The sequence below is a fragment of the Sycon ciliatum genome, chromosome 4 (assembly GCF_964019385.1).
Source record: "Sycon ciliatum chromosome 4, ocSycCili1.1, whole genome shotgun sequence".
Taxonomy (NCBI): domain Eukaryota; kingdom Metazoa; phylum Porifera; class Calcarea; order Leucosolenida; family Sycettidae; genus Sycon; species Sycon ciliatum.
In genome coordinates this window covers 5,184,206-5,256,294 of record NC_088646.1, presented here as the reverse complement: position 1 = coordinate 5,256,294, position 72,089 = coordinate 5,184,206, and the positions used below count along the sequence as shown (strand labels likewise).

Below are 72,089 nucleotides of genomic sequence, written 5' to 3'. Positions count from 1 at the left end.
CCCTCGTGACGTTGCAGATACAGTCTGTATCGGCTATTGCGTACCCTTTTGATTTCCGTGATTTTATCACTATAACCGATGCACCACTATATGCGATACGATCGATTTTTTTTCTTTTTTCCATCTACACATGAAAGGCAAGGAAATACAATGTACTTCCAGCATGGCGTTTTGACAAATGAGCATGCTGCATACATTGTAGTTGACACTGCCCGCATTTCCATAAAAAAATTCTGTTATGTACATGTACATGTACATGTATCACTATACAAAATAAGCAACGTGAAGAAAGTAAAACAATAGGGTCTTTGATATTATGCGCATTTTGATATATTGCTACATGTATTTTAAAGTTATCACTATAGCCGATAATAATGTAGTGTGTTATGCATGTTTTGATTCTCTGTTGCCATCATAATATCCGATATATCATTACATCCGATAATATTGGTTATAGTGATATTTGTACTGGATAAAATACGTTTTGCTTTTGATATTTCGTACCAATATCACTGTAGCCGGTATATTCTTATATCCGGTCACTCTATAGCCGATACAGACTGTATGTGGCTTGATTATTGTAGTTGACGTTGATTTTAATAGTGACTTTGGCAAGTTTGAGTCGTGTCAAGAAGTCAGGTAGGATTCAGTACTAGGCAGTAGTGAAACGTGAGTGGTAGTCTTTGCCGGTTTCTGAGGGTATCCTGGATTTGGTGTGCAGCGCTGTGGAAATGGCTTGCTGTGGAGGTCCCAGCACTGGATGTTGTATCAAAGGTACGACCTCGTAGCACGTGCTAAACCTAAAAAAATTCAAAAATTGACTTGGGTCTGTGGGAGTGTGTGAGAGAACGCCCACTCGTTCCGTTGTGACAGATTCCAGGGCCTCGTTGAGGGGCCCTACCCCCATCACCCATGGCTGCTTCTGGACTTGTTCTAGGTTTGAGTCCCGCGCACGAACAGAATGAGCACGAAAATGTGAAAAAATTGTAAATGCCGCGATTTATTTGGCTCCTGGGTGGCTCGCACACCATGGCACTATGCCGGAAATTTGAGTTTTTCCGGCCTGGAAAGCCTGTCAGTGAGGCGCAAGAACTTGTAAATCATGTCCTGAGGGCCAGCATAGTGGCAGGAGTGTGTGGTCAAAATTTCACTCAAATCCATTGAGAAACACCAAAGTTACGGTCAATTGAATGCCATTATGAAATTTATGGGTAGGCTGCCCCCTTAATATTGAGCTTTGAGAATAAGTGAGAATCGTTACTTTTGGTATCGATTTCTGTAATACTATAATGTAGTGACTGATCGGTGAGAGCATGACGCATGGCTACTGCCACTGGTCTAGACGACAAGGTTCGTACATTTCAAAACCAAAAAAAACATTGTACACTAAAAGTTCAATTGTTTACGCTTCCTGGCGCCATGGCATATTCAAAATCATCCATGCATGACAGTTGACACTGGGACCATAGAACGTAACGGAGAAACCATACTTGGTTTTTCTTGCCAATACCTTATCTTGTACATGTATGTGTTGTATTTACTGCATACTTTCGCCCGTCGTCTGTAACTTGTTATACCGTGCAGCTCAGCATTCATTGTCGTGTCACCTAGCAGAAGAGCTTTTCATTTTTCACCTTTCCGCTGTACTGTATTTTATTTATTTATGTTCCCCGGTTGCTCACTAGTATTACAGATAGATTTCAGACTACTCGGTATCAACGTGTTAAGCCTGCTATTCTACTGTCGTGTACACGTGTAGTTAGAGAGATACAATGCAAGTGTTGTATTCATGTAATTTCCAGTGCCGTTAAATTAATATTAATGCTTTCTTCGCCAAAATATGCCTGTATCTCTCTCAAACTAGTACTACTGCTAGTAGTACTGTTCTTTCAATCAAATGAACCCCTCGATAGGCATATTGCCTTTGGGTCATTTCAGAGTAATAATGCTTTCGCCTGACGAGCCTGGACACCGCTAACAAAGTGACTGTTAAACAGGCCTCAGTGACAACCGCCGCCGTGAACTTCGAGCGATGCTTCTTCATGGTCGCTAATGGGCACGTGTTGATAACATCCTAGACATGCAGCTCTCGTTTTCCTGTTTCAGATCCCAGACAATGCGTCCTGAAACGGAAGGATTTCTCATTGCTTGCCAGGATCAGGTGATTGCCACGAGAAACAATATGCGCCATATCCACAAGAGGCATGATGTCGTGGACCTCTGTCGTGTATGAGGAGCACCCGGAGAAAATATGGACCACATCATCGCCTGCTGCCCAGCCCTGGCACGGACTGCATACATTTCCCGGCACAACTTTGTGGTCCAGGCCCTGTATCGTGCGCTGTGTAAGCAACATGGATTGCTTAGCAGTGAGCAGCTGGTACAGGTCACAAGTTCTACCAGCTGCAAGCTCATGTAGGAGAATTCCATTCCCACAGATCGAGTAATAGAAGCGAACAGACCAGACCTGGTGCTGGTTCTGAATGATCAGGCACTACTCTTGGACGTCCGTGTCCCATTGGACCACATGGTCAATGAGAAGGTGCAGGAGAAAATCAGTAAATACCTGCCCTTGGCAGCAGAGCTAAGGAGGATCTGGAACAAAAAGATAACTATTGTCCCAGTTATCATTGGTGCTCTGGGTGGTGTGTGAGGAAGGAGCCGCAGCCACATCTTAAGCCTTAATTGGGCCCCACGCGTCCCTGATCCAGTGGCTGCAGCAATGTGCTATTCTGGGAACGCTGAGGATTGTGCGGTCGGTAACTGGCGATGGATGGGAGTCCAGGATGGTAGCGTCCAACTACTGAATTGAAGCGAACCGTGTGTGCCATCCTTCGACGTGGTCATTCGTTCGGGTTCCAAGATGTTGGACGTTCCATCAAGACAATGGACACCCTTCGATCCAATTCGTTGCAAAGTGTACTGAAACTCTACATCCAGTAACGGCAAATTCTGGTGCTGTTCTTGTCTCAGATTGTGGAATTCTTGGACTACTTGATCAGTGGGAAGAAGTGCTAGTGCAGCTAATGTCCGGAATAGTTCTACAGTAGCTGTGCTAGAGTAAATTCGTCCCAGCTTATTCACTAAATGTTCTTGCTTTGACACGATTGTCACCCAGCGCAGCGCCACCAGTATTGATAGCAATAAGAACTCAGCTGGTGAGCCAAGGAAAAAATTGTAACATGGAACAATGTGGCCACAAGTTATGCGATCGAGTCCACCAATTAAACCAGATTTTGAACAATCAGACGTGTAGCACAAAACTGAAAAGGAGTACTGAAACATTCCACAGCATGGAAGTCAGCTTGAGCACTGCTCGATAGCGCTAACCAACGGCCTTCCAACTATTACTTGGAAAGGTTCATGGATATTAATGCTAATTCCAAAGAGGGGAAGGTAAGCGCCATCGAGCCGAGCACAAGCTACATTCCAAGGCTTCATGGACTGCTGCCTGGTATAATGACGGGACGGCAAGACCAGACAGAACGGTCAAACCACAATTCGACAACGCAAAGCAACAACCACTCAATTTGGGAGGCTCAATTATTATCAGAGATGAAGATAGGAAGGGGAAGCTTCGCGAGGCGGAATTGTAACAAACCAAACGTCGGTATCCTACAGTACTGTACTTAGTTGATGACAATGTTGTACTACAGCACTGTACTTAGTTAATGACAATGATGTACTACAGCACTGTACTTAGTTGATGACAATGTTGTACTACAGCACTGTACTTAGTTAATGACAATGATGTACTACAGTACTGTACTTAGTTGATGACAATGTTGTACTACAGTACTGTACTTAGCTGATGACAATGTTGTACTACAGTACTGTACTTAGCTGATGACAATGATGACAATGATGACAATGATGACAATGATGGACTAACTAATTGCAATAACATGTATAGTATCACACGACGATCGTTTCGCCGTTTTGTTCCTTGTACGTTTTGAACTAGATTGTGCACGTCTGACTGTTCAAAATCTGATTTAATTGGTGGACTCGACCGCATAACTTGTGCCCACATTTTTCCATGTTACAATTCTTGATAGCACTACTGATCGTTTGGCACATAGCTAGGTTTATCATTGAGTTACAACCGTTGCCCAAATAAGTAAGTGTTCAATGGTCATGACAGATGCCTCTCATCGCTTTTCAGGAGTGGTACCCTGTGCCTGCCCAGTGCCCGCCACTCTTACATTTATTAATTTCCTATTCAGTAGTACAAGAATTTTAGAGGGAGCTCCATCGTTGCATATCCAAGTATCAATTTCTATTTAAGGCATCAGCTGTTACTGTAACTATTTCTTCTCCACTCCATTGTACATCAACGGCTACACCATAAGTTAATAACTCAGCTCTTCGGCTGACCTCGACACATTGCCACAGCACACCATCAGCAAAAAGGCGACACTTCCGTTGGTACTCAGTTCATTCATACAGCTGTTTTGATCATCAACTCATCAGAGAAGGTTGGTATTGTTGAATGGCTAACAAATAGAGAATATCGTCCTTTTGTACCTATACCAAAAGGGGAAGCATAATTGCGCGCCTTCCGCGCAAATATTATGGCTGAACAAACGAACCAGGTGCAAAATGCTGTGATAAACCAGAATTGTCGCAGTGCTGATGGTCTGCTGTGACAGCATGTCGAGGTCGGCAGGAGAGCGGAGTCATGGTGAGTAGTGGTTGATGTACAGTACACTGTAATCTATACAAGACGGGATTCTGCTTCTCACCCTTAAGGCCTTCTTCTCCACTCTTCTCCACTCTTCTCCACTCACACGCCAATTATTTCAAATTGCAAGTACATTGTTCAACAGCGAGTATTCTGAACGTTGTCTTTCTTAATAAATAAAAACACGTCATTTCTGACGCGACGCGCAATTTCACATCAAACTTGGCATAAAACTCCAAATTTCGACATGAGCTGCAGGTCACCCGCGTTGTTTTCCATCGCGCCAACCAAAATTTTAATAACGCGAGCTGAACTTTCGCGTCACCTGTCAGAAATAAAGTGCATCATAACCCTCTAATTAGTGGAATTGAGTAAGTTGCTCCTCACAACGCTTGGTGGCTTGCTTGTTGGTTCTCTACAGTTGTGGAGTTATCCACTGCCTTGGCATTTACAGTCATTCAAGACCGGTCTTTATTGACATTACCAGTACATGTAGTAACAATGACGAGTGTACAATGTACTTTGTTATGGAACTTCAGTCACGCAGGCATGCACGCCAACTCGACCAACAGGCAGTACGAAAGTAATTAGTTGTTATTCAGGGAAGAACATTTCAGAGAGAGAGAGAGAGAAAACAAGTTGAGAGCAAAACGACAACATAAGAACTACTAATGAACTCATGGCAAAGAGTTCCCAAAAGGCAACTGAGTACAGCCAACTCAGATGCATATGGATTATCGGGCTAGAGCGATACTGAGTGCGGTGGTACAACTTCTACGCACAGCACGCAAGACTCGCAACACGCACTATACCGGAACTAACGATAGCATGATAAGACTGAAAGCGTGCATACAGAAAACAATGCAAAACAAAGGAAACGCATCCATGCATCGTGTGCAGCAGACCACGATGATTGATGAAAGGGCAAACTGTCATACTGGGTGAAACACTACCCATGTAGGCTTACAGCATGATCAATGAATAGTGAAGCAATAGACAGATAGATAGGTTCAGTTATATATACATCACACCTCTCCCCTTGATGACATTAGTCACGGAACCGCTGAGGAGGACGGATTGCAGCCCGGCGACGAAGTCCGTAGGCTTGGTCAAGCTGCGGATCCATGTCGATTTGGATGATAGCAGGGATGTCATCACGATCATCAGCAGAGTCAACATCTGCATCTGCGGCAACGGGGTGAGGGTCGAGCTTGATCAGGTCGACATTCACTACTTTCTCAGCATTGCGACCACGTACAGGTTCACACCGTCGAATCACCACAGTCGAGGGGGACAGAACACGAATGACTTGCCAACCAGGTTCATACATCGGTAGACGCTTCTGGTGACGGTCAGGACGGCGGAGAAGAACGTGATCACCAGTGTGATAGACAGGCACAGTCTCCTCTTGGATGCGATCAGCGTCGGATAACTCGGATTCCACGAGGTCGCGCAGTCGAGCACACCGAGCAGGGTGATCCCGAGACCAGTTGCTGCCGTCATTCACAGTCCGATCTGGATCAGCGATCAACTGGTGGGGTGTCCAACCACAGATGGCTTCCATCGGCGAAATCTTGGTTGCGGAATGAGGTCGGTTACGATAGAAGTACAGCAGTGTGTTCAGATCAGCATTCCAGTCAGACGATTCGGATAGGACCTTCCTCATCAGAGTCAGCAGTGTCCTGTTGAATCGTTCAACACAGCCCTGCGATTGGGGATGGCGTACTGCTCCAGTTTGGATGGTGACTCCAAACATAGCAAACACAGAGCGGACGATAGCGTTGATGAACTCAGTGCCATTGTCGAGACGGACCATATCAGGGGGGCCCCAGCGAGTGCAAATCTGCACGAATGCATCAGCCACGGATTGCGCATCGTGACGGCGTAGCGGAGCCACTTCCACCCATTTCGAGAACATGTCGATGCAGACCAGAACGGAATGGAACTCACCAGATTTACTTGCGCCAAGTTCCAGGGTGTCCAGCTGGATGACACTCCAGGGTCGGTCCGGCAGTACAGTGCGAGTCGGAGGAGGAATCTGACCACGGCGAGGGTTAGCACAGCAGCACTGCGCACAGCAGCTTACGATTTCTTGGCAGCGTTCAGCCATTCTCGGGAAATAGCAGTGTCGGCGGAGAGTGCGATACATGGACTCCCATGCGCCATGCCCAGTGTTGTTGTGCGCCCTGTCCAGTAGCTCATCAGTCAGTGATTCGGGAACCACCGGCACTTCAGCGATGTCACCATCGGGCAATTTCACGCTTCGGCGAAGCAGGCCAGCCTTCACGACCAGCTGAGCAGCAACTCTCCGGTAGCATGCAGCCGACACAGGAAGCCCATTGGATACCTCGTGAATGGCAGCCAGAATCGGTCCATCATTCTGCTGCGCTGCGCGGATAGTGGCAACAGCCATGGGCGGGGCCACGGCGGGGTTAGTGGTATCACCAGCAACAGCACACATCTCAGACTTGGCACGGCAGAGCTTCAACCATGGAGTGGGTACTCTTGTCAGCCGATCAGCCAAGTTGCGTTCAGAGGGCACCCATTCGACCACGACAGACAGGCCGGTGAGGCGGACAAGCTCGTCAATAGCTTGCAAGCGGCGTTGGACGAGCACATCATACAGACCGCTGGTCTTGACACGGCGGATGTCATGCAGCAGGTTATACAGCCAACCATGCACGGTCTTGGAGTCGGTCAGGAGGCGCACACTCGTGAGGCCGTAGGCGGTGGCACGCTGAAGGCCACTCATCACCGAATCAAGTTCGGCGACATTGATGTGTGTACGATCATCCTTCGGACGCAGCCAGCACGCATCCTCGATGACATCTGCACCGCATTGCACCACAATTCCGGTGGCAATGTTGGATGCGTCGCACCATACTGACCATTGTGCGGCAGGTGGAGCGGACCAGGCACCGTGTACCGGATCTTCTCCTTCAACGCGACCAGACAGCTCTTGGCAGAGGCTTACTACTTCTGGTGGTACCTTGGCGTCCCAGCCTCCAGGAGTGAGCGAGTCAGCCAACCTCTTCAGGTAGCTAGTGTATGGCCTGAGCCAGGAGCACACAGGGTTGTGACCAAGCAGGCGACCACACCAGCGGAACACATCGCGCTTCGTTGGGCTCGCTGGGCAGCAGAGGTCGACATCTGTGCGTCGTCGCCACTGCAGGACGTCGTTCGAGCTGTGAAGCTGGAGACCAAGGACGCGGGCTGATCGCAAGCACTCAGCAGGTTTGGTGGGTAGGCCAAACTTCACCATCTCGTCTTCCACCGTGGTGACGAGATCATCAGGCACGAACAAGTCGTCAACATAGCTGTCGACAGTAGGGTAGGGGCCAGTGACGTACTGTACGATCAGGCTCATCAGCTTTGGCGCAATCCCAAGGCCGAAGCCCATGCGCATCATGACGTACGGCTTACCCTTGTAAATGACGGTCTGGAACCTCGCCAGCGACGGATCAAGACGGACCTGCAGGTACGCCTTCCGTATATCCAGGATGTGGAAATTGTCACCAGCCTGTCGCCAGCTGCGCAGCTTCTCACCGCACACAGGGGTGTTGCACCCAGGGTGGTTGCGGATGAGCTGGTTCAGCCCACGGTAGTCCAGTACAGGGCGAACCGGTGTTGAGGCCTTGTGCTCTTGGCACTTCGCAATCAATGGGAGGATGGCGCCCGGTGGTCCGTGAACATCCGCATCGTGTGGTACCAGCCAGCCTTGCTGGATCCAGGCATCTACTTCAGCATTGAACTGCAGCTCCTGATCGGCGGTGAGTTTGGCGCGGGGATATTCGCCAATCCCTGACCCAATCGGTTCAGCAGGTGGCATGTCGTCCCTCCAGTGCCACTTCATGCTCCAGTAGCCGGCGGCTGCATTCCAGTGCACCTCACCATCATCAACACTTAGTGTGACATCGTCACCAGAGTGGTTGACCGTGACGTGGCGGGACAGCTTGGAGGTGCGAGCAGTACTGTCAGCTGGCTTAGGTAGCACATCAGCGGCAGCACTAACAGCAGCAGGCACAGCGGCACAGCCAAATGAGACGGACAACAGACAGCCGTCAGCGTATTGCAGGTGCATACCTCCAGCGCGGGTCACTACATCGTTGCCGACGACCATGTCGGTGTTCAGGACACTCAAGTCTGGGACAACCAGCACAGATACGGCAGGCAGTAGGTCCAAGTGCACAGGTCCGTCGAGTCGACGGAGGTTCAGCAGGACGCTACCCAGTATCTTCAGCGATTCACCGTTGAGGGCGAGCATGTTGTCCGGACACTGTTCCATGTAACGCAAGCCATTGCACTTCTGGAGCGCGGCACGGCTGATGAGAGAGCGCGTGCAACCAGTGTCCACCACAGAACTCAGGCGAGTCCACTCGTCGTGTTTTTTGCGGCAGGCATCGACGTACACTCGGATGAGGGAAGACGATGATGTAGTCAGGGCCAAACAGCAATCGGTTTTTCCTCCTGGCTGGTCAGAAACACCAGCAGACGCAGTGCCCCGTGTTCTCCTGGTCGGGCAGTTTCTCCGGATGTGGCCTAGCTCGTGACAATGATGGCAACGAACTCGGCTGCTCTTCGAGGAAGATGGGCCTGCTGACGAGCTCTGCGTGGAGGGTTCCTGGTTCCCAGCGCGGCAGGTCTTCTTGACATGCCCAGTTTTCCCGCACGTGTAACAATACAAAGACTTCGCTGGTTCGGTGGCAGCAGCGCCAATGGCATGCGATGATGCAGCGCTTTCAACCAGTTGCAAAGCGCGAACCTTCTCTGTCACGTCACTGACGGAGAGGGCCTGTCCAGCACCCTGCAAACGAATGTCTCGCGCGAACGTCGGTGGCAAGCCGCAAATCACCTGCTCCAAAAGGACCGGGTCCTTGTCGTCTGTAATCTTGTGGCCAGCTAAGCTCAAGTGGTGCTTCAGGTCAGCAACGTAGCCGTCCACAGCCTCGTCAGGGCGTAGGCGACGGGACAGGAACTGCTGATAAGAATCAGCAGGTGCAGGCGCGAAGGCCTTTTCAAGTAGCGCTTTCACGGTTGCCTCCTTTTTCCTGTCCGCCTCCGCCATGGACATGAAGACTTTGAACGCCTGGCCATCTAGGACCAGGGGCAGGTGCTGCATCCGTTTTTCCTCCGTGTCCCACTTTTGAATATCCGCCAGTACACGGAACTTCGACCAAAACGTCTCCAGGTCATCTCCTTTTCCGCGGAACGTCCGCAGGAATCCATCGAGTTTCAGCGACATTATTTCCAAATCAAGGCCCACCACCAAACGACAACACAGTCGCACCAGGTATCAGCGGGTTTCGGTACCAGATGTTATGGAACTTCAGTCACGCAGGCATGCACGCCAACTCGACCAACAGGCAGTACGAAAGTAATTAGTTGTTATTCAGGGAAGAACATTTCAGAGAGAGAGAGAGAGAAAACAAGTTGAGAGCAAAACGACAACATAAGAACTACTAATGAACTCATGGCAAAGAGTTCCCAAAAGGCAACTGAGTACAGCCAACTCAGATGCATATGGATTATCGGGCTAGAGCGATACTGAGTGCGGTGGTACAACTTCTACGCACAGCACGCAAGACTCGCAACACGCACTATACCGGAACTAACGATAGCATGATAAGACTGAAAGCGTGCATACAGAAAACAATGCAAAACAAAGGAAACGCATCCATGCATCGTGTGCAGCAGACCACGATGATTGATGAAAGGGCAAACTGTCATACTGGGTGAAACACTACCCATGTAGGCTTACAGCATGATCAATGAATAGTGAAGCAATAGACAGATAGATAGGTTCAGTTATATATACATCACAACTTCGAATTACTGATGATCGTTTTTTGCAGTGAACGTTTTCAAAATGGTACTGAAAAGATGATAAACTAATGTTCTTTTCAGTGCCACTCTATCTCGACAGCCTGGTGTCCTTATAATTATTATTATAAGGACAGCAAGCAATAGAAAGCTAGCCCAAACACGTTGCATGAGATGGAACATTCTGAACTATTACCTACTCGCCGGAGCTTCAATGGGCGCGCTCGATTACACATTATTTCGGTCAATTCTAGAATTAGTTACGGTGGATGCACCGTTCGATTACACAAATTCCGTCTACAATTCCAATTCCGTCAAATCTGAAGAGAGCCTGAGCAGAATTGCTAATTCCAGGATTGACGCACTCGACGTATAACGCCATTCTATTTCTAGGTCCACGTGCGCGCGAGGGTGAACGGGGATCCCACAAGATCCCCTTTTAGTATTTTTACATGTAGTCGTTTGTTTACATGGCCACAATCCGTTCACTCTGTTCATTCGAGAACTATAGTATAAAACCTGGGCCCAAATGTGTAATCGAAAGCGCCCAATGTAAGCATAGAGGAAATGTGAAAAACGAAAAGAAGAAAGGACGAAAGGACGAAAGGACGAAAGGTTTAGAAACTTACAAGAGAAAGTAAGCTGTGTAGTAGATTGCATTAGTAGCTTGGAAATAACACACCCTCTCAACTGAGAGGAGCCTTGTTTTACAGCACAATGTGGTAGAAAGAATACCAATGAGAATGTGAGAAGAACACGAGGGATAAAAAGGAGAGAATACCAATGAGAATGTGAAAAGAACCGAAGTGTCAAGTTAGAAGGATGGTGTAAATACTGTCTGCATGTGAGAGTGGTGTGAAATGCATGCAATCATTGAGTGAGGGTGAAGGTCAAAACTATCACAAGCCGTTCATTTCCCTGACACTGCAATAATATTGAGTTAGAGATGCAGACAACGAGTGACACTACAATAATATTGAGTAAGAGCTGCAGTCAGACAAGGAGTGACACTACAAGCATGCAGTTTAAAATAGACACATGTCAGATGAGGTACTCGCATGAACGATCACAAAGTATATTTCCTTCTCCATGCTATGATTGTCTTGGTGAAACTTCGTATCTAGAACAGTGACTTTGCAGTGGCAATCAGTTCAGCGACTGCAGGCGACGACGCTGATATCTGATCTGCCATCCATCTCTTCGCCTTCTTCTCCATGAGCGAAAATGCAGCTGCCTTGCTACCGCACTTCACGTGTAGATAGGCCAGTGCAACAGCAGTGGCCCATACGTTAGAGGTGAGTTCGGCTGATGATGATGAAGACAGTGTACTGGGTTGTGCAGCCATGACATCACTCTTCGACAGTCCAACCGTGGCCAACAGCTTATCGTCAAGTAGCCAGTAGCCACTAACGTGTTGGAGTGATGCAATCGTTTGCAGTGGATATGCCGATTGGTGATCAGCTGACACAGTGAGATTTGGTGAATCAGGATCTGGGAAGCAACACTCTTCCTGATCCATCCACCCACCACTCTCGGGTGATGATGTATAACTAGCCGTCGGGCGCATCCGAGGTCGATCAAACGTGCATACATGTAGAGCATCATAACAGTACTCCTCACAACTTTCCCCTTGAAAATGACCATAGTCTGATCCTGCATCATGCAGTCCTCCTCCATGAAGTGGCGCAAGAGGTGACCACCTAACTTGCTCTTGCTCCTGAACAGGCATGGCCTTGATGGGGGAGAGTGGTACCCTGACAGTAGTCATCACACCTTCCTTCATCTCCTCACGTTCCTCAATAGCAAGAAATGATGTCTGCAATGATACAACCTCGTACCTTAACGCCAGGGCTAAGATAATGTCCTTCTTGCTCTGCCCGTCTTTCTCTTCCAAGTCTCGAATCACGCGCTTTGCTGCAAGGCTGTGAAGTATGCGGCAATCCGTTCGACTTGTTGTCCATGGCGTCACATCCACGGTGAACGTGACCGCTTTCTTGCTCATCTTGCCTTTCAATGTGACTTGACCTTGGTGTTGACTGTCCTTGGAAAGAAGTGCAAACACAATGTATGGTGTGTTGTTGAAGATTGGTGCAAGATCCTTCTTGGCTGGAGACTGCTCTTTCACCTGAAGTATTCCCCAGTCTATGTCCAGCTCTTCCAGTGTTGGCTCCATGGACTTTGACAGCTGACTGATCACTTTCTCATCGATGGGCTCTCCGTTGCGAATGAAGCAGGCTTCTCCTCGACCAGCACGAGCCACACCACGAACAAGGTCAGTAGCAGCTCCATCGCCGACACCAAATGTGAATACCCGTGTACTCTGAGCATGGTCCTTGACAGTACGAATAATCTCGGCAGTGTTACCCACAGAACCATCCGTTAGTAAGAACAGCTTGCGATGTCGATGTTCATCTTTACTTGCACCCCTCATTTTGGACAATAACCCATGACTGGGCTTGGAGCTTGTTCTTGTCAGGATGTCCCTTAATGGAGTGAGAATTTCCGTACCTCCCATGTTGCTGTCCAGTTTTGAGACGTAGGTGGCTGCGTCTGCTAGACTCTTGGAGTCGTACACGCGACTTTCTTCAAACAGTTTCTCATAGCGACTCCCGAAGCCAACGATATTGAATGCACAGCCTTCGGGCAAACTTCTCAGGAAAAGCTGAAGAGCATCTCGACATTGCCTGATAGGAGTTGATACTCCTCCTCCATACCCCATCGATCCACTGCGATCCACCAAGAAAACAAACTCCAGGTCCTCAGCTTGCTCGGTTATGGAATCCTCAAACTCTGGCATGAATGTCAGCATTAGCGCGGCGCTGCCTTGGTCAACATCAGCCTGACTGGACAAAACTACAGCAGGCTTGTGCAAGTCAGAATGCTCCACTCGGATAATCACGTCACCATCCATGGCCACTTTCTCCACTCCCAACTTGGCAGTGCAGTGATGCACATCCTCAGCATCATTCCTAACATTCAGTGGATGTGTGGACGAGGACACACTCACTATCCTACTTGGCATGTGCATGTCTACATGCAAACTCAAACCATAGTCTACACCACTACGCCGGTATGTTGGCTGACATTCCGTTTGCAAAGTCTCCCAAGCTGATGCTGGCATGTAGCGTTCTTTGATAGTTGTGGGAATACGGAGAACAACTGCATTCTCCTCGATACTGCACAAGCTGCTATAAACGATGCAGATCTCAGCTTCATTGCCAGCCTCCAGGTTTCCCAACTGGACCTTCAACGCACCAGATCCAGCAGCTTCCAAGAGAGCAGCTCCATGACCCTCCGCCAACGCCGCACCATAAGCTTGACGTGCTTCTTTGCGCTCCTCAATCACTCCGCGAACGGTACGCTGGCCAAGATGTGCGGTAAATCCGTTGACAGCAGCCTCATCGTCCACGGGGAAAACATAGATTGCTTGGATGGGATTGGCAGAAGTATTCTTATATCGTTGTTTGATAGTAACTTCGACTAGATTGTTGAGCAGCAAACACTCGCATTGCACACCGATCAGAGGGATATCAGCAGGGATCTTGTCCGGAACAAGGGCATTCAGGAGACCCCAGCACTTCGGAGGACGCATTTCGCTTCAGACGTTATTAGTCAATTGCAAACACGATACATTTAGGTGCTTTCTTCATTGGTGTTGTCTCAAATAACAACCAGATCTGTGCAACCGATTCTTTCACCCAATGAAGAATCATGCACAACACGCAAGTGTGTTTTCCAAGCGACAGGACTGGTGGCCATCGATAGGAGTGCGTAAGTCTTAGTTCGTGTTTCCGTGCAAAACAGGCCGCCGCGCAGCTGTTCACCAGTCGTTTACTTTATTATTGTGTGACCTTTGAGAGCAAAACATTGATTGTGGGCCATGTGGATCCACCTTGCAAGGCTACTCTGTCGTTTGTCATGCATAAATTAACTGATTACTGTTGGCGGCATAGTGCTTTGCAAGTGCCAGGCTGCAGTGCCCGTGCTGATCTGTATCTGTAAGAGGGATCCCGGGAGCAGGACTGGTGCTACAAGTACAAATCTGGTAGGCAACTAGTTACTTGGCGGGGGCAAATGATGAAAACGGAATCGTTAAACTCCCCGATCCCACGCACAATACCTCATCGTTGAACACAGGTAGATCTACACACTGGGCCGATTTTTGAATGGCTGGCTAGATGAGTGTTTTAAAAGCCTGGTTTACACTAGGCCGATTTCTTGAATGGCTGGCTGGAAAACAGAAAGGTCCAGGCTGCCCAGTAGACTGCCCAGTAGAGTGCCCAATACAGAAGGGCAGAGCTACTGTCAACAAGATGAAGAGGATGAACAAAATAACTGTGTTGTTACTCCGGGTTTCACACACTAGGCGGTCCGCAGACAACAGCAATGAGAAAAATAAATATGCATCCTGACCCACAAAGTAAAGGTGTGAATGAGACTTCATGGTTTCATGGTTCATGTAATTGGCCTTGTGAATAAACTAGGATTATCAAGTGAATGACAGCAGTGGTGAAAGATTCCATCATGGCGTGAATTTTCAAGTGACAAGCATTGGAGCTGCTTGTCTGCCACTTGATTAGGTGATTCCTGTTGGTGGTACGAAGTTCCGAAGGTAGTACTTATTCTCTTGGCGCCCTTTGAGACACTGAGTTCTCTCCTCTTGTTGTTGAGAGAAAGGTGCTTGGGTGGTTGTACGATTGCCAATTTGTCCGCAAGGCATACTACTACAGGTGAAATCCTGATAATTCGAACCTCAAAATGCCAGGAAAAACGTCTAATTATCCGGACATTCTAATTATCCAAACATGAACCCACAACAACAATATGTATGTCAAAATGCTCTCATGGTCACGCAGAGTTGCGCTATGGACCTTAGACACAAATTTTACGGACACTGAACTGACCGGCACAGCCTGCTCGTGCAAACTGAACTAACCAGTACAGTGTACAGATGAAAATCGAAATTTGAAATCAAAGAGAACAGAAGGAAAGGTGTAGACAATGTGGTGAAAATAGCATAATGAAAGGATCTGTAATCGCCATTTTATAGCTTCCCAGCCTGCACGCTGGTTAAGATTTTCTTTTGGAGTCATCCAATCTGGCTTCCTCCCTAATTTAGCGGCAAGATATCCTCTGGCTGCAGATGCTTGGAGCCTACTCATACTATCCTGGTCTTGGACCGTCAGAGAGGAAAACCAGACGGGGATAGAGTACTCTAGGGTAGGGCGAACGTATGACTTATACAAGATAGAAATGATCGATGGAGGAAAGAAAAGAGCCCTACGACTAAGCAAGAACACTCTGCTACGAAATTTAGAGATAATGGAACGAATGTGCTCACGGAAATCTAGGGAGGGGGTTAATATGACTCCAAGATGGCGATGAGCCTCAGGTCGACATAGGCTAGCTTCATTCATCTGAACAGTTCGCTCTGCTGCCGTGGTCCTGCCTGAGTGGAATACAATATGGGCGCACTTACTTACGTTAAAAGTTGATCCAGAATGTTCAGCCCAAGAGATACACGCTGCTAGATCAGTCTCAATCTGAGACAAGTGAGCCGTAATTGTGGTAGTCGATGGGGAAATGCACAGAATGTTGGAGTCATCCGCAAAAAGGCTCAATGTGTTGGTAGTCACTGTTTGGATACTGTCGATCAGTATGTTAAATGGGAGTGGGCCTAGATGAGAACCCTGCGGCACTCCTGCCCCCAACGGATGTAGGGATGAAACTTGATCACCAATTTGAACATAAATAGAGCGTCCACAGACAAAGGATCCGAGCCATTTGACTGAAGATGATGAGCAGAATGAGGAGAGAAGATGCAACAGGACAGAATGGCTGGCTTTATCGAATGCCTTTGATAAGTCCAGGTAGAGTCCGTCGCACAAAGCTTTGCTGTCAAAGGCTCTTCTTATTGAGGACGTCATTTGGACTAGTTGGTCAGTGGTAGACCGCTGCCGGCGAAACCCGAACTGGTGCGTACGGAGGAGGGTATTGGCCTCCACAAATGTAGTCAGTTTCTTGCTCACCATGCTTTCGAACACCTTCGCAACTCCGTGGAGCAGGGAAATGGGGTGATAAGAGCCAGGACTGCCTTTGCTTCCTGAACCTTTGTATACTGGGATAACAATAGAGGTTTTTCAATCTGATGGAACCATGCCAGAGGTGATACTGAGGTTAAATATAGCTGTTAGTGAATCAGAAATACTGGGAGCTGTTTCTCGAAGGATTCGATTAGGGAGGGGTCCAGACGTGCGTTTGTACCGGGGAAGGTGTGATAGAGTCCAAAGAACACTAGTGGTACTCAATTGCTGAAATTCGAAGGGCTCGACAACCGTGACTGTGGGTAGCTGTGTGCAGTCCGGGGGCTTAGAAGGAGGTGAAGAATACTGAGAGAATAGGCGAGCTAGCAAGTCAGCCTTCTCTAGATCACTTGTAGCCGTCAAAATTCCATCTGACAGATCAGGAATCGGAGCCCGAGGCTTAGTAAGATTGCATAGTTGTTTGGCTCTCTGCCACCACTTGTATCCGCCACGGTTTTCCTCAAGACTGGCCGACATGTTAGCGTAAAAACGTCGCTTTGCTTTGCGAATTTCGGCAGTGAACGCATTCCTTGCAAGGCGGTAGACTACCCAGTCCGTTGCTCTGCCAGATCGTTTAGCTGTAGTAAAAAGGCGGTCACGGTGTCGACGGAGACGGTGGTGTTTTGCACAGAACCAATGGCGGCTGTTGCGAGGATGGAGGGCTTGTCTCTGCGGTACATACTGCTTTACAACTTCTTCAACTTTGTGAGACCACTTTAACCAAGCCTCTTCGATACTAGTCGATGTTGTGACTGATCTGAGTAGGTTTAGATTGGCAATGGCATGATTAAGTTCATTCCAGTCTACCTTTGAATAATTGTATATCAACGCCGAGGACCTAGGGCTCGCTACGTGCTTCTGTTTGGAGTTATACTCAAAATCTACAATCACAGGGCAGTGGTCGGATACTGGAGGTAGTACCCACTGGTTCCTAGCTGCTGTTGGGTCGGTAGTTGCGACAAGGTCCGGAAGAGAAGAGGTTTGTCCAGCTACTGAGTATCGAGTGGGCTGGCGAACCAGTTGTGTAAGGTTTGTGGAGTTAAACACATTGGAAAGAATTGCTCCAGCAGGGCCATTGGGATCAGATGGTAGCCAGCGGCTGAGCCGCGCATTGAAGTCACCAATTACTATAGCTGTCGCTGCGGGGTCTTGAACTAGCTCGATGCATGCCTGCAGATTGCGGGAAAAGTGGGCAGGATCCTGCCATGGGGGTCTATAGGCTAGTATAGCAACAGAAGAGAATGGTACGACTGCGGCCAGTGAACAGTTCAACACAAATAATTTCTACACTGGGATCGCTAGGCTGCAGGTCTGGCCGGTGGGAATAACGTACAGATGGGTGGATGAGGAAGGCAACGCCTCCCCCGCGACGGGTTGTACCCTGGCTTCGGTCCTTACGGAGAATGTGGTGATGCGGGGATGGTAGAAGAAGGGCATCAGGTACGTGTTGTTGGAGCCAGGTTTCGGTTATACCTAGTACGTGCAAGTGGGCTGTAGCGAATAGATTAGAGACTTCTTCAGCTTTAGAAAGCCAGCTGCATGTATTAAGAGGTGCAATGCGTATTTGGGAATGGGGCTTTATATCGGGGAGGAGAGATGAAAAGTTAAATGCTTGTGCGTTGACAGTAAATGGCGCAGCGAGAGGGTTTAGGACCGTCACTGGTCTGTGTGGGGGCATGCGTGCGGGGTCTGAGGGTAGAAGGGCGCTGCGTCGAGATTGAGACCGAATCATTACATTTGGGTTTTCCTGGGTACTGTCGTATTGCTTGTACTTCCTCTGGGAGGCTTCTTGGCGTTGCCAGGTGTGGCTCGTTGGGTCGCTGGTTTCTGTGCGGACCTGCTTGGCCTGCGGCTAGATGCACTTGGGAGGCTTTCATCCTCGCTGATTCGTTGGTCATTGGGCTTCGAGTCTAGGTCTGCTTCTCCAGGCTTGTTGTTACTTGAATCTAGGTCTACTTCTCTAGATTTGTCATTACCAGTGCATGTGTCCATGGTTTTCTCGGTTCGTGGGCTTTCTGATGTGTCGAGATCCTGCGTCCCTCCGCTTTCCTGGTCCAGGGGAGGTGGAGTATCTTGGCTCGCGGCCTGTTCATTCTGCTCTGTGCTGGAGGTATCGTTTTCCTGCTGTGAGGTTTCTGAGATCCCAGGGTGCTTTCCCTTGTGTTCGGTCGGGTGTATTTCTCCCCGGCCTGGGGTTGATGCGTCTTTTTCCTGTTGTCCGCCTTCAGCACTTTCATTTGTGTTCGCTACGGTATTTCCATGCCGTTCTTGCGTATTGCTCTGACCTTGTGTGACCTGTGAGTACAGTGCTTTCTCTCCTGCATGCGTGTTTGGGGTTGCCTGGGTCTGGCTGCTTTGACCCTCGGCCCCTGCGTACGCCTGGTTGCTATTCTTGCGTGTTGGACAGTACCTTGCCTCGTGGCCAGTCTGTGTACAGAGGTAGCATGTCTGTACTTGGCCAGGGTACCATGTACGTACAGTGACACTACCTACTCTCAGCGTACTCGGTACTCCTTTCTGCAAGCTGATTCGAATCTGCCTGGTTCCTGTTTCGATAGCATAATCTCCATGCTTGACCGTTTTCCTTGTCGGCTGACCGAAAACTTTCCCATGTGCCTCCAAAGAATTGATTAACGCTCCATCGTGTAAATGCAAGGGACAGCCGAACAAGGACACCACAGTGACTTGGCTGCCTCCAACAATAACATGCACATCCTTACCGGCGATCCGGACTCCACTTGCCACGATCCTATCTCTCACAGCTGGGCAGGACAACGTTGCTACACACCAACCTGGCTTTCCGTGTAAGTCCACTAGAACCAACTCCTCCGGCTTCACTCCATTCTTGGATAGCTCGTCAATGAAGAAAACGTGGTCCTTGGGCCACTCTGGATCCTTGGGGAAGAGAACAGATGCTGCTGAGCTAGGAGCTACAAATTTGCTCCCGCCCGCCATCGTACCCAAAAGCAAAGATTTATTTTTTTGGATGTTTACGGAAGAACTAACCGGAGAAAGAAACTCCATGTGCTTGTACTAGTAACCGGAGAATTTTGTGGTGCACCACCCATTGAGTTTTCAATACTGCATGCTTTCCGGCCTTCATTCTTCTTTGCCTAGACGTATTGTGATCGGCGCGTGCTCTTCTGGTATTGTCTACGGCTAGGCCTGGGCGGAAAATGCTACTACATGTAAATCCGTCGGATAATGCTTAAAAGGCAATGCCTGTAAAACGGTATCATGATGCTGCCGTGTGTTCCTCCATAATGCCAGCAATTCATGCAGCAGCAAGCATGTAAAAACGGCTTGGTTTGTACAGCCTTACGCACGTTGTGTAGGTTTCGTAAATTGCACAAGAAATGCTGAGAAAATCGGAGTCATCATGCTAGTTTTTATGTGGCTACTGCTAGTGTTTCTTGCTGGATGCTGGACTTCTCCATATCCGTAAAAAGATGTTGCCTGAACGCTCGCTTTCGACATGCGGCTCTTCTTCGTCTCCAAATCATTATGTTTAAAATTACAATGGAAAAATAAGGATCGAAGGTTTACATGCTATCCGTTATTTGTGTCCAACACTAACAAAATTTAATATAGGCAAGATGCCGGTGAGTCAGAACATGCAACAATTAGCACAACACTGACTGATGTAATACTGACATTCAACGACCTGATGCTTAGCTGCATCACGTCTGGAATGCGCAAACCAACAGCCTTGTGTGTAAGGGGTGTAGTAGGTTGCGTGTATTGAGGCTCCCGTTTTTCCGTAGTTTTTAGGTAGCTTTTGGGGACTAGCCCCAACAGCCTGGGTGGGATGGCTAGCCCAGATCACACTGAGCAGCTGGTGAGCGCCGAACAGGTCCATACACAGCTTCGCTCATTGCCTGGCATCGAACACAATGTTGTAGAAGTGCTGAGAACTCTAGCTCGTCTTGAAAGCCAACTTCAGGACCAGGAGAAACGATATCAACGAAGGATTAGTGAATTGAGCTCCGAACTTTCCCAGCTGAGAGAGGACCTGGCCGACACTCGCCTTTGCCAAAATTTGGACATCGGCAATGTTACGTGTGCGTCTTGTAAATCAAACTCCTCCGCCATTGCAGACCAAGAGAGAGAGCAAGAAACAACCAGCCAGAGGCAGCGCCGAAATCGAAAGAAACGTAGTACAGGCACAGAAAGTCGTTCACAGTCCGCCGTACCCGTAGAGAGTTCACGACCCATTGATCCCGAGATGGACCTGACTAGCAGTGTCAGATCCGACGTTGACAGCTCAAACAACAAGCCGTCCAACTCCCGTACACATGGTACACCCGGACCCAGCTCGGAGTTGACCCCGCCACGTGTGGATCGCTTGCCGAAATTTGAAGAGATGAGTGAGGATTCGGACGCCACATGGCGACTCATCACCTCCACCAAACCCACAGCGAAGAAGAGAGTCCTGTTTGTCGGAAATCTGATGCATGCAATTACTGCAGACCAGCTGAAGGAGTTCATCGCAGCAAGAGCAGCTGAGGCTGACCACAATGTCCAAGTGTTTGACGTAAAAATATTTCAAAAAGAAAAATCCTCCACTGCGCGTATTGTTGCCAGTGCAGCGGACGAATCGTTTCTCAGCAACAAGCGCTTCTGGCCAAGGCCTGTGTACACAAGAGAGTGGAACTTCGATAAGTACACCCAGTCTGATGCCAGTGGAGATCAACAAACAGCGCAGAGCAGCACCACGACCACCAACAGCAGCAGCAGCCGAACGGACGACAGTAAGAGCGGACACGGCGTGGATTGCGATATCCTAGATGACACCTGTGGAGCACCGGCCCGGACTCCAGGCCAGAAATCACGGGGCTATCAGCGTGACTCGCCGCCCGAGACGCAAGCTGCGAAGTTTAGTGTCACTGTTGGCAACGCATTTGCATCTCTAAGTCAGGATGTGGATAATATATCTGTGCAATGACTGGAAGAAGATTAGGCAACGACCCTGCTGCTCATGAACTGAATATGCAAACGCAAACTCCAACAATTCGAATTTTACTACTGAACATTAGGAGCCTGAGGAACAAAGTTGGAGAGCTGGCATGGCTTGCCGACCTTCACAGTCCTGACATCATCTGTGTCAACGAGACCTGGCTAGACGACACCGTGTCTGATGGAGAGATAGCTTTGGATGGCTTCAACATACTGCGCTCAGACAGAAAAGATCAGGCCGGTGGAGGAGTCTGCCTGTACTCCAAGGCATCCCTCCTGGTCAAGCCAAGAATGGACCTCACAGAATCGGCAATTGAGAGCTGCTGGGGAGAAATCCATTGCCAATCTGGAACTTGTTTGATAGGAACCATTTATCGACCTCCATCTGAGCCAGTTCGATACTGGGACTGCCTGGACGACCATCTCCATTCAGCTATAATGCCCGGGAAGAACGTGATTATTTGTGGCGACATCAACATAAACACCAATCCAACAGCACCTCCAGATCCACAGCTTCATTATCTATCTGACCTCGTGGCCAGCTACAGTTTATATCCCGGAGTTCACCAGCCGACTCGGTTCTCAGCAAACTCTGCACCAACCACACTGGATCAATTTTACAATACATTCGACCCTCTAAATATGGCTACTGTTATCCCCATCGCGTTCAGTGACCATGCAGCAGTTCTCAGTGAATTTCAACTCAGCCCAGTAAGAAGTACTGTAACTTCTGGGCTACGGCGACACTACCGAAACATAAATCATGACCAGTTCAAGGCAGATTTGGTCCAACAGGATTTTTGTGAAATTGACGGAAGCCCAACTGTCATGTGGACTGAGTGGGCCAGCCGCTTTCTACAAGTGTTAGACAGACATGCTCCTCTTGCACCAAGCCCTCGACGCAAGAAAAAATCAGTACCATGGATGAACCGCCAGTTATTACACCTCTTGACCAAGCGCAACCGGCTCCATAGGAGGTGGCTTAGTGATGGAACAGAACATTCCCACTCAGCTTTCAAGGCTGCCAGGCGGGAAGCTACCAGCTATAATAGGCAACAGAAAGAGACCTACTACCAATCCAAGTTTCGAGCTGCGTCTGGCAATACCAAACAGACATGGCACACGATCAAAGAATTGAGTGGTAAACATCGACAATCTCAGCCACCTCAATGTTCTGTTGATGCCATCCGAAACACCTTTGCAGAGATAGTAGAGGACGCCAGCCGCCCAGTGCATCTCTCATTTCCCTACGGGCCCGCCTCAAGCACTGATCTGACAGCCTTTGCGCCAGTGTCTATTGCCAGAGTGAGGAAGCTCCTCGAACGTTTAAATCCGGCCAAGTCCAGCGGTGATGATGACATTTCTGCAGCCCTTCTCCGCGCACATGCAGACGTACTGGCGCCATCCCTGACTTTGATCTTTAACAAGTCCCTGAGAGAGGGCATATTTCCTGCCCAGATGAAAAGTGCTAGGATATCGCCACTCTTCAAAGGCGGAGATCCGAGCATGCCAAAGAATCATCGACCAGTGTCCTTGTTATCGATTGCATCCAAAGTGTTGGAAAGGATAGTCCACGAGCAACTCACACGATATCTAGTTCAGAGCAATTTATTCCCGCCAACTCAATTCGGCTACAGATCCCACCACTCTACATCCGACGCACTAGTGCTAGCTGTGGAAGGTATCTGTGAGGCCCGCATGAACAGACTCAACACAGGTGTAGCCTTTGTTGATATGTCAAAGGCATTCGATAAAGTGAAACATCAAACTCTTGTGCAAGATCTGTTCGAACTTGGCATCTGCGACACGGCACTCTGTTGGCTGGTGGATTACCTCTCTGATAGAGAACAGTACGTTCAGGTTGGCCAGACTAGAAGTCTCCCGTACACCAGTTACTCAGGTGTCCCCCAGGGGTCGGTACTGGGCCCACTGCTATTTATTGTCTATGCCCGCGGCATAGCAGAAGAACTATCACCGTTTAATGTGGGAGCAATCCAGTTTGCTGATGACATCTCTATACGATGTAGCAGGGAGTCTGCGGAAGCTGTTTCTGCACACCTTTCAGCTGCTGTTCAGCACCTGGCCACCTGGCTGAAGGGCCGTGGTTTAATTCTTAATGAAAGAAAGACACAGATATTGCCTATTCCCCCATCCCCATCTCAAGCACTTGAGCTGCATGTCATTTGTAATGGGCAGACGCTGCCTGTTGTGAAAACGGCCAAGTATCTTGGCCTACATTTCGACTCAGACATGAGCTGGAACACCATGACAAGCCATGTTGCACGCCGCGTTGCCGCTAAGATTGGGCTACTAAATCGAAGTGCAGCATGTTTGCCTTTTTCTTGCCGTGTTCAGTTTTTCAGGTCCTTTATACTATCAGAATTTGACTATGCATCTGCTGCCTATGCCCCTTTCTTATCGTCTTATCAGGATAAGCGCCTTAATAGTTTGTTCAAACGTGCGGCTCGCTCGGTGTGCAGGGCAGCCCCTCGCACTCACACGGCTCCCTTACTTGAACGCATGAATGCCCATACCCTCAGCATATACACCCACATGCACATCCTTGTATTCATTTGGCGCTGCCTGAACAAATCTTCGAGTACTCTGTTTGCAAGCTTTTTCACCCGTAGTCCCTCTCTCCGAACACGAGGAGGGAACAGCAAGTTACTCATCATTCCTGTCTCCCCCACTGCATCCTCAGCTAAGCGCATTAGCCATGCTGGAGCTATCCTGTGGAACCAGCTCCCAGACACAGCACGCCTCGAAAGAAAGCGCTCCACTTTCAAATCGCTAAGCCTGGCCTTTCTGTTAGGCAGTACCGTCAACTAGGATGAACTCATCTGCTTCACTACCTCTCTCTCTCTCTCTCTCTCTCTCTCTCTCTCTCTCTCTCTCTCTCTCTCTCTCTCTCTCTCTCTCTCTCTCTCTCTCTCTCTCTCTCTCTCTCTCTCTCTCTCTCTCTCTCTCTCTCTCTCTCTCTCTCTCTCTCTCTCTCTCTCTCTCTCTCTCTCTCTCTCTCTCTCTCTCTCTCTCTCACTCACTCACTCACTCCTTTCTTCCCGGTTGCCGTGCTTGTGACTTTTTTTCCCCTGCTGCCGTGCTCATATTAGTTATCTAACTACAGCTGTATCTTCTTCTTGGTTCTGTTTGTCCGCTTATTATTATATTTTCTTTTCTCTTATTATCAGTGGGACCATTGTCATTAGGTTTAGGCCTGTTTTGGAACTCCACTTTAAATAAAGCCAAACAACAAACAACAACAACAACTTGGCACTTGGAAGGTGAGCCCACTCAAGAAGAGCATTAGGTCGTTGAATGTCAGTATCACATCCGTCAGTGTTGTGCTAATTGTTGCACGTTCTGACTCACCGGCATCTTGCCTATATTTGTTAGTGTTGGACACAAATAACGGATAGCATGTAAACATTTGGTCCTTCTTTTCCACTTTAATCCTGGGCTCTCAATCCGAGACTAAAAATATACTTGTATTTACAATGAGTTTGCAAGACTTATAATGCTGTGGATGGACCCTGGCTAGCCGCCAGACACTACTAAAGTAACCATGGTAACGTCTTTTGCAAAGCTACGGGAATCGAGCGTGGTAGCCCACAACCGCTACAATCATTATACAATCATGGTATTATAATGTACTAAGCTCTGTCTCTGACATTGAGCACTCTCTGCAGCTCAGGGGCAATCATGGTATATAATCATGGTATACACTCATGGTATGTAATCATGGTATACAATCATGGTATACAATCATGGTATACAATCATGGTATACAATCATGGTATACAATCATGGTATACAATCATGGTATACAATCATGGTATACAATCATGGTATACAATCATGGTATACAATCATGGTATGTAATCATGGTATACAATCATGGTATGTAATCATGGTATACAATCATGGTATACAATCATGGTATGCAATCATGGTATACAATCATGGTATGCAATCATGGTATACAATCATGGTATACAATCATGGTATACAATCATGGTATGTAATCATGGTATACAATCATGGTATGTAATCATGGTATACAATCATGGTATACAATCATGGTATGCAATCATGGTATACAATCATGGTATGCAATCATGGTATACAATCATGGTATACAATCATGGTATACAATCATGGTATACAATCATGGTATACAATCATGGTATACAATCATGGTATACAATCATGGTATACAATCATGGTATGTAATCATGGTATACAATCATGGTATACAATCATGGTATACAATCATGGTATACAATCATGGTATACAATCATGGTATACAATCATGGTATACAATCATGGTATGTAATCATGGTATACAATCATGGTATACAATCATGGTATACAATCATGGTATACAATCATGGTATACAATCATGGTATGTAATCATGGTATACAATCATGGTATACAATCATGGTATGTAATCATGGTATACAATCATGGTATACAATCATGGTATACAATCATGGTATACAATCATGGTATACAATCATGGTATGTAATCATGGTATACAATCATGGTATGTAATCATGGTATACAATCATGGTATACAATCATGGTATGCAATCATGGTATACAATCATGGTATGCAATCATGGTATACAATCATGGTATACAATCATGGTATACAATCATGGTATACAATCATGGTATGTAATCATGGTATACAATCATGGTATGTAATCATGGTATACAATCATGGTATACAATCATGGTATGCAATCATGGTATACAATCATGGTATGCAATCATGGTATACAATCATGGTATACACTCATGGTATACAATCATGGTATACAATCATGGTATACAATCATGGTATGCAATCATGGTATACAATCATGGTATGCAATCATGGTATACAATCATGGTATGCAATCATGGTATACAATCATGGTATACACTCATGGTATGCAATCATGGTATGTAATCATGGTATACACTCATGGTATACAATCATGGTATGCAATCATGGTATGTAATCATGGTATACAATCATGGTATACAATCATGGTATACAATCATGGTATACAATCATGGTATGTAATCATGGTATACAATCATGGTATACAATCATGGTATACAATCATGGTATACAATCATGGTATACAATCATGGTATACAATCATGGTATACAATCATGGTATACAATCATGGTATGTAATCATGGTATACAATCATGGTATACAATCATGGTATACAATCATGGTATACAATCATGGTATACACTCATGGTATACAATCATGGTATGCAATCATGGTATACAATCATGGTATGCAATCATGGTATGCAATCATGGTATACAATCATGGTATACAATCATGGTATACAATCATGGTATACAATCATGGTATACAATCATGGTATACAATCATGGTATACAATCATGGTATACAATCATGGTATTAGATAATCCAACACTACTACAGTAGTCAGTACTACACTCTTGGTCGATCCAAACTCTTCACTCACATCACCATCACCACAGCGAGGACAATTCCGCCGGGTATACATTGTATAGATTGATATTGACAATGACCCTCCAGACAGCTGTTTTGCTCCTCCTGAGCTCATCAGTGGAGGCGGAAGATGCTGACTGAAGGCCCAGGCAATACCAGTGGACGTGTTCAACGGGTATGGCGGCATGGCGTGGCTGTGTGCGACGAGCTGGCAGGATAGTGATTGCCTCAGGGGCCTCTGGGTCTGCCGCGTCGACCAGTTCCTGGTTCGCTTCGTCGTTCGTTCCCCGTTAGGCCTCCGCGGAATATGCTCGTATTTTTACCGATAATTCCTTTGAGCATTGGTCAAAATTTCGACCGATTATTCCCGTAATTCCACCAATAATTCTCACAATAATGCTTTTTTTCTTCCCTTTTTTTGCAGATACCGTACCGCGTACCGGTTTTTTTGCCACTTGGACGGGCAAAAATCACGGTTCGCGTGAAACTCGGCAGGAAGCTCTTTTTCTTCTTTCTTTTTTGAAATACCGGCTGGGCGATCAACTTCAGGATCACAAGCTTTTTGGTACAAATCAGGGTGTTATAAATGGAAAAAAATTGAAAAAAGGGGGGCATTGTTCAAATTTTACCGATTATTCCACAAAAATTGCCAATAATTCCCGTTTTAAAAATCACACCGATAATTCCCGAAATTATGCCGGCACATTCCGCGGAGGCCTATTCCCCGTCACGTCACTATGGGACAAGTACAGTCAGACGTCAGCCGCAGTATCTTTGTTTGTTTTTTGTGGTACATGCAAAAACTAAATTTTCTGGTGTTAGACTGACTGCTGTTTTTTGCGCAATCTATAAATTATAATCAATCTATATACCGGAATTGTCCTCGCTGTGGTGATGGTGATGTGAGTGCAGAGTTTGGATCGGCCAAGAGCGCAATGTGGTGGTGTGGTGTATTGTATACTGTATACTGTGTCTAGAACTCTAGATCAGTGAGAAAGATGTGCCTAGTTGAAGTTTGTGTGAGTGATGAGTTCACACACTTATCTCAAACTGAGCAGGTCAATCCTCCTATCAATTGTTCTTGTCAAGATGTGACAGAACTGCTCCACAAGAAAAATCTTTGCCATATGGATCGACAACTCGGGATTGAGCATGTGAGGCCAGTGAATATTGCTCTGCATTCATGCATGTGCACAAGTATGCTTACGGTCATGCACGGAGAATGCATACAATTGCATGGATTTGTTCGGAGATGGACAAAGTGCAGGCTGCCTGAAAGAGAAGTTCCTGGAAAGATACGGTAGAAACATCAACATGTTACCATGCAACTGTGTATGGCGAGATCCTTTTATCACTGATACATGTATGGCAAAATCAGTACTTTCTGTAGACAGTGCGTATATACATGTACATCAATGGGAGGCACTTTTACAACAACAAAAAGAGCTGCAAATGGCTAAGCCCTACTTACAGTACAGCAGGTGCATGATGGTTATCAAATTATCAATTCTATTCAAAACGTAACCGTGCTTGAACTTACTTGAGGACTAGTGGGCAAAGCTTTACTAGGTGAGCTGATCATCCAGCATTTCTACCTTTGCAGCACATTGTGATATACGGGACAAGTTAAGTACTAGTAGATCGGCCAGCATTTCTCCCCGTGCAGCAAACAGTCATGCGACATCAGTTATGTGACAACAGTCATGTGACATCAGTCATGTGACATCAGTCATGTCACATCAGTCCAGGGACATCGGCAGTAGAGATCTAACCATGCGCCAGCAGAAGCGGCATAACTGACACGAGCCTCTCGGAAACTCGCGCATGTCACCGGCTATTCAGGCTGTCCTGGAAGCCTCATCCACTTGTGGCTTGGCGGGTGGTGAGCACACCTATGCACCACAGGAAACAGAAATCCCAATGTGGAGAGAGTCTGTTCACACGGCATCTTCATTCGGTCCGTCGGTTCCTCATACAGAAAAAATAGGTGTTCCCTAGGCTATTTAGACCTGACAAGATCACACGATACTCATCCACACCACCACACAGTTCACCAATAGTAGTATGCCCAAATAGAGGAAATTACTCCTTCAGTCTACAACTTGGAGAGTTAGATTGCAGAAATCGTGTACATGTAATAGGTGTGAACAAAGGGAAACTATCAATAGAACATACCAAATCTGAGTGGAATCGCAGAGATCCATTTTCCAGCGGGTTAGGTATACTTGGCATGAATTATGGCAGGTACCATGAGGCAAAGTCCACAGCTACTTGTGCCCACATTACGGCTGGTACCATGAGGCAAAGTCCACAGCTACTGGTGCCCAACAGAGGCCCTGCACGACTCCCTTACCTTGAATGTGGCTGCAGTGCTGCTGGATACAGCTGCGGCAAGAGTATGTGCAGTGCGACCCAACGCACTTTCTGTCATTGGAGTCGATGCCTCACTTCCACCAATACTACTGGAGCCTACAGGAAAACAAACACATAGATTCTGGGTCTTTCTGGCTCAACATGTACAAAGGTGCAGTAGTAAATTCACGCATGATCGAATACCATAGCGTTCTTCAGCCAATAGCACAATGGTTGTGCCGAGTGTGAAGTCACAATGCAATCTTATCTGACCTTTCAAATGGTCACATACATGTACTGCTATTGATCTTCTTCCATGGAGACCCCCCGGGTGCTTGAACTGGACGAGCGGCATGGTGTCTTTTGTTGTTGCTGCTGTTTCTACTTCTAAGTATTTTGCTCGGGAAACCCAACTGACTATTGTCGTCTTACAGGGTGACATAATTATGACCACCCACAATTTCATATTCTGTACTTGTATTCTAATGTCACGACAAACTGTAGAGGAGAGGACACTGTCTTATGGCCTTTTAGTAAGCCAATTTTCAGGGGCCTGCGAGAAGGAGAAGCGCCACATCACCCCAGTGGGTTTTCACAGTGGTCAGTTGACAACATACAGGGTACAATGCAGGGGCGTCGGAAGGTATTCAACATTGGTGCGGCCATGAAGAGGTGGGAGTCCGAGGCCATCCTCCTGGGGAAATGGGGAAATTTGTCAAAAAGTTGGGCTCAAAGAGCCCATACTTTATGCTTCAAAAATCACAAGATGAAATTATTGGTGTCGCACCAGCCGCACCAGTTCCAACGCCCCTGCAATGAGGGCTGCATGAAGTTGCACAGGAAGGGTGAGTTTCAAAGTCGGAAGAAAATGTTGAACGGACTCTGCTTGAATGACAGCTACACCATAGCTCAGCGGTTAGAGCATTGCTGGCCTCAAACGAAGGTCCCTGGTTCGGTCCTAGGGGCGAGAGTCAATATATTCTTCAGACGTTTCCCCTTTTTCCATTCCCTCGACTAGTGAACATAGAAATTGATTACATGTCGTGGGAAATTTTGTCTCAGCCAATTTCGAGTGGACATCGCATCAAACAGACATACATTCAAACATTAAGAACGAGCTAAGAGCTGAGAATGCACAGCCTAGGGAGAAGCTATTAACCCTTTATTACCGGCCTGCAGACTTTCGATCATATGATCGAAAGTCTGCTGGCCAGTATTATCTTCGTAACTCCATCATGTCTTGTGCAAATTCAACAATCGAAAAGTCTATTTGGTAGCGGAAACTCCAAGCTATCCAATGCAACAGTCGCCGAAGAGTTACGATGTCGGACACTAGAGATATCGCGCGACGTATTCTCACCTCGGCAAATTAAAAAATTTCATCGATCACTTCACCATTTTTGGGGAAAATCCCTTTTCGTGCGCTCTTTGAGCGACTAAGCACGTGATCTTGACGTAGTCAGCTGAAGTTTGAATCGTCTCAAACAAATTTGAGCATTCTACGATGAAGGAAAGTGGAATGGCGTTGATGAGACGAATTTGCTTGCATATCAGGCTTGGAGACGATTTTGCTGTGTTACCGCGCCTGATTTGTGACGACTGGATAATGGAGCTTGGTACCCTGGCGTTGCTCTTGCCAAGAGCTTTCCAACAAGCCGTAGATTGTGACAATCAAGTGAAGGAGACCAAAGTTAAGACCTGGTGCAGTTGGAAATTGTGCTTAAATTCGTAATCCTGGTGCATGCTGTGCAAGTAATCCGGTAATAAAGGGTTAAGAACCACCAATCATTGCAAAAAGAAAAAGGGGACGCTCCTGGAATCTCCACCACTAGTTTCCCCGCTGTTTTCACTCCGCATCTGCTTGTTTTCCGAGCCAACTAAAAACAGATCGCTTGTCGCCAACAAACCACAACAAAGTCTTCGAGCACCCGGGTTAACAAGTAGACACAAAGCGACATGCAAATTACAAACCTGTTCACACCAATGCTATCGGTGGATAATGACAACGGGCAAGGAAAGCGATTGAAATTAATGCTCCTGGGATTTCGAGAAGGTTGTCTTCAGCAACTGCTGCTACTCAATACCAAATGGCTATGTTGCATGACAAGGCATTCAAGCATCAAGAGTTGCCTGCTATCATAACTCAAAGCATACAGACTCTGGGAACACAGCGTCGAATTTTGGTTTTCCTCTATTCAAGGATTTCCAAGAAGCTCTTGGTGTGTCAAGGGGATCTCCTGCTGGGAAGAATTTTACATGCTAAGGAGCCAGTAACGTGAGACTAGAGCAAAGGAGCTGAGACATGTATAAAAGGCAGACCGATTCTGGCAGACACGGATTCGGTATGCCGTTGGTGTACAAAGATGAGCTTGACCTCTATATCATTCTGATATGGAGGTCCGTGGACTCACGAGCCAGCATGCCGCATGATTCCTAAAACATGCCAATATGCAGGTGCAAACAATAAGATACCTTACCTTTGCCTGCGGCGGTTGGAAGTCTTGTGAGTGGTACAGACACATCACTGGTGTGGCTGATCATGTCAATAGACTCAGGCGGATGGTGAAGATACAGCGGCTTACACAGCATTAGATCATATGTAGACTGGTCAATGGAACGCAGCGCGGCCAGGATCTGCGAGAAGAGCGGACGATCAAGGGCATCGCCCGCCCAGCAGTTCAGCATCAAACTATACCTGGAGACGCAGGGCGGGACAAGGTGACAACAGTGCACAACGTTAGCGTACTTGGAACTCCCAACAAGTCTCGGCCTCACTGATAACGGCGTGCTGGTTTCACTTTGAATTACTTGATCACATGCTAATGCATCAACACCTTCCTCATTTCACCTCTTTGCACATATTAGATAAAAAAAAACCAGTGCATATAATCACATGACCTATCCGACTTGCACAGCACTACTGCCCTGCCGCTATCATACTCACACAATAACACAATAACACAATAACACACTAGTGAGCTAAAAGCAATGTGCGTATTTGACAGCTTGCACACACCCACTGTACTCACACTCGATCCGGACAGCTCTTGGGCTGCACAAGGCGATTGCCTTCGGACAAGTGTTCCAGGATCTCATGGTTGGCTACACCAGCATAGGGCACTTGGCCAAGACTCATCAGCTCCCAGAGGACAATGCCATACGACCACTGAGAAACAACAGCAACACAGGTAGCAACTCCTATATTTATAGGCCCTTCAATGTCCTCTGTATCGTCTTTCTTATTATTTTTTTGGCTTGTGGAATAGTAAAAAAATTTAAATTAAAAAAGCAAGTCACATCCGGATCCCAGTACGCAAAGCGCTATGTGCCGAGGTCAGCAACAGATTGGACAACTGGACCGCTCTGATAAGAACTGCCACCTCTCCTGGAGTACCGCAACACATGCATGAATAACGTGCGACCCTTCTCGTACAGATATGACCCTGTATCATGAGATCACATGCACACTAGGGACCATGATTCGGGCATGCCAAATGTGGTCGGCTAGCTTCGATAGGCAGTCTCACTGAAGACTAAGTCATATTTCCATGGAGCCGCAATTCATGCAGCACTACGACGGCACTTGTTGCACATCACGTACACTGCAGTAATCACCCCGGTGACCAGAGTTTTATATCGCACACAAAATTCGGCCTCACTCAATTATGTATGTTTGATGTCATGACATTTCCTTTCATATCCAAAGCATGGTATGCACACAACCGAGATCTCGAGCCGAAAACAGTGCATTCAAGATGAACACGAAAGAGGGGTTACGCAAACGATGTTATGGTCATGGTTGCAAGCCGGCGGATTCACTTACGGACGGTAATCATATAGCGCGAGTCGGGGGATTTGCATACAGGCGCTAGGTATACAGAGTGAGCTACCAGATTCCCGTATGGGAGCAAAGTACATGTATATAACATGCGTCGGCTGGTTCACCGTGTTGTGTAGCATACCAGCTAGTGCAACGGTGTGCCGCGACTTTGCCACTCTAAACAAAGCATCGCAACCCAGCCGATGATGTAATCAAATAACCTCTGTACAAAGCACATGTTCTAGCCTGTAATATCCAGTACTGACCACGTCACTCTGTGTGGTGAACTTGTAGTACTGCAAGCTCTCCAGTGCCATCCACTTGACTGGTAGCATGAACTCTGTGCTGACTTTGTAATAGGACTCATCCTGAACATCACGGCCCAGCCCAAAGTCGCCGACTTTGACAACCATATCAGAATTCAGCCTGTTCCGAGAGTGCCCATCACAAGATGATATGCAGCAGAAGTGAGAGCAAGCAGCCAAAAGTACAAAAAAACACAATGTGAGCGATATACATCATGCACTCGACATCTGAACTCGATCTGTCATTTAGCCAACACTGTGTGCATGACTGTATGAACCGCATCACAGCAACATCAGCTATGGAGAAGGACTACAACTATTCATATCGTGCTGGACTTTGCGACATAACACCCATGGCATATCACTCAGTGTACATCTCCCACTGCCATCGAGAGAGTCATTCAACTTGTCAGAATTATTATATTACTATACCACACAATTTGCCATGTGTCAGTCATTGACTGCTGCGGCTATAAAGGATTTCACTGTGAAATACCATCTGAGCGTCCAGACATGTTAGCCCTTTTCGTGGCGTACTCATGCAGTGTGGTGTTGGATGAGAGAACTCCCTACATGTACAAAAAGTTGTGTACGACATGACCTTCTCAGACAGTTTATTCATGCCCGTTGCGCTTAGAAGATGTTTCCATAATGTACTTGCAGGACTTAATCCTCTACTCTGAGGACAGGTCAGAGGGTGTAAAATATAGCACTGTGTATGTGCAGCAGGCAGCTCATGTACTAGTAGTGAAGCAAGGCATCGCAGGATCATTTGGTGATGTACGATTGCAGTCACTTCCCCGAAAAGATATCAAGATGGTGTGCTTGGGAGAGATGGGGTGCCCTGATGCAATTACGGTACTCACACTGCAATTACGGTACTCACACTCACTTTGTCAGGCAGGGTGTACTGTTGTGGACATTGAATTCTGGTGGGATGACGGCGGGGCCGGCGCCCTTACTGCTTTCAGCACGCGTACATGCACTGTAGTTCACGCACCCACTGTACACAATGGACCAGCAGTGCTCGCGGCTCCAAGGCCAATGCCCCAGTGGCCGCTTCATTTCTCAATGGATTTCAATATCCACAGCAGTACATGCACACTACCAAGTAGACCGGTGGAGACCGTAGGAATCCAGAAAATTGCAGAATTACTAGCACTAGTATCTAGTGCCTGGTAGAGTGTATTGTACACAACCACACACTTCAGACTTACATGCACAACCATACACTACAGACTTACATGCACAACCATACCGACTTACATACACAACCATACAGACTTACATGCAGTTTCTGGCAGCCAAATCCCTGTGAACAAAGTTACGCTTGCCGAGGTAGGACATGCCGAGGGCGACTTGCAGAGCAAACTCAAAAAGCTGCTCAAAGCGGAGTTCCTGACACAGGCAAAGAACACATGACATCAAAGACTAAAATATACTTCAGAAGTAGAAGTACTAGGACAAGGGGACAGGACTGTCGGCATCTACAGTTGGAACTAGCGCAACTCAACAGTTCAAATGCCTCACAATACCACAAGTGCCCAAAAGAAGATGCAGACAGTCATCGTCTCTATGATATAGGTGTTGTAAGAAACAAACCATGGAAACACTCAACTGACCACTGCTCCTGGTGAGAATATTGGGTTGAACAGCTTCAAGTAGGAGTGCAAATCACCATTCTGCATGTACGGCACAACTATTTGAGGTGCGGCTGATTCCAAGCAGATGCCAACCAGGTTGAGGATGTTTGGGTGCTGGAATTGCGCCATCACGTGTGCCTCTTCCAGGAACCGGTACAGCTGTTTGCTGGATATATCACTTCCACCTGAACATAGAAAGACAGTCGGTGCCGCAGTAGCATAAGCATTTCTGCCTGCCCCGTATTCCCCTACTGAAGAAAATCAGCAAAGGGCTGCAGCAGCAGTTGTAGAAAGGTAGAAATGTTATCATCACAAGAAGCATTTCCGAACTCAACACTACTGTTTGACAAGATCTTACTGCTCTCACAGCACAGCATGCTCTGTAACAGTCTGATTACAACCTCACTCTCCTCATGAATAACATCAATGGCACCTTTCACTCCTCAACAAGTCTACAATTGCCGTCATCCATAGGGACAAGGTGCAGAGGAAACTGCTCTATTCAATAGAGATATAACTACATGTACTAGTATGTTAGCTCAAGAGGAGTCCGAGTGTTGATACCAGCTAACCAATCCGTAGATAGAACACACATATTGCCTTACACTTCAGTGTTTTCACCGCCACTCTCTCTCCGTGAAGATAACCCTCAAACACCACACCAAAGGCACCTGCATCGCAACCGTGAGGCAGGAACAAGGCATGTCACTTACAACACAAACGAGCAGCGAGTTCATACTTACCCATACGCTGAAAACCATTATTGGCCCCTTTTTCTGATACAAACATGACCAACGAGAACAAATTGGTATTACACCACTCGATAGTCAATGTATATGCACCACAGCCTGATATCTTTTCCAGAAAGCATACAAGCTGGTCCATGTGACCGGTCCTGGAGGGGGAGCATACTTATCAGGGGACGCTGACATTTCATTGAAAAGTAAAACGAAAAAGTAGATGCGCTTACCTTCCCCTCTTTGGTCTACCTTAACCTAGAACATTCCGAGTTGGAAGGCTGTTGGTTAGCGCTTCGGGGATGTGTTGAAGCTAGGTGTCAGGTTGTGGAATGCCTCAGTACTCTGTCAGTTTTGTGTTTAGTTGTTGCACTTTCTGACTGTATATAGTATCCAGTTACAGTTACTGGATCTAGTTACAGGGTGGACAGTTACTCTTAACCCTTTACCGGCAGCCCCATACTTGAATGCGTCGTAAACGACGCATTCGACATGCATACTAAAACCATGCCTGGTATGACAGGAAGCATCAGCCCACGGGGATTTCCCGTGGCCCTCACACAGCCTAGGTATGATCCTATCCGTAGCTGAAGAGATCTACGCGTGTCCCATTTGATTTCATTGAGAACTGCGCGATCGAAAACTTACGGAAATACACGCGCGCCGACAATGCCGTCTGCCTCCGTCAAAACGTCGTGAGATGCATTTCCTCTTGCGCAGTGAATTCCTTTCGTCCTCAGATGACTTCTCCGACGAGGACCTAGCAGACCTTCGCTCTGGGACCGACGACAGATAGATAAATACTTCGTTCCAGCCGCCGATGCAAGCGAATTTCAAGTTGCGAAGCGGAGCGCACGCCAAGTAAATTCTCACGCAAATATCGGGAGCTCCAGCCGCTGAAGACGATGTCGTCGTGATGTACCTGGAAGAATCTGATGGTGCTTATGGTGGGAAAGCCATCGAGAGTGATACCCGTGTCGACAGTCTCCCAGAGACGGAATTTTAGGCCATCGACTTTCTACGTACCTGATTGACGGCAGGGCAGCGCGACTTGCGCACGACCTTACGGAGCCATCGGACAGCGATTCTGGGGCGATGCTGCTCTGAATTGCGAGCGAGGCACGGCCACTGAAGTCTCTGATGGCTATGGCGTTCGTTTCCGCTCCGAAGTCGACTTGTTTTGGCAGTTTCATGTCAATGTCGGAATCTGACGATTTGCACTATGTACAATTTCCGTGCTTAGACGTATAGGTGCCAATTTAGCAGCGTATGTGTGAGGTATGTGAAAATAAATTTTTCCATGGTCAAGAAGTAGTACCAGACTTCCAAGAAAACATAACTTGCACATACAAAATGTGCCCTCGTTGTGAGTTATTGGCATCTTTCTCAATGTTATGGATTTCATATACAAAATGCACTTGCCGGCAAAGGGTTAACATGTATCCATATGTCCCTTTCCTTTCGTAGATGTCTGACCTTTTCCAATCTCCTGTCCGAGGATGATATCGTCTGGGTGCAGCTGTAGACCTTCGAATGGAACTGATCCCACTGACTGGCCTTCCTCACTGATGGCCTGTGCTCCACCTACATGAACACACAGCCGCGAAAGAACACAAAGAGGAACCGATAACAGTCAGGATTTCTGCAAAGCTGTCAATCTAGTCGGATAATGGAGATAGTTGGGCCTGTTCTGTCACATCATTAGCGTTGAAATACCAACTGGATATATCTTACTAATCTCACAAATTGCTGAATGCTGACAACATTGAAGTAGGAAATCAAAGGTACATGTAAATGTGGTCCATACTTCTCATACCCGAATCTTTGCCAGTCGTATCCTTCATGTGCCTGTGCAAATAGGACATACAACGAGGATGATTCAGACTGTGAATATGATCAAGCTCATCCGTGCACTGATCATGAAGTTAGCATCTTCAGGTGACCAGCTATCAGCTATCGGCTATCTTTCTACAGAATGACAGTCGGTGTGCATAAGTCCAACATCCAGTGGCCATGATCACTTGGTTTGTGACCGAACACGTAACAGTGTGGCCTTTCACTTACCATGACATAATAGACTGTACACTGATACAACTGACTGTATACTGATAAAATTAATGTGCTCATTTCCTTACCCGGCCTTTCTGTCCCATATCTGTCTCTCTTATTTTTCCTCCCCCCCCCCCCCCCATTATGCTCAACCATGCACACTTATGAAGAGCGGAGACTCCTCGAGAGGCTACTAGTCTCTGGATAACCCCATAAACAGATGATGCGCACTTGTAACTGTAATTATAATAAATGAGCCCATACATTAGCTAAACACTTTCATCGATACTGCCTTCCGCTGATAGAACCAAAACACACCGCAGCAGCGTATGCACCCCGATGATCATTAATTTTATGTTCTGCTGCTGCTGCCAGTTATTTTGGTTTTTAGTAAAAAATAAAAAAGGTAAAAAAAAGTTGATATCTTACTTGTCCAGCCAACGTTGGCGAAAGCAGCACTCAAAGTAGACAATAGCCAGCACTGCCAGCAGCACCAGCACTGCCAGCACAGCCATCACGGCCAACAGCTCCGTGCGGTGAAGATGCTGAGGTGAGAAGGAAACTGAAGACGACGAGCAAACAACACAGTGTAGGAGTTGCATTATTTGATAGAACGGACACTGATTCCTAGGTTCAAACCCCAGGATTGACGGCAGTTACATTTTTCTCTACTTGCATGTTTTTGTATCTTTCCGTGGGTCACTCATGAGTCGTGTATAGCTAAAACCCGTATTTCTCCACTTTACCCATGTGACTCTCTTTGGCGAACTGTGATTGGCCGCTTATTCTAATATTCCAGAATGTTCTCAATATTGTCGGTGACCGGTTATTGTAGAGTGCTCATTGGTCACTGACAGAAAGCATGGCTGCCGCTCGCCGTGTGCTATGTTTTCTTGCATTTTTCTTTTCTTGGGCTCTTTCACTTCTTATCTTTACTTGCCGAGTGTGCAACTAATATTCTGTCCTTACGATTATTCGTAAAAACCACGAAGTGAGTGCTTTATTTGAGTGCGTGTAATTGTCTCCAGCTACTACAACAGTATGTAGACGCATATGCTGGGGGGGGGGGGGGGAGAATAGATGCCTGAGAATCACAAGGTCCTGAGTTTGAGGCCTGCGCTGGGAGCAGGGAGCGTGTATTGTGCTAACAAATGCGGTGATGCATGTGTAACTCGTATACTCTCAGCACTCAAAGCACAATCATACTTGTAGTTACGTAAGTAGTTATCATTCGATCATTGTCTCACAAGGAGAAGAAGAAGACCAGGCAGTGCGAGTATGCGCACTGCTATCCATGCATTCCTACGATGTACTATTTATGTGTATACAAATTACGTGTCATAAAGTAGCCATGCTACACATGCATGAACCACTTTACAATTAGTGAACTGCACCAACACCCACGGTCAACTGGGTATTCACTACTCGGAGTGAGGGTAACATAGATGCAGGTAACGAGGTTCGTCCCCTTGTCGAGCATTGGTTGTGAGAGTTACCACCTCACCCTCGCCGTTAGGCGTTACATCTGCCAACCTGGTATCACAGGCATGGTGGTGGCCTGGCACAAGCGAACCTTCCTAAGCTGGTTGTGTTTCTCAATACAATTGTATAGCCGGTTGCAACACGAACGTGCGAACCGTTTACTTACTTATACAAGTGTGCGGTACTAGGAGGCTTTCTGAGCATGACCGACTTCTGAAGCTGTATGTAACGCACTAGCGTGTCAATATGATCAGTGCCCAGGGCGTTGTTGCGCAACGGGTCTAGAGTGAAAGACTTTTCATGGCTTATTTATGTTGTTCTTTAGTTTTATTGTGTAGTGGTTTAGTCTTGACTTTGTTGCATTGTTTTGGTTGCATGTGCAGTCTTCTGTACATGTACACACCATGGAACGCTTACGTCATCGTCGCGCGTGCAACATTATTTCGCGCGCATGCTCATATATGCTGCCGCAACGTTTGTCCTTTTCTTTAGTTATCAGTTTTGCCTCGTCGTGTCCGGTCTTCTTGTCTGTCCGTCTTCGTCTTGTCAAGATATTATGTAGAACTTTTAGTTCAGTTGCGCTGTTGTGTGTGGCGAGTCGGATGGGCGGGGAGGCTGGGCCCATGACGCCTGGAGAAGATGTGCTGGTTAACGAAAGGTGTCGTGAAAGCCCTCCCGGATCCGACAGCCTTTAGTAAGTACTTTAATTCCATAACTGGCGGGAGCCTTCCAACATTTACAAAATTACGACTACAAAATATAACTGATTAACAGTACCCTGCACTCTGCTACCTCGGGCATTGCGCAATGTCATCAAAAAGAAAATCACTCTACACACGCTAGACTGTACAGATGGAACAAAATGCACTAACTTAGTGAAACACAATACCGTGTATGCGTAGGTCACGGTACTTGCCATTGGGAGACACATGCGGAAGTACTACTACTAGTCCCTATGTACCAGCAACATGAAGATTGAGTGCTAATGAAGAATACGTGCCCCCCCCCCCCCCAACCCAACAATCATAATGTTCCTATTATTGAAGAAGGCTGGTACAAGAATTTCATAGCCTACTAGGCATTAGGCATTAGTATGGTCATCACTGATTCTTGGACTCCCAGCTCTGCTTCATGATAATTGAACTTACTAACAGGATGGACAAACGGCACTTCAAAGAAGTATCTCTTATCAATGTTATCTAATGCAAGCAAAAGAGAAACACAAAGGATTCCAAAGAAGATTGACAGAAATTTCGACCCAGGTGCAGCTCCGAGGCCAGGGGGGGGGGGTGAGTTCATTGAGTGCGCCCTCCACGCTGGGGGGGGGGGGGATGTGTGAAGATGCACATAAATGGACCGAGCCATGAAATGCCACATACCACACAAAAGAAAATCACCGAAATAAGTCGTGTGTGCGTCTTTGTGTGTTCTTTAGGTAAGGATAAGATCCATCCATCCTCCTCCTGCATATTAAAAGTACACAATACGTACTATCTCTCTCTCTCTCTCTCTCTCTCTCTCTCTCTCTCTCTCTCTCTCTCTCTCTCTCTCTCTCTCTCTCTCTCTCTCTCTCTCTCTCTCTCTCTCTCTCTCTCTCTCTCTCTCACATACACTCTCTCTCTCTCTCTCTCTCTCTCACATACACACTCTCTCTCCAGAACTTACTGGTATCATTGCAGATGAACTGGAAGAAGAGATAGAAGGACACGTGGGTTGGCGGGTTGTTGGTGGCGGTGTTGTTGGTGGTGATGTTATAAGTCAGGAAGATCTGTGTGAAATGCTGCTTGTCAGTTGCTGTGCAGCTGAATGCAAGACTCAGGTCTTAACACAAACATGCATGTACACAAACATGCACACACACACACACATACACACCCGCACACACATACGCGTGCGAACACACATAGCATGCAACCATACCCGGGATCTGACTGAATTCATGTGTGTATGTGTGTGTGTGCGCGCGTGTGTGCGCGTGTGTGTGTGTGTGTGCTTGTTCTCGGATGGTGTACATGGCGAGGGGTCAGATGGTATACTTACAGGCATCTGGAATACGTCATGCATGCCAACACCTGGTTAACCCTTTCAGTGCCAAGGGGGTCAGAAAAATTCAAATTTTTCTGAGTTGAGCCGAACTCAAATTTTTCATAGCTCAGCTGTATATCCACGGATCTTTACAAACGATGGCTCGCTGGAAAGATATCATGGCCAGGCAGACAGCTGTGAAGAGAAAATGCAGCGAAAATAGTCTTCCTCGCGAGGGCGACTGAGCGAAGTCCGTTTTCTGCATTTTCGTAGCATCCGCACTTTCTCACGCGCGCGATCGATCACAGTGCAGTCAACTTTCAACACACGAAATTCGGACAAAGTTGGCCTGAAAGCCACTGAAAATCTCGATGTTTTGATACCCAATACGCATGGGTTGCCACGAGAGAAATAGAGAAATCCGCGAAGCGCATACGTCATGTTTTCTACGCGCGACAATTGTTTGTCCGAGCGCGCGCGCTTCAGGCTTCGCCCTGGCGATATCTATCCTCACGGACACAAAACGATGTGATGAGTCGATAGCCAAGGTCTTCCTGAAGACGTAGAGTGGTCGTTTGTAGAAGTGGAGATACAAATTTATGTGTACACACATACTCATTCTGGGCGACTAAAGTCGCCCGTGGCACTGAGAGGGTTAAGGGTCTAGGCTAAGAGGTGGTCAGATCATCCATGTTCAATTGCATATGTACTATAACTTTAGGGCTCACAGTTCCTATGGTAGTCAGGCCGCGACATGGCGGCCATTTTGATTTGTGACAAGCTGTCACGCAGCTTGCACGTGAGCCTGAACGATTCATTATTTTTCGACTTCATCAGTAATCCATGATCCAGCGGAGATTCTTTCGATCGCGTTCATGCTCAGCGCTCATCCAAGCGAACAGTTACTGTTTGATTCGTGCTTTGCTTTTTCTTTTTTTTCTCAGGAGAAAGGATCTCTACTTTGTTTTAGAGTCGAGATGAGACATCCAGGCGCTGTGTGTGGGCGACTTGTCTGTGTCTCGATCTTGGCTTCTTGGGTCACTGAGAAGTAGCACGTGCCGGGATTGGCGGATATCTCGGTCTCTTAGGTATCTGGTTTTGCTGAGTCGTACTATGACCTGGTTTCAAGTAACACTCGCATTTATTGCAAGGAGACTATCTCCAGACGAGACGTCTTGGCGCTGCTGAGCAGAGGCCGGAGGAGCAGCTGAGCTGCCTTTGCTTGGCTTGAAAAACAACAAGGACAGGTAACCCTCCCTGATTTCCCCTTTGAGCTTAGGTGTGCGAAGGGCAGCGCAGGGATGGATTACCGTTGCAAAAAACGAAAGAACCAGGGCCGCTTTGGGTTGGCAAAGAAACCTAAACCGATGACGTGTGCTGGACTACCCCAGGAAAATGTTCCTGTTGGGTGCGTGGCTCGTGCTGACATGGATGGACGACTTGATGGCGAGGTAAATCTGCAGGTCGAATGCTTTTTTTTTGCAATTCCTTGAAGTAGTACTATTTTTTTAATACTTGCGTGCCATCATGATATCAACATCAGGTTTCACAGCAAAAAAGAAAGTGAAGTGTAGATCCTCATCTAGCTCAGAAGCAATACATATACCATAAACTAAATACAAGTAGAATTATTTCAAAGAAGGGCAGCACGTGCGTAACTATCCTGGGAGCACTTCCAATACAAGCGGTATAAAAGAATAGCATGAAAGATTATGAAACAATACATTCATGGCTAACTATGACTCGTAAGATGCCAACACAGTGTTTGTTCTCTGCATCATAATTATGACTGTTTTCTAGGTTCAGGCAGTGGATGCTCCAAGTGCAGGAAGCATAACCGATGTACCACTTAGTGCGGACCTATCACCTCTCCAAAGGGATATGACACAAAATGAACCAGCCGCATGCAGTCACGATTATATCAAAGACCCGGAGTCCGAGAAAGATGACCCCAGTGCATTGAGTCCAACAGATGCAATGCATAGTACGCCAACATCACACGGTGAATCAACAAAGAATGAATCAACTGCATGCAGTCGAGACAACATCGAAGCCCTGGAAGCCCTGGAGAAGGATAAAAGCGAGCTTGCAAGGACAAAAGGGGCACAGTGCACGTTTCATGGCGGAGGTTCGTTATCTGAAAATTGCGTGCATGCTCAGCAACCAGAAGGCTGCAGTAGCACTCCATCTTTGCCATCATATTCTCACCGGTGAACCACCATGCAACAATCTTGGCACAGCAGTTTCTCCAGCAACCTTATCTGAGGGGAATGTACTACTAGGAGAAGTAGATAAAGCTGTTCTGCGAAAGCAACTTTCAACAACAGAGTTCGACATTGCAGTTTTCGCGGATGATTCAAATAAACGAGAGGAAGACCGGCACATGCTGGGCGTGCACACTTGGTCTGCGGAAAGAGATGGCCCAGTTGGGTACCTGCTTGCCAATACTATTGTGAAAACCGGAAGAGGAGCAGACCAGGCAGACGCGGATTACCATGTATTGAAGAAGGTGTATGGTGTGAACAAGATTTGTGGTGTGATGGGAGATAAATATAATGCAAGCACACAGTCCGGTGCACGCAAGGGTCAAGCAGTGGAATTGGGTAAGAAGTTCAGTGTACCCACAGTATTTATCGGATGCTATCCACATATTTTGAACACTGCTCTACGAAATGCCATGACAGATGGCTTCGGTCAGCGTGGAGCAATACAAGATTTCAATTTGTTTCAGTTGCACTTCAAAGTTGGGTATGTTCACAAGCAGCGACCGAGTTTTTACAAGTCACTCTACGTCAGTGAGAAGATAACATCAGTGCCACCACCTCTGCCACAAGAGTTTATAGAAACAAGATGGACTTACATTCATGAAAGTTTGCAGTGGTGGGCAAAATACGGCAACGCTTGCCAGGCACTTGGACGCCGCATTGTGGAGAAGATGCCGAAGATCATGAACCACTTCGGCATCTGGGAGGACATATTACGGATGGCTGCCAATCCCGTCCTGGATGTGGAGAGAACCATGCTGCTCGAAGTACTCGACCAGCTCATTATGCCATCTCTGGCCGCTTGCCAGCAACCGGACAATGAGATGCAGTTCAGCTCGGGCTATCTTGCCCGTCAATGGCCAGCCAAAGTGATGATGGACATCAACATGGCAACGTTAATGCGCAAACATCCGTCGTTTGCGACGCCCCTCACTGACACCGCCAAGTCTGAGAAGCTCCAGAAAGCGGCGCAAGACAGGTTAACCGACCATGTGCAGAAGCCCTTCCTCAGTGCCATCACAACGAGCCTGGAGAAGCATGCAACGCGCTGGCCAGTGTTCCCATGGCTATTCGCTCTTGGTGCGCACAGCCAATTGCGACATTTATTTTGGTGAGCTGTATTTCGTGTGCTAGGTGGTGTTGCCATGAAATACAAGCAGTTTTTCCGGCAGGGACCTGCCACAGCCACAGCAGATACTTATACTTTCCTAGTAGATAGAGCACTGGAAATGAAACCCGTGTCGGCACTTGCGGCATTGTGCGTCCCTGATGGCCTTCTAGACGAGCCATCATGTCTGCTCCACAACCCGGAAACGCATTGGTTCGACGAGTTCGCCATATTGACCTTAGTTGCTGCAGGTCAGAAGGGCAAGCAGGAGCGGCGGAGGAATTGGCCAATACAGCCAGGTATGGCAAGTTCTTGGGTTGGCCAATTCTGCAGAAGTTGGTCCACCAACAGCAGCAGGGGAGCCACACGCATGGGCCTGGTATTGCCACCACATCTTTGGCCTGCCAGTCCATAACGTATTAGCCGAGAGGCAGTTCAATCTCGCTAACATATATTTGAGTGCCAACGAGTCCGAGATTAGTCGGCAAGCAATGCAACTGTTCGCCCAGAACATCCTGCATGGCGGACAACCTGTTGCCCGAACAACGAATGAAACAATCCGCACATTTATCTCCTCCATGAAGAACTATAGCAGTAGCGTAACCGATGAGCAAGAGGCAGAGGCACGATCTGCTCTCAAATTAGTGAGAACAGAATCCGACACGAGAACCCTGACGGCTGCCGAGGTCTACAGCAACGCGTTGTCTCGCCATCGGTCTCGAGAGGAGTCCACCAGTAGAGTGCTTCAGCTGGAGAAAGAAGATCGGAAGCATGGTGTGAAGCACATCGCCTCCAAGAAGCAAACAGTGCATCTGGCAGCTGAGCGTCGCTTTCCAGCTACAAACATTCTGCAATCCCCAGCGCAAGCTGAGCAACCCCCAGCTGCAGAACTCGAGGAGTAGTTGGACAGGTAAGCAACTAATCTAGTTCACTCTACATTTGTAAGCTAAAAACAGTCAACTGCCTTGTGCTTGTGTCGCAATTGTAGTGTTCAAATAATAATTTTTTTCTTGAGTTGCCATTTTCTGTCATGTCAGCTTGCGCACGGGTCTTCTTCTTGACCTTGCGCGCTTCAAAATTTAAGAACTGCACAATGGTTGCTCCGATTTTGACGATCTATGGCTCAAAATTTTCTTGAGGGACCTGGCCAGAGGATTACCGAGCCATATTTTTGGTTTTCACCGAGCTTGTGTCATTGATTCCCACAGATGTTTGTCCCATCGAGGGACGAAAATCCACAAAATCCCGTTCGTGGAGTCTCAGAGCACGGATTTGAAAAAATCGTTCGGTAATCATGTAGTCCTTCAGCCAAGGAATCCTCCCTGAAAATTTCATGGCTCTCCGGTTAGTCAATCTTTAGAACGAATCGATAGAAGATTCCAAAAATTTTCAAAATTCCAAGTCCGGCGATTGGCTGAAACACGGTTTTCACTGATCACGCCAGCACCTCGTGGAACAAAATGGCGCTGATGTTGAATGTACGCAACTGTGAGCCCTCAACTTGGACGTTTTCTTTTTCACTGTGGCTCCGATAAGCCGCTGATTACAAGGCGCATGTCTCGAGTCAAGGTGAGGGAAATGAGCGAAATGACTTACTGAGATATTGGTCAGGGCCTAGATAACCAGACCAGGGAGACTTCTGATACACAAGAGCCAGGCCATTATCTACATCACGTGGGTGGAAAGCCGACCATGTCACGTTGTAACGTACCTCCTCCTGCAAAATGAACAGCACAGAACAAAGCACACCCAAGTATGGTCGCACATGCAGATACCGTTAAGTCGCGGATAAAAGCCGGGCTTGTAAGCATTTAAGCCGCTTTCTGCGTCAGGCTTTAATGCAAACCAGGCTTGTATGCAAACCATGCTTATATGCACCACTGATATTTTTGCCAGGCTTGTATGCACATCGGCCGATCCGGGCTTGCATAGAAGCCAGGCTTCTACGCGCGACACGCGTAGATCTACCACTGACTACCGGTATGGCGGCAGTTTTACTATGAAACCGTGTATAGCGCATGCACTCTTGACCTACCCGATCCGCGCTTGCATTAAAGCCAGGCTTCTACGCGCGACAGGCTTATATGCATTTGACCCGTTTGATTTTCAGGCTTCTATCCGCGATGTGCTTGTATGCAAACCCGGCTTTTATCCGCGACTTTACGGTACTGGACGCGTCGGCCTACTGCTAGTATGCAAGACCCCAAACATTATTCAGCATGATTCAAAAAGATCCTAACTTGAATATACTTGTACATCCTGATATGTTTCATTTCGGCTTTACTGTGCTAATGCTTACACAGGTGACTTTAATGAACACTGCTGTGACACCAGAACCACCTACCATTGGATATGTATGTAGATAGAGCAATGGCTGAACAGTGGATAGTAGCTGAGACTTCTGTCCAAACAGGTACAGCTCTTGCGTGGCATCGAGAAACTGAACACCACCTTGCCGATCCGTCCAATCTGCACAGACATCTTCTTCGTCCGCAAGGGCCAGCACTCCAAAGTTGGGTATTCCTGGACAGAAACCGTACAGAGCCAGCATCCGTAAGAGTGAGTGATCACAATATCAGTATTGTACTAAGGGCTGACACATCTACACGTCTACACCGGTCATAGGGAAACTTCTAGATAGTATCCATATTCCAGAGCCGCAGTGGTTTGGGTATTGTTATAATCGCATTGAAGCGGGTCTTGGTCCAAGGTTCATCGTTCGAATGATTCCGATTCAAGTGCACTGTAGGGGGGGGGGGGGATAAGATGTAACACCCGGTCATACTGTCGGTCCCAAACGAGCACACGGCAAAATGGATCAAAGTCAATGCTTCACCAATGGTCTGTATACTGTGCCGTGACTACTCTGCCAGTGAGCACACAATTGGTAAGCTTTGGGGAGGTACACAAACCTCCAGCTGTTCCATGGAGTTCCATAGAGTTTGATTTAGCCTTATTCAAACCCCAGGTGGGTGGGGTGGGTCGTAACTAAACCATGCCGTGCCGTGAACTTTATAGATAATGCAGTATGGCCAAAAACGCATGCTAAGAATGTTTGAGTGCAAATCATTGCCACGTATGTGTGCTAAAAAAGAGTTCTTTGATCCAAAAACAGAATTGTAAGTCAAAACAATAAAAAGAAATCAAATCAAACTAGATCCATGTGCCCCAAATAGGTTTTAGAGGTAGCTCTGGAAAAGGCAATTTGGAGCGCCAAAGAAAAAAAGGAATGTTTCCCACACCGGGAATTGAACCCGGGCCGTCTGGGTGAAAACCAGAAATCCTAACCACTAGACCATATGGGAGGACACAAAAGCTTAATTCCGTATCCAACTGTTTACACTAGACTATGATCGGGGGGGGGGGGGGGGAGGGGGGAGCAGCCAGAATAAGGATTTTCCAGCCAATCATTACCCTGCCATGGAGTGCAGTGTTCTATGTAGGTAGCATCTACTACGTCAAATCAATAGTTTATAGTTGGGTGGGTAATGCCCAGGTCCTTGAACGCAATTTTCACAGTTTTCGTGTGCATTCTCACCTTGCAACAACCGGTTTGCATAGTCACACTACAAAATTACAGAGTTTGCATTCTAAATCTCAGGAAGTCTTTGGAAGCTGAGACGAGGTTGAAAGAAGTAGTCAAACTTTGGAAAGTCCATGGCGGCAAATACCCTCTTGAAAAGGGTTTTGGATCAAGGATCGCCCCTGGAATGGTGCAATGTCCGTACGGAGATTTTAGTGGCGCACAACATGTCAATGTTAGCATGGTTCCCTAGTTTGCATATTACCAACCGGATTCTAGTTTTTTAAAAACTCGGATGTTGGGCCAATAGAGTGCGTTGTCGCACTATCTGACTGTATATTATCTCGTCACCTTGGTGGACTGTTAGTCATAACTAGTGTTAGGTACCTCCTCCCGTACGTTGTACAACCTTTTCCAAGCTGGCCTGCATGCACCCTCGTCGTACTCACCTGTTGTCTCCTTTTGTTACCTTTTGTTCCGTTCGCCTGGGTAGCTACTTGCGCGCCCATATGTCATTGTGCCATAGCTACACAGGCCCTTTATCTTGCCCCCTCACTCGATCTCTCTCTCTCTCTCTCTCTCTCTCTCTTCCACAATGTAGTCGTTTCGTTCGTCTTGGTCTCCGTCTCTTCGGCTATAATAAATGTCTTCCCAACTACCCGTTGTCCATTGTGTCTGGGGAGAATCACTGAATCACTGAATCACTGTCCTCTTCCTACTCAACACTAGGAAGTAGTAGTAACTTATAGGTCCTTTTTTCTCTCTACAGATTCTAGTTAGGAATTAAAGGGTTTCGGAAACTTTTTCCTATGAATGAAGCTGCAGGAAGCCTCACCACTGCCACTAAGCAGATTCTAGCTGATGTAGGAATCCATGCGAGGAATGGTATCTACCCTTACGCAACTTGCCTGATACTTACTTATAGCTTCCGGACTATTGAACAACAAGCTAGTGTTCGGAATGGAAAACCTACCTGCATCCGAATATGGTACCGTTTTGAATACAGGGCTGTTTCATATCTTCAATACTGGTAGAAGCATGTTCATCCAGATGACCCCCCCCCCCCCAATAGTAGCCACAAACATGTAGCTGGCTGAATTTGTATTGACAGCTTCGTTTGGATACGAATACAAGCCCAACCCCAGCCTCAATGATCTGCTTGTACAATGGTAAGCAAGGCTTTCTTGCACGACCAGATATTGACTGAAGCTACTGCCGAAATTGTTTGCGGAAATTCGAAATACAACGCCTCTCTCCACCAGTGTGGTTAAATCTTTCAATTTTACCCCGATGTACATGTACGAGTGTTGCGGCATGCATCACTATTGCCGGTGCAACTGAGAAATACAATCATGTTCTGCAGTCGTCCATGCTGTGTAATCCATACTGTGAAAGTACGGAGAAAGTTGCAAGCTTTTCCTGCTACGTGTACCATGTGCACAGTGCATATTAATTATGTGGAAGAAAATTAATGCTTCAAGACTCTAATAGAGCAGGGTGTACATAGTAAATTAAGATTTTAATGAATTCCTTGAAGTAACCAGTTTGCTGCATTGCAACTTGCACTATTGTACTTCTGAGGCATGCAGATTTACGCAGTACCAAAACATACAATGACATGTAGATAAGAAGGAGTCTACCTATGTACCAGGAAAACAAATGAAACTGTTGACTGTCTGAAAGCTCAGTGGGGAGTTGGGAAATACTTCATGTCATTGCATGTCTACACTGTAGTGATCGTGAGACTTACCTAACTCCAACACTCTGAAGAATGTCTGGTTCATGCAGATATCGAATGCTTGACATTGCCGATTGCCACCACTTACGAGAAGTACCAGCACCAGCACCAGCGCTACTGACGCGGTGGAGAGTAAGTCTCGGCCAAACATCACGCTGCCACGCACACCGCCACTTGCGTAACTACTTAGTAGCGGACAGCTGCGCCCATGTCCAACACGCACGGATGAACGCCGAGTGCGCTCACCAACGCTCATCAGCAACAGATACAGTACCGGACGCCAGAAACTGCAGTCAAACACCGTTCTTCCTTTACTGGCACTCGTCAAAACTAAACTTTCCGTCCGTCACAGCGATGAGTGCCGACACCGCGAGTACAGCTGAGGCCAACAACGGAAAAGCACCACTTGCTTTCTTTTTCGGACACCAACGTGGCAGGCTGGCGAAGAGCTAGCTGCAGCGCTGATCGCTGCTCATTAGATCACAGACTGCGAGATATTGCACAGCGGAGCTCACGACATCGTCGACACCTGTATTTGCCCCAGACACCTCATCATGGTAATGTCCAGGGACAACTCTATCACTATCAGTATCAATCATACACCCTGCGCCTTCCTTCAAGGAGAATGTGACTATCACTGTAGTATCAGTATCACGACTTGGCGTGAGATTTTCCGGCTGGAGGAGCTTTCGAATTTCACGCCCGAGTTTCCGGGCGCTTCCTCGTGAACATGTGAAACCTGTACACTAGCACTACTAACGACGTGCACGCACAGTGTCAGTGCAGGAGTGAAAATGGTTACGACTGATTAGTCTGTCTCAGTGTGGCTCGCACTATACTAGCCTGCGACTATCCTTCAGAAGGCGAGGCAAATAATTATTATTATTTTGTCGTGCCTGTTCTTCGAGAGGTCCTCAGAGGAAGAAGTCTCCTTCACTCAGCAGTAGTAGTAGTTTTCAGTTTTCACGACTCCTGGGCCACACCCGGACCCTGGCCTGGTAGATCTACATCATGTACATGACAATCATGATCTGCGCTGCCGCATGCGCAGGCTCAACTGCAACCTGCGAAGTACTACAATCATGATTGTGCAGGTAATCCGATCTCCACCCTGGCTCCATGGTAGATCTACCGGTCATTGATTGTAGTACAAATACCGATACTGGCGATAGAAACGAAAACTACAAAAACAGACCTAGTCCTAGGCTAGTACGGGCCCACTACGGGGCCGGGGTGGTTTCAATTACTTCATTCCGTTTTTTGACTGGAAATGTACAGTCATGTAATTGTTCATATTTTATGGACATACAGCAATGAACCTCAAGCTCTGTACATGTATTTTGAGACTGATAATTATGATAAGCAGAACATGCTAACATACATGTACATGGACACTACAGATGTGTTTAAAACACATCTGTAGTGTCCATTTTATGCTATCGCAAAAGTAGTTTAGTCTTCCACTGCTGTCTGCTGCACAATCGTACAGTGATACACACTGTTTTCCAAACCCAGATCTGAGATGGCTTCTTTGCCTTGGCAGAGGTACAGGTGTAGTAGTAGTAGTAGTAGTACTATCTTGTTGAGGTATTCCCCACCAAGCAATATAGCGAGAGTAGAGAGATATTTCAGCAGTCAGCCAACAGAATGCACGTATGAATCGCATAGCACCGGCACAAGCAAAAACAAACCATGAACAGAAGCAGGGGATAAAGTGTGTGCGGGCCCTGCGGGGAGAGGGGGGGGGGGGGAGGGTCAACGTACCACACTCACTTGAACACCATAAGGCCAAGTAAAAAAAAAAGCTAGATGATCGTCCCCGTCCGCCCCAGTTTTTGTCAGCGCCCCAAGAAATATTTTATTTTTTAAATCGTGAGTTTTTGCCGAAATCGTTGGTTTTTTACCGATCGCGGATGCAGGAAACATGTGCACGCTTTGTTTAATACTTTCTTTACTATATGGACCACATACTACTAGTATATCACAACGTCAGTATCGATCTGCTGAAGAAAGAAAAAGAAAAAAAGAAAAAAAAAGAAAAAAAGAGAAAAAAAACCTTGATGTTGTTGTGTACACTGTGTGCATGAGAGGGTAAAAAGTAAAAAAATAAAAATAAAATCCTCCCGCCCTCCCCGATTTTTCCAAAAAAAAGGACGATCATCTAGTAATTTTTTTTACTCGGCCAAAGTGAACAGTTTTACTTTATAAACAGGGTGATAATTTTAATAGTTGATAACACTTTCCTTCTGTACACACGACACTGGCTTGTACATGTATGTATATAATATAACCTAACCAGTTGATTATATGGGAAATATAAACCTGTATACAAACCGAGGCGAAGCCGAGGTTTGTATATTGGTTTATATTTCCCATATAATCAACTGAGTAGGTTATATTATGCTTATACTGAGCTGATATACAAACTCCCCTAGTGTGATCCTAAAAAAAAAAAGGAGTTTATATACCAGTTTATACGTATAGATTATAGACCGGTTAGGAGGTCTATACAGGATATATAGACCGAGTAAAAGACCGAGGTCCCCCGAGGTCTTTTACGAGGTCTATATATCCTGTATAGACCAACTATGAGGTCTATAATCTATTTATCGTGTTCTCCACGCAATAGTTTCTCTTCATATACGACATACCGGTATCCTTGTAATTCTAGTATTATACTATAGCCTATACCGCATTGTACTGCATTAAGAGTCAAGATCATTGTTTAAACTAGGTTCAGCATCGGTAGCACAGTGGCTGGGTGGTAAGGAAGAGTGACTGAGATTCACAAGGTTGTGGGTTCAAATCCCATCTTGTGTATTTCTGCTTTCTTCAAAAATTTCTTTTTCTAAGTTGGAGAGAAAATTTCTAAGTCCAAGAAATTCTAAGGAGTCAAATATAAGTAGTCAAATATATCGTGTATTTGACTAAGCAGTCAAATACGCGATATATTTGACCGCTTAGGTATCAGGGAAATTAGTGGGGTCAAATACTAAGAAGGCGATAAGTATAGGATATTGACCAAGACGAGGTCTATATGGGAAATATAGGCCGAGTAAAAGACCGAGGTCCGCCGAGGTCTTTTACGAGGCCTATATTTCCCATGTAGACCGAAGTCGAGGTCAATATCCTATTTATCACGATTCCTTTGCCATACCCCAAAATTTGAACCTTTAGGAGCTATTGTAACCTTTTTAGTATAGCATTTGTACTATAGTGTACATAGGATGTTGCCTATTTTGGGTACAAGACTGTAAGAACAACAGGGTTCAGCATCTGCATCACAGTGGCTGGGTGGTATAAGGGGTTGCTTGAGGTTCATACTGTTGTGAGTTCGAATCCTGCTTGTTCTCTTCCTTTGTCTTCTTTCTTTCAATTTTTCTTTTTGAAGTGGAGAGAAAAATTCTAAGTCCCTCCAAAGTCGAAAGATTACAATGCCTAAGTGGTCGATATAAGCGGTCGATATTGCGGCGATATGGGTAATATAGGACCAGTCAAGGATCACGAGAATTAGTGGAGGTCGATATAGAAGAGTGATAAACCAGTTTATACACCAGTTTATATACCAGTTTATATTAGTGAGGTTTTGCATTCCGAATTTCGGCTCGGCGTTTTTCGGGCATTTGTCGAACATCAAAATGTCGAATTTTCGCACCAACGTTTGTTTTGCAAGTCGAAAATGATGTGTTATCATTTCGTGAGCCCCAGCATCAGCAACGTTTTGTCCCGTGCTCCTTTTCTTGCTGATTCCGACGAATTTTGATCGCCCAAAGAGTCGAGGGCCAAACCTGCCTCCTCAGTCGCCTCAGAAAAACCAACTCCATGGCCAAGTCAAATTTTATGCGTATCGCCATAGTCTTTTCAGCCACACAGATGACGGTGAGGACACTCCAGGCGAAAGAGAGTAGACAGGCAGTGGAGAGGAGCAATCAGAGGTAGCTGACGATGCTGATGTCGCCAAAGACGCCTGCGAAGCCATGCCGAGATAAGAAACATCTTTGAATAAATCACGCGCTAGCATAGCTATAGCGCTCTTCAACAAGAAAATTCATCCGAAAAATATGTTCGGCAAAGTGAGCTTTTTCCGAACAATCATGCCGAATCTTCGTGTGCATTTTCGACCTCGCTCCCGCGTGCCGAATCTTTTTGCCGAATTTCGGAATGCAAAACCTCGCTAATCTCGTCATCGAAGTACCTGTGATATGCAAAATACAAGTCTGGAGTGTTGTGTGGGGAGAGATGGGAGTTTGTATACAAGCTCAGTATAAACCGGTATAAAAGTGTATGAAAATGGCTTCTAAACCTTTCAACTGCAATTTATATTAATACGAGCATGACTCGCACGTGTGAAAGAAGAATCTGAATACGACCGGCAACAATCAGGGTGGGCTACCATAATGATAATGCCTGTAAATCTCTGATCCTCTACCAGTGTCTTCTGGAGTTCCCCAAGGCTCCATACTTGGACCTCTTTTGTTCGTAGCATACGTAAATGATTTACCCTCTATAGACCCAGGTGTCTCGTTATTTGCTGATGATACAACCCTACTGTCAGCATCCTCGTGCTCAGCGGCTCTTGTACCTCGAGTGTCGGCTCAGATATGCAGTGTCCTACGCTGGATGCAAACATGGCGACTTAGACCCAACCTGACTAAAACCGAAATAATGTTCCTTCCCCCAATCTCATCCATGTCACTTTTACACCATCCTGATTTCCCAGAACCCATAAAGGTTGTTTCCAACCATAAACACCTGGGAATAATGCTTGATGATCGTCTCTCTTGGTCTTTCCATATTGATGCTCTTTGCAGCCGTTCAAGCTCTGCCCTAGGTGTTATACGTCCCCATTGTTTCCATCTTCCTTTCAAATGTAAAATTTTGTTTTACAAACTGTACATCCTGCCTCTTTTCATGTACGCTGCTGTTAGCTGGTGTGGCTTGTCCTCGGTTCTCGCTGAGCATCTCGAAATCCACCATAGAAAACTTCTTCGTATCCTGTTTAGTCTACCCCCTCTCTACTCTCTGCTTCCCTGTATGCCCTTGCAAATGCTTGCCCACTGTCGACCCACCGTCAAAAATTAATTTGCACTTTTGCTCATAAATTTAAACTAGCTCTACATCCTCCTCATCTTAACGTGTATAACTGGTTCCGAATCACAGATGGCTCCCAGACAAGATGCTCTGTTGCCCTCCCCTTGGCTAAAACGTCCTCCCTTGTACGCTCTCCACTCTTTGTTGCTTACTCTGCTTGGCTTGCGCTGCCCGCTACTACGCGCATATTGCCAGTACCCTGGCCGCATTTAAATCTGCTCACTAGATTCACCATCACCTGTCCCTCCCATGCTTCTCCGTCTTGACCATTACTTTTCTTCTTTTATTCACCATGGTTGGTTAACACCCACATCTCCCGTACTGGCTGATTTTCTTCTCATGCCATGAGGTGTTGTCTATAATAATATTTTTTAAATAATAATAATAAACTGCTGATTCTTTACATCCCACTCCTGGTCACAATCACACTCATCTTCACCAACACCATCATCATCATCATCCGCGTCATCTTCCGTCTCCGTATTCTACATTATTTAAAAATAGTGTAGAATACGGAGACCGAAGATGACGCGAGACGATGAAAGAGTAAATTTTACTCTTTCATCGTCTCTAAACCATACCCATGCTTGAGGAACAGAGGGTAGCGTTACCAGGTTCAAGGCCTGCTTGGAAGCGAAAGGATTTCTTACAGCCGTGCTGCGATTCACAGTTCACTGGAACTCCTGGCCTGCGGCAGTGGCACGAGGGAAACATGGAATGGATGCGACGAATGGGATCAGTGCAAAGTTTTCTCGGTCTTTGACCACTTTGGTGGGTCTGATCTACCCGGCACCTCCCACCGCTTTAGCAAGGGCGTCGGAACCGCACCGGCCGTTTTTTTAGTTTTTTTTAGCACTCACGCTGCTATCTGGTGTTCACGAGGTGTTTGTCGCGCTGGAAGCGGAGCGTCTCTGTAAGTTTGTATCCCTGGTGATGTTTGTGCCTGGAGAGCACTATATAAGTGGTGCTCTTCAGGCACAATCTTCCTCAGCCTACTCAAGCTCAACTGATGAGGGGTGAATTCCCCGAAACACTGTGTATTGAGCAGGGAGTGGTGCTTTCTTGCAGGTTTGCCGAGTCGAAGGTTCGATGGACTTCTCGTGTGCTCTGGATGGCAGTCGTGAGTCAGTCAAGTGTCAAGTAAAGTCGGCGGAATAGCGGCGAGCTCCGGTGTGGGGAGCAAACCTTTCTTACAAATCATCGCCGAAGTCGCAACCACTACTTCGTTTTTTTAGCACACTGCAACAAAGCGCGATGATCTCAGCGCAAACGTGGCAAATCCTTGTCCCCGATCGTGGTTTGTTGCAGAATCAAAAGTTCATGTACACTGAAAATGGCACCAAATGCCTGGGAATGCTTGCAATTGGCTTCAATTTTTGAATTTTTTCCCGGGGGAGGGTAATGTTTGTCCCCGATCGTAGCATCTTCTTGGTTTTTTGCAGAATCAAAAAGTCTTTCATTGTAGTTAGTAGTTACCGTACACTGAAATGGCACCAAATGCCCGGAAATGCTTGCAATTGGCGTCAATTTTTGAATTTTTTCCCCGGTGGAGGACCCCGGACCCACCTCCAAAGTCGGTGCGACGCGCCTGTTTAGAGCTGCATATGCGGCTTGATCATTGAGGGTGGTGGCCTTGTAGAGAGCAAAATACTCGATCGAACTGAGATTCAAGCAAACGAGCGATTTTTTCTTCTGTATTGTATTTAGCTGGAAGTGTCTCACCAGTACTTTTCTATGGCAAACTTGAAAGTACGAACTTAGAAGTTGCGACTTCGGCGGTAATAGTCATGAAGTTGATTGTTCCAACTAGGAACACACGCTTCTTGCCGAACTTGACACTTGACTGACTCACGACTGCCATCCGGAGCACACGAGGAGCACGTCGCACCTTCCACTCGGCAAACCTGCAAGAAAGCACCACTCCCTGCTCAATACACGGCTGGAAACAAAGCGTCTCTGTAAGTTTGTATCCCTGGTGATGGTTTGGCCTGGAGAGCAGTATATAAGTGGTGCTTTTCAGGCACAATCTTCCTCAGCCTACTCAAGCTCAACTGATGAGGGGTGAATTCCCCGAAACACCGTGTATTGAGCAGGGAGTGGTGCTTTCTTGCAGGTTTGCCGAGTGGAAGGTGCGACGTGCTCCTCGTGTGCTCCGGATGGCAGTCGTGAGTCAGTCAAGTGTCAAGTTCGGCAAGAAGCGTGTGTTCCTAGTTGGAACAATCAACTTCATGACTATTACCGCCGAAGTCGCAACTTCTAAGTTCGTATTGTTGTCCCTCACGCGGACGTGCGACTAGTTGTTGGAGGTGACAGCGTTGCGAATAGCTATACTGGCTCTCAACGTCTGTTTATCACAACTCCATGAGCGACTCTGACTCACGCTGCTACCTGGAGCTTCACGAGGTGTTTGTCGCGCTGGAAACAAAGCGTCTCTGTAAGTTTGTATCCCTGGTGATGGTTTGGCCTGGAGAGCAGTATATAAGTGGTGCTTTTCAGGCACAATCTTCCTCAGCCTACTCAAGCTCAACTGATGAGGGGTGAATTCCCCGAAACACCGTGTATTGAGCAGGGAGTGGTGCTTTCTTGCAGGTTTGCCGAGTGGAAGGTGCGACGTGCTCCTCGTGTGCTCCGGATGGCAGTCGTGAGTCAGTCAAGTGTCAAGTTCGGCAAGAAGCGTGTGTTCCTAGTTGGAACAATCAACTTCATGACTATTACCGCCGAAGTCGCAACTTCTAAGTTCGTATTGTTGTCCCTCACGCGGACGTGCGACTAGTTGTTGGAGGTGACAGCGTTGCGAATAGCTATACTGGCTCTCAACGTCTGTTTATCACAACTCCATGAGCGACTCTGACTCACGCTGCTACCTGGAGCTTCACGAGGTGTTTGTCGCGCTGGAAACAAAGCGTCTCTGTAAGTTTGTATCCCTGGTGATGGTTTGGCCTGGAGAGCAGTATATAAGTGGTGCTTTTCAGGCACAATCTTCCTCAGCCTACTCAAGCTCAACTGATGAGGGGTGAATTCCCCGAAACACCGTGTATTGAGCAGGGAGTGGTGCTTTCTTGCAGGTTTGCCGAGTGGAAGGTGCGACGTGCTCCTCGTGTGCTCCGGATGGCAGTCGTGAGTCAGTCAAGTGTCAAGTTCGGCAAGAAGCGTGTGTTCCTAGTTGGAACAATCAACTTCATGACTATTACCGCCGAAGTCGCAACTTCTAAGTTCGTATTGTTGTCCCTCACGCGGACGTGCGACTAGTTGTTGGAGGTGACAGCGTTGCGAATAGCTATACTGGCTCTCAACGTCTGTTTATCACAACTCCATGAGCGACTCTGACTCACGCTGCTACCTGGAGCTTCACGAGGTGTTTGTCGCGCTGGAAACAAAGCGTCTCTGTAAGTTTGTATCCCTGGTGATGGTTTGGCCTGGAGAGCAGTATATAAGTGGTGCTTTTCAGGCACAATCTTCCTCAGCCTACTCAAGCTCAACTGATGAGGGGTGAATTCCCCGAAACACCGTGTATTGAGCAGGGAGTGGTGCTTTCTTGCAGGTTTGCCGAGTGGAAGGTGCGACGTGCTCCTCGTGTGCTCCGGATGGCAGTCGTGAATCAGTCAAGTGTCAAGTTCGGCAAGAAGCGTGTGTTCGTTCCTAGTTGGAACAATCAACTTCATGAAACTTGAAAGTGATACTACAATCGATATCCTATGCGCTGGTAGCTACATGTACTTATATAGTTATAATAATGATATAACTGGAGTAAGAGGTCGTGCAACACTGTGACGATGTTATCCACTGATCTGCACTCTGTACTACTGTAGGTGTTTGCCTTTGCTGCAACGGCTCACAGTCACGCATTTGTATTACACTACTTACAGACAGTGTTGTGTACGAGTAGAGTTAGATGCTCTCGGACATTGAGTGTGTTTTCCAATCAATGAACAGGCAGTCATCGGGGGCGGTCTGCAATTATTTTGTCCCGAGATGAACACCGGGCCAATTTCAATCACTTCAGGACTGCGAATCTACAGATCATCTGCCGGCTGTGGTCTTCAGGAAGCTGCCCGCCCTGGAACACATTTAAAAGTTAACCCAAGCATATGGTCAAGGCAGTCCTGATCATGTTTATGTAGTCTTGATTCAAAATAATTTGCTAGAAGACAAAGGATGCAGGGGATAAGACGGGAAGTATTTGAACTACTTGTACAAACGGCCACGTTACGTAGACCCGCAAAGCAGAAGCTGGTCAGATTTTCTTCCTGCTGTGTTGTTGTTGTTGTTGTTGTTGTGTTTATTTTAATTCGCAAACCAAACGGGCAGATCTGCCCAATGAAAAGGTGGCGAATGCAGATAGAAAGCAGTAATAAATGAAATTGGGGACTGATGTAATTAGGATAGAGGTGGAGAAAAACTAAGCCAGCTGATCATCAAACAGGACGTTTGGTACTCTAGGTACTAAGGCCAGTAAGTGTGTGCGGGATCATGCTGGCACGGAACTGGCGGAGCGTGGAGATGGCACGTATATCGCTGGGTAATGTGTTCCACAGCTGGGCGCCCCGGAACGCAAGGCAACCCTTGCCGAACCTGGTGGAACTGGCGGTTGGCGCAGACCCATGGTGGAGTGCAACCTACTAGTAGTTGGGCCAGCTGACGAAGGAACTAGGAGGGCTTGCAGTTCAGAACTTGCGTGCTCATTCCGAGACCTCCAGACCAGAACGATGAACTTCTGCCTGAATATCTCGGATACTCTGTAGGTGTCCAATTGCAGCAGGAGGGTACGCGCGGAGATGTGATGCGAGAGTCCGAAAACCGCCCTTGCCGCCCGATTCTGCATGACTTGTAGCCGATCCAATTGGTTGGCAGTAAGAAGCGGGGAAAACGCATTGGATCCGTACATCAGGTCAGACATGATGATCGCTTTAAAGTAAAGAACTCGGCTCTGATGAGTCAAGCAGCGACGCAACCTCCCGTGTCACTGCGTTGGTGAGCATGTCATTCAGCGGGCACACAAGACGGCAAATCGCCAGGCTGTAAGCTAGCTGCGTGGTTGAATCTTCCTCATTGGACCATAAAGGATGTATGCCATGCATCAAAGAGAGGTGGCTGGTGAAAGGGGTGATGGCGGCCGGGACAAAATCTTTGGACGTGCACGTTCTGCGAGGGCCATTGAGACAACCATGATCTGCTAACGTAGCCTACAATTAAAAAACAAAAACAAGTGATCACGTGCACCAGGTGCACAGCATTGCATCCCCATGCCCGCTACCCAATTACAGACTGTCAGTGCAGCCTGAGCGACAAGTTGTCAACATTACCATTGCCATTAAGGGAATTATTTACCTTCAGGAGGTTTGCAAAACAATTCAACGCCAACTCGTTATCCTAATCAGGTCAAAATCATAATGAATGGCGGTTTTCCTGGGGAGGATCTTGCACAGCCACTGCACCTGGCGAGGGTGGAGACCTTCCGAAGTTCTGTGTGCTGGACAGAACACCTTACTCATCGGAGGTTGGTGGAGGAACTTTTCATACAGTGGGCGGAAACTCCACTTGTCACTGGGCTTGAACATGTAGCCCTCTCTGTATTCGTGGTAGTAAGGGTAGAGATATTCATAGCCATCACCAACCGGCATCATGTACATGGCCGCGGCGTGCTCGCAACAAAGTGACCAGTTGGGAGAGGGAGGAGGGAGAGAGAGAGAGAGAGAGAGCGAGAGAGAGAGAGAGAGTGAGTGAGTGAGTGAGTGAGTGAGTGAGTGAGTGAGTGAGAGAGAGAGAGAGGGTGGGGGGGGGGAGGCGTAGAAGTGATCATGAGCAATAGGTGAATGGCTTCATTGTTGGCTAAAGGAACGATTCAAGAAGTTGATTATTGGCATAGAGCTTAACAGTAACAGTGAGCGTCATTGCTATGGATAACCATTGTCCCAGAGACGACTCATGACTTGGATCTAGACCATCGTGTCTCAATTCAAAACTTGCTCAAAGTCAAAGGATACCCGGGATGAGATGGGAAGCATTTGAACTGTTACTTGCAGGCACCACCGGTCACATAGACCTGCCAGGCAGTAGCTGCATGGTCAGATCATTTTATCCTTCCTCTATCACTGCGTTGGTGTGCATGTCATTCGTAGGGCACATCAGATGGCAAATTAGTAGTAAGTTGAATTAATTACCAGGCTGTAAGCTGTGTGGCAGAATCTTCCTCACCAGACCATAAAGGATGTATGCCATGCATCAATTCAAAGAGAGGTAGCTGGTGAAAGGGGGTGATGGCCGGGACAAAATCCTTGGACGTGCACGTTCTGCGAGGGCCAGTGAGACAACCATGATCTGCTGACACAGCCCACAAAAAACTGACCACATGCACCAGATCAGATGCACAGCGCTGGGCCGCTGCAGCATTGCATCCCCATGCCCACTACCCAACTACAGCACAGCCCGAGTGGCAGGTTGTCAACATGACCATTGCCATTATTTTGGAATTTACCTTCAGGAGGTATTAAAACAATTCAACGCCAACTGGTTTTCCTGATCAAGTCAAAATCATAATGAATGGAGGTTTTCCTGGGGAGGATCTTGCACACTCTCTGCACCTGGCCAGGCTGGAGGAATTCCGAAATTCTGTGTGCTGGAAAGAATAGCTTACTCATTGGGGGTTGGTGGAGGAGCTTTTCATCAAGTAGGCGGAAACCCCACTGGTCACTGACTGGGCGGAAACCCCACTGGTCACTGACTGGGCATGAACATGTACCAGTAGCCCTCTCTGTATTCGGGGTAGCAACGGGGTAGAGAAATTCATAGGCTATTAGCCATTACCAACCTGCATCATGTATTTACTTCGTCAAGTGTTTTTGCATGAAAAAAGAGAATAAATCCAATTCTCATACATAGTATTTGCACAACAATGGCCACACCGTGTTCGTAACAGAGTGACCAGTTGAGAAAGGGAGAGTGAGAGAGGGTGGAGGGGGAGAAGGGGTCATGAGAGTAATAGGTGAATGGCTTCGCTGTTGTCTAGAGTAACAATTCAAGAAGTAACAACACGTTAGTTGATTATTGGCATAGAGCCCAATAGCAACAATGAGTGCTATTGCCATGCCTAACCACTGCCCCGAACACGAATGACTTGGAGTTGGTCAGTGTGACTGTGTCGGGTTTGCAGATAACGTTAGGACGGTTAGGTGAGGGGGGGGGGGCTTGGCAAATACTAACAAGTCCGTTGAAGTGTTTTCAGCCCACACAAACAAAGTGAAGGTGAGTCTCGTGGGAGCCAGTTTAAAGGTTCCGCGACGGATGATGACCGAGAACATGGTTGTCCTATCATACGTGACGCGCACGGTGCGCGTGAATCCTTCCAAGTACTAGTATAGGGATAGAGACCCTCTTGTCTCAATTCATAACTTGCTCAAAGTCAAAAGGAAGCCCGGGGTGAGATGGGAAGCATTTGAACTTGCAGGTGCAAACGGTCACGTAGACCTGCGAGGCAGAAGCTGCATGGCCAGATCATTTCTTCCACCTCTGTCACTACTTTGGTGTGCATGTCATTCAGCGGGCACACCAGATGGCAAATCATCAGGCTGTAAGCTGCGTGGTTGAGTCTTCCTCACCAGACCATCAAGGATGTATGCCATACATCAATTGAAAGAGAGGTAGCTAGTGAAAGGGGTAGAGAAATACATAGTACTTACCGACCTACATCACGTATTTACTTCTTCAAATGTTCTGCATGAAGAAGAGAATGAATCCAATTCTCTGATTTGTACAGCAATGGCCACAGCGTGTTCGCAACAAAGTCACCAGTTGGGGGAGTGAGGAGAGTGAGAGAATGAGAGAGAGAGAGAGAGAGTGAGAGAATGAGAGAGAGGGTGAGTGAGAGTGAGAGAGAGGGTGGGGGGGGGAGGGAAGAAGGGGAGGGGGAGGGAAGAAGGGGAGGGGGAGAATGGGTCATGAGTGATAGGTGAATGGCTTCGTTGTTCTCTAAAGGAACAATTCAAGAAGTTGATTATTGCCACAGAGCTTAACAGTATTGCTATGACCACTGTCCCGGAGACGAATGACTTGGATCGAGACCCTCTTGTCTCAATTCAAAACTTGCTCAAAATCAAATGATGCCTGGGATGAGATGGGAAGCATTTGAACTTGCAGGCACCAACGGTCACGTAGACCTGCGAGGCAGAAGCTGCATAGTCAGATCATTTTATCTTTCCTCTATCACTGCGTTGGTGTGCATTTCATTTGGAGGGCACATCAGATGGCAAATCACCAGGCTGTAAGCTGCGTGGTAGAATCTTCCTCACTGGACCATAAAGAACGTATGCCATGTACCAATTCAAAGAGAGGTAGCTGGTGAAAGGGGGTGATGGCCGGGACGAAATCCTTGGACGTGCACGTTCTGCAGCTGCCTCTCTAAACCATAGTGCACGTCAGTTGGTCAGTATTAAACGTGCACATTTACCAGATCCACTGGGGACTGGGGTTCTAAGACTTGAAGCTACATGACATTGTGCATGTACAATGACTATGACTGTAGTTGCTCCTTCTCATTCTGCTGTGTGGGAATTGAACTCTCAATATCTCATGCTTTCAACACCAAGGTTCTGTATGGCAACTGGCATTGTGCTCGCATGTCGACATGGCATGGAGCTTGTCGTTTGAATCCGTTTGGGAATAGAACCGAACAACGTTCAACTATTTCAAGAATGAAAAAGTGAGAGCAAGACTGATTGATGCAGGCAATGAATTTTGCTACCCCTACCTACCTCGTTCCTACCCCTTCCTACCCCTTCCTACCCCGAATACTTGGAGGGCTACGTGTACTTGTTCGAGCCCAGTAACTAGTGCTAGTGGCCTTTATGCCCTCTGGATGAACAGTTCTTCCACCAACCCCCGATGAGAAAGGTGTTATTTCCACTAAGGTGTAAGGTTCCAGCATACAGAACTTCGGAATTTCTTCACCCTGGCCTGGTGCAGTGAGTGTGCAAGATCCTCCCCAGGAAAACCTCCATTCGTTATGATTTTGACCTGATCAGGATAACGAGTTGGCGTTGAATTGTTTTGAAAACGTCCTGAAGGTACATTCATAATGGTCATGTTGACAACCTGTCACTCGGGCTGTGCTGTAGTTGAGTAGTGAGGGATGCAATTCTGTAGCTCTGTGCATGTGGTCACTTGTTTGTGGGCTATGTCACATTGTCAGCAGATCATGGTTGTCTCACTGGCCCAGTCGCAGAACGTGCACGTCCAAGGATTTTGTCCCAGCTACCAACCCCTTTCACCAGCTAGATGTACCTATCTTTGAATTGATGCATGGCATACATCCTTTATGCCTTGGTCTGGTGAGGAAGATTCAACCACGCAGCTTACAGCCTGGTGATTTGCCGTCTGGTGTGCTCTCCAAGTGATATACATGTACATGTACATGTACATACCAACACAGTGACAGAGAAGGAAGAAATGATCTGGCCAGCTTCTGCCTCCAGGGTCTACGTGCCCGCCGATATGTGCCTGCAACCTCTTCTTCACAAAGTTCTTATACAGCCCGTCTTATCTCAGGCATATTGAGCAAGTTCTGAATTCAGACAAGATGTTCTCCATCCCTAGACTTGGAAAGGTTCATGTACACGGAAGAGGCTCAAAGTGCAAGAGACTCAAAGAGGAGAAGAGACTCCTTTGCCTATGGAAGGCTACCTCTTTGGGCTATGGAAGGCCACATACTCGTACACTCTATGCTCAGTTGGTAGGACTAACCGACTACACAATCAATACTAGTGAGGGTACTAGTATTGGCGGTAAATGCATGTACACCGTAATAAATTTACGGTCGTCTTACTTATGAGCTGTGCTGGTAACCAGCCGTAGTCTAGAATCATCCAATCATCACAGCCATCCCTCTTGGACAATACCATCAACACGTGCAATCATGTAAGTACATTCACGAGAAGTATCGCATGGCATCATAAAAACAGTTCATGCAAAACTGAATTACGAGTACATTGTACAATACACTTGCTGATCAATTACGACGCCAACGTTAAAGTTAGGTCTGAATCATATGGTCGACAGAGATAGCCAAGCAGTCGGACTTGATGAGTACATCCACGGCCGGTCATACACACCGCGCGACAACTACAGTAACGCCATGTTTTCAACCGCGGCTCCACCTGTCCATCCATTCATATGGGAAGAGTTGGTGTGATGTACATGTATGCGTGTGTGTAGCCTGTAGGTGTATATCTGCATCTCTGTGTGTTAAAATTTTAACACACAGCTGCAGACTGCACTGAGACATAAAAATTAATAAAAGCTACACTGCTTTGAAAGTACATGTACCATGGGTACGAGCCATCATTGTACATGACTTGTACATGACTATGACTGTTCACCTGTACTAGGCTGTAGCTTGATGGTTCCTCGCAAGTTTTACAAGGATATGTGTACTACTACTAGAAAGGTAACCGTTGCGTCCTCCTCAAATGTCATTGTACATGTACATGTACATAATACAGTCACATGTACATGTACATATACATGTAATGACGTACAAGTATGTACATGTACATGTAATTGTAACAGTATTTACTACTTGAGAACGGGTTTATTCACAACACCCAATCGCGTGAAACCATGAAGTAAGAGTCAAAGCCAAAAGACAACCCAAATTTGGAAATAAATAAACACTCAACTGAAAAGATTGAACACAAAAGCTTCACTACTGCTGATACATGTAGTGCTATTAAGTACTAGTAATTAGTAGTGGTTGCGACTTCGGCGATGATTTGTAAGAAAAGGTTTGCTCCCCACACCGGAGCTCGCGCTATTCCGCCAACTTTACTTGACACTTGACTGACTCACGACTGCCAGTAATTAGTTAGTTATACTTATAGCTCCGTGCTGTGTGGTTCATTCAGTTGGGGCTGTGTGATCCAGTGTGCCGGGCTCCCAACTGAGTCTGTGCACGTGCTGGTGCTCATGCATGGGATAATAATTATTATGGCAAAGGTCACAGAGATTGCCGAGACAAGAAGGAGACGCGGTCAACAAAAATAAGTAAATATGTAATAGGTCGCCGAGTGGTATCAGGAGGCACACACAAGAAGACTGGTTAATATTATGTTCTTCGGCTCAATCTGCCTGAAGTTATGTATACAACTGCTCCGGCTCAATCTGCCTGGAGGGACTCTGAAAGGAATACAACTGCTCCGGCTCAATCTGCCAGGAGGGACTCTGAAAGGAATATGACTGTTCTGAAGAAATGAGTAAAGCATGGCAGCTTTTATAGGGCGAAAAGGAAGGAGATCATCATAGAGTCTGCATGAGCCATGAGTCATGAAAAAGGGCAAAAGTCTGTTGTGTCAGTCCAAACAGAACTTGGGAAGGCATAGCAACATTATCTAAATGTATAAGGATGAAAGAAGCAAACGGAACTTTGGACTTGGAGGAGAACAGAGGCCAGGGAGGGCATTAGCAAATGGATGCAAACAGGATCTAGAAAGGGTCATGACTGTCCGCATGACCTCAGTCAGGGTCAGGGAGGTACAGTACAACATGTGGGTGTTAGTTCTACATGTACATAATTATAGGTGTGATGATCTAAACTAGCAAAGATATGTAGTATGCAATCCAGCAAGCGCAAGAGAAACACAAGTGGTGAGAAGTGATATAATTAGCTTTGCAGGCTTGTCAGCAAAGGAGTGACAAGAGTCATGCAGTGCGTGTACGTGTACATGTGACATGATTAGAGGTAAAAATAGATGTAGATGTAGTAGTCAGCTACAGTTCAGTACTAGCAAGGCCGGGATACTACACCCTCCCTTCCTACAGATAATCACGCCCTCGTGATTTTTCAAAAGTATTAAGTTTTTATTAAAGCAGGAGGACGAATGATCATTATGGTGAGACAGCATGGCTTGGTAGACGGATAATAAAGTAGGGACCCTGTGTGTATAATGTGTGTAAACCTGTCTCTCTGTGGAGCGGGAAAAATTTCGGACGGTAAAAAAAGGATGTGTAAAATCGCGTCACTGTGGACGGTAACAGTTCTTCATTCGCGTCTCTCTGGGACGGTACAACGGGAAAAGTAGACTCGCGCATCATGTGGCGGTATATCATGTTACATGGACTGGTTATTTGAGTGCGTGCTTGCAGGGTATACAGTATTTTGGGTCTGAAACTGATTGCTTGGTCGTTACGGGGTGGACATGATCGGGATGGGTAACGAAAAGGCTAGGACACTTTGTGGTCAGACCGGGGAGAAAGCGGTTGTAGGGGAGTTTCAGTGGGACGGAATGTTAAGCGATCTAGAACTGGGTACTGCATGTATCTGGACGGACATGAAGGTATATGGAGGGTTGTGAGTCCTAGGCTGTTGGTCGAATGGTGGGATTGTCTGTGGGATGGAGTGGCTGAAGGAACGTGGAGGGCCTTGTGTATCGCGTGTAGTGTAGCAAACACACTAAATGTGAGAGATGTTAGCAGGGGAACAACTTTGGCAGCAGAACGAGTTAGAGATAAGGATATGGCAGCGAGGAGCATCAGGACAGAATGGAAACTACTGCTGGATGGGGGAGCTTGCATAATACGCGGCGTAGCTTGCACGATAGGGGTGGCATGTGTACTAGTAACAGTTGCATTTGACCGGGTTGATGATTGAGTAGGGATAGAGCAAGAATGGTGACATACCTGGGTTGAAGGGAAGATGTGCCGTGTATCGCGACGACGATAGCAATACGCTATGGCATGGCCAATCTGCTTGCAAAATCGGCAATATGGGCGAAGACGAAAGGGCCGACGTCGCTTGGGTCGTACATATACCGGTGGCTGTAGTCCAGGGACATACCGGGCATGGGAACTCGCTGAAGAATGATGGTGATCCATTTTGCCGAAATGCGTACGTGACGGCGTCGATCTGCTGTATGGATGGACTGACGAACCGGGATTCTGCATCGTTCTCAGGTCCTCATGGGTTTAGAAACGCGGTGGGGGCCAATTGACGGTGCTTTCCGCTCATCGTTCGAGGCTGCCATCAATGTAATAGGTACTAACAACGAGACTGACGACAACGATTGACTAAGGATGGTAACAACATAACAAGACTGAAGTTGCGTAAACAGATCTACAGGGACGAATTCACGCACCGCTGCCACCAGTGTAATAGGTAGGTTCGAATCTTACAAAGGAACGTCGTTAACTTTATCCACCGCTGCCACCAGTGTAATAGGTCGCCGAGTGGTATCAGGAGGCACACACAAGAAGACTGGTTAATATTATGTTCTTCGGCTCAATCTGCCTGAAGTTATGTATACAACTGCTCCGGCTCAATCTGCCTGGAGGGACTCTGAAAGGAATACAACTGCTCCGGCTCAATCTGCCAGGAGGGACTCTGAAAGGAATATGACTGTTCTGAAGAAATGAGTAAAGCATGGCAGCTTTTATAGGGCGAAAAGGAAGGAGATCATCATAGAGTCTGCATGAGCCATGAGTCATGAAAAAGGGCAAAAGTCTGTTGTGTCAGTCCAAACAGAACTTGGGAAGGCATAGCAACATTATCTAAATGTATAAGGATGAAAGAAGCAAACGGAACTTTGGACTTGGAGGAGAACAGAGGCCAGGGAGGGCATTAGCAAATGGATGCAAACAGGATCTAGAAAGGGTCATGACTGTCCGCATGACCTCAGTCAGGGTCAGGGAGGTACAGTACAACATGTGGGTGTTAGTTCTACATGTACATATAGGTGTGATGATCTAAACTAGCAAAGATATGTAGTATGCAATCCAGCAAGCGCAAGAGAAACACAAGTGGTGAGAAGTGATATAATTAGCTTTGCAGGCTTGTCAGCAAAGGAGTGACAAGAGTCATGCAGTGCGTGTACGTGTACATGTGACATGATTAGAGGTAAAAATAGATGTAGATGTAGTAGTCAGCTACAGTTCAGTACTAGCAAGGCCGGGATACTACAAATACACGTAACATTTGCTGCATTCATGCCCCGCGCACTAGCTAGCTATCGGCTAGTGCTTCATTTCAGCTGTTTTCCCATTTTGCTTGCCACAAGAAGTGGCTACACACTACTGTAACACATAACACAGCTAACGTTTCACGGTTGCCAGTATGCATGTCAGTTTCAACTGACTCCGCGCTCTACTGACTGTACCTTGCCATCACCAGCATCCATGTATCGGCAGTGTGCCATTGCCAGCATTGGAATCACGCATTGTACTTGTCTTGATTCTCGCATTCAACCCGTATAGTCTACGTGGTCAAGACAGCACTGAAGTGATGTACATAATGCCATGCATAATGTACGTCCTTGGTAGATTTTGCTGATAAATAATACCATGCATAATACGTCCTTGGTAGATTTTGCTGATATGGTCAAGACAATAGTGATGGCTGATGATTAGTCCTAGACGTGGGCTAATGATTTCTGCACGAAGTGACACTGATAATATCGATAGCCTGTGTACGTGTAGATCTACGTGCCACACGCACTGGCAATGTAGCACGTGAAGGAGAAATGTGTGTGGGTTGAGTAGAGCCTAGACCATTGACGACCTACCAACCGGCTTGACAGCTGACCCGTCAGGACCACAATAGACCTGAAAGATGAGAAATCAAGCTGGAGCCCACAAGAAGAGACGACGTCTTAGACTAGTTAGAGATCCTTTGTTGTTCTCTCTGTCCTCAAATATTGCCTATTCATGATCTTGTCCTCTGGATTATCCCTCAAACTGGCATCGTGCACACGTGCAGGCAAAACCGGCCGTTCACGGAACGACCTAAGCTCGTCGTGCTGGTTGAGTGTTGGATGGACACCGTGCTTGACTGCTGTCACTTGCCTAGTATTATGTGTATGCATGTGTGACTGTATAATGTATTCTACGTAGATCTACACACCGCCTGTAGACGGTGCATGCAACACTCTCAACACTCGACGGCCGCGAAGAGTGAACGACGTTACGTGAGTCTGTAGCTGTACAGCATGCACCGATGAAGCTTTGAAGGCTTGCGCGTACGTGCGAGCAGCCGTCAATGATACCACATTGTGGTTTTACAATGACCGTAGACCTGCCAGCATCTTGATCCACACTACACTAATTTTTTACTTGTAGGTCTACTCGTACTCGGCGTAGGTAGATCTACATCATGGCATTGAAGTATTTGAACTTGAAGTGACAGACTCAGTGCACTCGTCCTCGGTTGACTGCATGACAAGAGATCGTGAGCTGACCTCTCGGAGGAGTTGCATTTGGTGAAGTCATCGGGTCAATCAATGACCTTCGTGTACTTCTGCGTAGATACATGTCACTTGCATGTATACACATCACCATTCCTTCACTAGATTCGCACCCGACGAAATACCCCCGTACATGGTCTTGTTGTGAGTTCTGAGCACAATGATAATGCCATTGCCATTGGCATTGATCAAGTCCCGTTGGGACATGTCCGCGGCAGTGTCAGCGACTTTTTTTCGCAACCCAGTACTGGCAGTAGGCACATTCACCATGTTTACACCCGTGAATGTTCCTCACGAAAGCGCTGATGCCAATTAATTTCACAAGACCATCCGATCGGATCGGCGCTCCAAAATCACCTATAAAAGCTGAAGAGCAGGCGACATTATAATCAGAATAACTTCGACAGCAGAGAGTCACTTAGAAATCTGCTTATTGAAGCTGCCTTCCCTTTTGACCATCAGGCGAGGTACGTCCCAGTCGGGAGTCGTTCTTTCGCCGCCAGGATGCGGCCTTCTTCCGTTCTAGCTCTAGTCGTGGCTTCGGCCACACTCGTATCATGCCAGGACTTCTCTGGCGATCTGGGAGTGTACACTGATCTTTTCCAGACCGTCTGCACTGTACCAACACCGGAGGATGGAGTGTGCTTTGCTCGGCCGGCCACCTGCAATACTGTGGACACCCCGCAGGGTGAGTCGGGCTTGGTAAGTTTCCCCACGCGTTATTTCTTCAACGAAACTACAGGAAGTTGCCAGTCATACCCAACAGACTCGATCTGTCCGCCGCTATCGGCCAACTACTTCGAGACGCTCGGCGAGTGCACTGTGGGCTGTATGAAGCAATGTCAGCAGGGTGCGCCGTCCACGGACGGAAACTGCGCGCCGCTATCCGAAGGATTCTATTACAACGGCCAAGAGTGTCTAAGAACGGGATGGGACGGCTGTAGAACAACTGATAACATCTTCGAGAGCGCAGAAGAGTGCTCGACAGTGTGTGATCCTTATGGAGGCGCTCAATTCGCCAATGATGGTGGTGTGGTTCAGGTCAGAGCCAGTCGACAAGCCGCTGCACCCAGCCTTGAAAACAACTTCTGCCAGGACTTCAAAGAGAGCAACCCTGAGGCAGTGGGAAACCCTGGCAACACTGGTGACATCATCCAAATCGTCTCGGCAGCACCAGTTGAACCCGCCACACCTTCACCAGTCATTACAGAGCAGGGAACACTGGCAGCCAACGAGTCTGAAACAGAAGAACCGCTTCTGCCTGACCTAGCTCTACCTACCGATATCGGAGATGAAATTCCTGTGGAGACGCCGGAGCCGCTTGAACCTCAGCAAACTCCGACTGCCAGCCCACCCGCACGTGCACCACCTTCAACGCAGTGCCAGCGCCTAGGATGCATTCGCTCTAGTGTATCCTCACGTTCACATCTCAACTGGGTGTCGGTGTACGCTCGCGAAAACTGCATGGAGGTCGTCATGAGACTCAACTGCCGCAAGGGCCTGTTCCGGCGACCGAATGACACGGAGCTCAACCGCCTATGCCGTCTGGTGAAGCGTGGCGTGGAGCAGTATTGGTCACGCAGTATCACGCATGAATGCAATGGCCAGTCGGTGACTACCAATGTCAGAGTGAGAGTTCAACTGGTGGATCGATTCCTCTCGCTCAATGCCAAAGACGTCGTCATCAAGGTCTACGACAG

General features: G+C 47.0%; 3 protein-coding genes and 1 non-coding gene across 5 annotated transcripts; all 4 read right to left on the bottom strand.

Annotated features, from left to right (window-relative positions):
* Positions 1-5,732: 5,732 nt before the first annotated feature.
* LOC135813378 (uncharacterized) lies at positions 5,733-9,926 on the bottom strand. The gene has a single exon (XM_065326477.1). It carries the CDS (start codon positions 9,924-9,926, stop codon positions 5,733-5,735), a length of 4,194 nt encoding a protein of 1,397 aa, XP_065182549.1.
* Positions 9,927-11,022: 1,096 nt separating this feature from the next.
* LOC135814067 (von Willebrand factor A domain-containing protein 5A-like) lies at positions 11,023-14,296 on the bottom strand. Its single transcript, XM_065327126.1, has one exon. It carries the CDS (start codon positions 14,094-14,096, stop codon positions 11,625-11,627), a length of 2,472 nt encoding a protein of 823 aa, XP_065183198.1. The 5' UTR covers positions 14,097-14,296; the 3' UTR covers positions 11,023-11,624.
* Positions 14,297-28,148: 13,852 nt separating this feature from the next.
* LOC135814065 (tyrosine-protein kinase receptor TYRO3-like) lies at positions 28,149-50,979 on the bottom strand. Of its 2 annotated transcripts, none has more exons than XM_065327124.1 (16): positions 50,090-50,979; positions 47,161-47,339; positions 46,413-46,533; positions 41,085-41,240; positions 40,568-40,618; positions 38,367-38,499; positions 37,696-37,736; positions 37,365-37,472; positions 35,757-35,822; positions 35,131-35,336; positions 34,797-34,906; positions 33,470-33,629; positions 32,413-32,549; positions 31,861-32,078; positions 29,385-29,500; positions 28,149-28,923 (listed from the first exon to the last, which is right to left on the bottom strand). In XM_065327124.1, exons 1-16 carry the CDS (start codon positions 50,331-50,333, stop codon positions 28,870-28,872), a joined length of 2,100 nt encoding a protein of 699 aa, XP_065183196.1. In that variant the 5' UTR covers positions 50,334-50,979; the 3' UTR covers positions 28,149-28,869. The 2 variants fall into 2 exon arrangements, with proteins under 2 accessions (XP_065183196.1, XP_065183197.1); XM_065327125.1 differs by having other exon boundaries at positions 37,705-37,736; positions 50,090-50,977.
* On the bottom strand, positions 48,050-48,121 carry Trnae-uuc (transfer RNA glutamic acid (anticodon UUC)). Its single transcript has one exon. It is a non-coding gene; the product is annotated as a tRNA-Glu (tRNA).
* Positions 50,980-72,089: the final 21,110 nt, after the last annotated feature.

Excerpts from the sequence above, each read along its gene's own strand:
- LOC135813378 (XM_065326477.1), bottom strand. The coding sequence starts at position 9,926 with ATGTCGCTGAAACTCGATGGATTCCTGCGGACGTTCCGCGGAAAAGGA.
- LOC135814067 (XM_065327126.1), bottom strand. The coding sequence starts at position 14,096 with ATGCGTCCTCCGAAGTGCTGGGGTCTCCTGAATGCCCTTGTTCCGGAC.
- LOC135814065 (XM_065327124.1), bottom strand. The coding sequence starts at position 50,333 with ATGAGCGTTGGTGAGCGCACTCGGCGTTCATCCGTGCGTGTTGGACAT. Across the intron at positions 38,500-40,567 it reads GCCGTTTGTCCATCCTGTTA|TTTCCTTCTCACCTCAGCAT; the intron begins GTAAGTTCAATT and ends CGTCGTCTTCAG. Across the intron at positions 37,737-38,366 it reads CGCCAACGTTGGCTGGACAA|GCACATGAAGGATACGACTG; the intron begins GTAAGATATCAA and ends CTATTTGCACAG.